The 67017-nt window shown below is 37.4% G+C and overlaps 1 protein-coding gene across 1 annotated transcript; it reads right to left on the reverse strand.

The window, feature by feature from the left end:
- Positions 1-46098: 46098 nt before the first annotated feature.
- Positions 46099-46734, reverse strand: LOC133832681 (uncharacterized). The gene has a single exon (XM_062262993.1). It carries the CDS (start codon positions 46732-46734, stop codon positions 46099-46101), a length of 636 nt encoding a protein of 211 aa, XP_062118977.1.
- Positions 46735-67017: the final 20283 nt, after the last annotated feature.

A 67017-nucleotide genomic window follows, 5' to 3' on the forward strand; every position in this document is an offset into this window, starting at 1 on the left:
TAAGCCCTTCGCTATTCTAAGACTAGTTACTCGGAGTCAGGGCCAAAGGCCTAGGTGACCGTTTGTCACATGGCTAGGGAACGATGTTCTGGGGTTATGACTCTACGGTCATGAGGAAGGTTATGTTGGTGACTAGTCATCATGCACCTCTCCTGTTTAAGTTAGCAAAGGGTTCACTTATCTGTTAAGCCCCAGTGACCCTATCATCACAAGGCTAAAGGGAGCTATACCCAATTTAGTGACTTTTGCGACCGTCATCTATCTGTTTGGACTGATAGTCCTGAATGATTATTATGATCATTGTTGATATTATATCATGATTTATTGTGTTTTCTTGCTGGGCCTTAGCTCATGGGTGCTATGTGGTGCAGGTAAAGGGAAAGAAAAGCTCACCCAACCTTGAGTGGAGAGCTTAGGTGGTGATGTGTACATATGCGGCCGCTTGAGCTCCACGACCAAGGAGTTCTCAGAGGAACTGGGGGTTTACCCTATTTTTGCTGCTTAGGTCGGCGGGTTTGTAATTTTGAAACAGTAATGACCATTTTGAGTTGTAAATAACTTGTAAATGTTCTTGTGGGCCCATGAACAGTTTTATGTATTTAATAAATTATATCCTTTCCTTTTTATTGATTTTCCACCTTAGCCTGTTAATAACACTTAGAACACGTTTTTAACCAAAGGACTCGGGTAGCGGGTCAAATTTCCTGTTCACCGTAATTGTTCTGGGGTAACCAGGGCGTTACAACTTGGTATCAGAGCGTGCCAAGATTAAGGTTCTTGTAGACTGGCTGGGCATGTACACACATCACTGAAGTCATGCTCGACTCATGGTTTGGTAACTATTTATGTTGTTATATGTATAACTACTTAAATATAGTATATATGCTTTACTTGTGTGTATGAGACACCATGTTAAACTGGTGCCTTAAAATATTATATCCTAAACAAATGTGTGATAATTAGTATTGAGATTGCTGGAACATACTCATTAGTATGGTTGATTATGAATTATTATGCGATACATGCTAAGTGTTAAATGCTATAAACATGTATTTGCTTGTATATTGTATGACTGTGGAATATGATAATTGTCTGCTTGTTCTTGGACCGTAAGGCGGCAAGAGGTTTAGTTATTACTACCTGACTGGCCGTATATATCATTATTTCCGCAAGGTATCAGATAAGAATGAATCCAGGGCAGACAGATACTTCAGCTGGCTAGAGTAATCAGGGCAAGAATAACAACAATAGTCATGGTCAGGAAAATGACCAGTCTCAGATTCCACAGCCAGCTCCTGTAAACTGGCAGCAGATAATGAGTGATCTGTAGGCTACAATATTAAGACATGGAGAAGTGCTTCGTCTCCTGAAATAGCAGCAAGCACCTATAGTGGCCAGTGTATCAGAGGCACCTCCTGTGTCGGTGTCAGCAGCTAGGTAGCTGCCTGAGGTTGGAAATAAATGGGAGCCTCTCTATGAAAGGTTCAGGAAGCATCAACCTCTAGTATTTGAGGGTAGTGTAGATCCTGCCAAGGCAGAACAGTGGATGAGTATGATTACCACTATCCTTGATTTCATGAGGATAACTGGTAATGAGAGGGTGGCCTGTGCCACCTATATGTTTCGGGAGGATGCTCGGATTTGGTGGGAAGTGATTACCCAGACCAAGAATGTGAATGCCCTGAGTTGGGAAGAGTTTCAAACTCTGTTCAACGAGAAATATTATAATGATGCCATCAGGGTAGCTAAGGCCGAGGAATTCATTAGGTTACTTCAGGGAAGTCTGTCAGTCACTGATTATGCCTAAAAGTTTGATCGTTTGGTGAAATTTTCCATGGAATTGGTGCCCACTGATTGGACCAGGAGAAAGAGATTCCTTCAGGGGCTACAGTCCAGATTAGCCCGTGATGTACGTATCACCACTGTGGCTGGGGTTAATACCTATGCACAGGTGGTTGAGAAGGCACTCACAGCTGAGAGTGCAGAGAACAGGATCTGGCGTGACAGTGCAGCCAGAAAGGATTTCAGGAGGGCAGGTCCTCCAATTGTGGGTTCTGGTAAGGGTGTTGGCCCTAGTGATCAGAAGAGGAAGGTTTCCGATACCTTCCTAGTTCCAGGTCCTGATAGGCGGCCCCGTGGTATTTCTATGGGTCGTCCAGGTGGTAGTGAAGCCTGGAAGTCTTATCCTGAGTGCCCTAGATGCAAGAGGCATCACTTGGGAGAGTGTAGGACAAGGGCCTACTTCTCATGTGGAGCAGTGGGTCATCTTAAAAAGGATTGCCCTAAGGCAAGAAAAGAAGAACCCATAAAAGCGGATAGCTCGGCCCTAGCTCGAGTGTTCGCATTGACTCAAGCAGAAGCTGAGGCTTCTCCCTCAGTTGTTACAGGTCAGCTTCTTAGTGCTGGAACCCCTTATAATGTGTTATTGATTCTGGTGCTACACATTCTTTTGTTGCTAGTAGTATTATTGATAGACTATGTAGACCCTATGATTTTTATGCTGTGGGGTTTGGAACTTTGTTACCCACTGGAGAGTTAGTGGTATCTAGGAGATGGGTCAGATCTTTGCCAGTGACAGTGGAGGGTAGAGAGTTGTCAGTGGATTTGATATAGTTAGTTATGACTGACTTCGATATGATATTGGGTATGGACTGGTTGGCAAAGTATGGGGCAACCATTGATTGCAGAAGGAAGATGGTCACCTTTGAGCCTGAAGGTGAGGATCCTTTTGTGTTTGTTGGTGCTGTGCATGGACCTCGTATTCCTATGATTTCTTTATTGAGGGCTAGGGATTTATTGCAAGGAGGTTGCATTGGGTTCTTAGCCAGTGTGGTTGATACCACTCAGGTCATGCCAGTGAGACCAGAAGAGACCAGACTTATCTATGAATATCTGGATGTGTTTCTAGAAGATTTGCCAGGGTTGCCACTGCACAGAGAAATTGAGTTCATTATATAACTGGCACCAGGGACGGAGCCAGTGTCTAGAGCGCCTTACAGAATGGCCCCAGCTGAGTTGAAAGAGTTAAAAGTACAATTGCAAGAACTGTTAGATTTGGGTTTTATCAGACCTAGTTTCTCACCTTGGGGTGCACCAAATCTGTTTGTGAAGAAGGAGGATGGTTCTCTGAGAATGTGTATTGATTACAGAGAACTGAATAAGCTGACAATTAAGAACAAGTATCCTTTGCCAAGGATAGATGATCTGTTTGATCAATTGCAAGGTAAGAAGGTATTCTCTAAGATCGACCTTCGTTCTGGTTATCATATGTTGAGGGTCAAGGAGGGAGACATATCGAAGACTGCTTTTCGTACCAGGTGTGGGCATTATGAGTTTTTAGTCATGTCGTTTGGATTGACTAATGCCCCTGCTACTTTTATGGATCTAATGAACAGGGTGTTCAAGGATTATTTAGACCAGTTTGTGATCGTCTTCATCGATGATATCTTTGTATATTCTCTGTCTGAGTTAGAGCATGTGAAGCATTTGAGGTTGGTTCTACAGAGACTGAGGGAGCACTGATTGTTTGCTAAGTTCAAGAAATGTGAGTTCTGGTTGTCTCAGGTATCCTTTCTTGGGCATATTGTCAGTAAGGAGGGGATTAAGGTAGATCCAGCAAAGATTGAAGCGGTCAGAGATTGGCCAAGGCCAAAGAATGCTTCCGAGGTTAGAAGTTTCCTTGGATTGGCAGGTTATTATAGGCATTTCGTGGAAAGGTTCTCAAAGATAGCTAGTGCTTTGATTGAGCTGACACGCAAGAGCCAGAAATTTGTGTGGTAAGATAAATGTGAGAACAGCTTCCAGGAACTGAAGCAGAGATTGATTACAGCTCCGATTCTGAGCCTTCCAACAGATCAAGAGAAGTTTGTGATTTATTGTGATGCTTCTCATCAGGGTTTGGGCTGTGTTCTGATGCAATCAGAGAAGGTAATTGCTTATGCTTCTCGTCAGTTGAAGGAGTATTAAACGAGATATCCTACTCATGATTTAGAGTTGGCGGCTGTGGTTTTTGCTTTAAAAATATGGAGGCATTATCTCTATGGAGAGAAGTGTGAGATCTATACAGACCACAAGAGCCTGAAATACTTCTTCACCCAGAAAGATCTTAATATGAGGCAAAGGCATTGACTGGAGTTAGTAAAAGATTATGACTGTGAGATTCTGTATCATCCAGGAAAAGCCAACGTGGTAGCTGATGCTTTAAGCCGGAAGGGTCCGGGACAGATTCATGGTATGAGGATGATAGCCAGAGAGTTAGCAGATGATATGACCAGAGCTGGTATAGAGTTGCTGGTGGGCCAGTTGGCTAATATTACGCTATAGTCTACACTGTTGGAGAGGATCAAGGAGGGTTAGCTGAGTGATCCACAGTTGATCAAGATCAGAGAGGATGTTCTGGCTGGAGCATCCAGAGATTATACATTGTCTGAGTTAGGCTTGCTGAGATACAAGGGGCAGATATGTGTTCTGTTGACACTGCTTTGAGGTGAGAGATTCTGGATGAATCTCATACTACACCTTACTCTTTGCATCCAGGCACCACGAAAATGTTTCAGGATGTGAGATCGTTGTTTTGGTGGCCAGGGATGAAGAGAGATGTAGTGGAGTATGTGGCTAAGTGCTTGACATGTCAATAGGTCAAGGCTGAGCATCAGAGGCCGACAGGGTTATTACAGCCTCTGGATATCCCATAATGGAAATGGGAAGACATCACGATGGATTTCGTGGTGGGCTTACCCAGGACTGTTGGTCAGCATGATTCTATTTAGATGATAGTGGATCGCTACACCAAGTCAGCTCACTTCTTGCCAGTGAGGACTATTTATACAGTTGACCAATACGCAGATCTCTATGTGAGAGAGATCGTGCTCCTCCATGGTGTGCCTAGGTCGATCGTGTCAGATCGGGACACTGCTTTTACTTCCATGTTTTGGGGGAGTTTGCAAAAGATCATGGGGACACAATTGAAGTTCAGTACTGCTTATCATCCTCAGACAGATGGGAAATCTGAGAGGACGATCCAGATTTTGGAAGACATACTACGGGCATGTGTACTGGACTTTGGTGGATCTTGGAGTAAGTATCTTCCTTTGATAGAGTTCTCCTACAACAATAGTTATCAGTCTACCATTGGAGTTGCACCTTATGAGATGTTGTATGGTAGGAAGTGCAGATCTCCCATTCATTGGGATGAGACAGGTGAAAGGAGATATTTAGGTCCTGAGGTAGTTAAGAGGACCAGTGAGGCCATTGAGAAGATTAGAGCTAGAATGCTGACTTCTCAGAGTAGACAGAAGAGCTATGCAGATCCCAAGCGCAGGAACGTGGAGTTCCAAGTGGGAGACTATGTCTTCCTTAGAGTCTCACCATGGAAAGGGGTGAGTAGGTTTGGGAAGAAAGGCAAGTTGAGTCCTAGGTTTGTAAGTCCATTTGAGATCCTGGAAAGGGTTGGTCAGGTGGCTTACAGATTGGCTTTGCCTCCGGCATTGTCATCCGTGCATAACGTATTTCATGTTTCAGCTCTTCGGAGGTATGTATCTGACGTGAGCCATATTTTGAGTTATGAAGATCTGGAGCTTGAGCCGGATCTCTCCTTTGAGGAGCAGCCAGTTCAAATACTCGACAGAAAGGATAAGGTCCTCAGGAATAAGATGATACCTTTGGTTAAGGTATTGTGGAGGAACAGCAAGGTCGAGGAAGTAGAGTTAGTATCCCGAGTTGTTCAGGAAAATTTCGAGGACGAAATTTCTGTAAGGAGGGGATAGTTGTAATGCCCCGAATTCTCCGATGCGGTTTAATGGCGGAATTAGTAGGCTGGGAGGGCCATACTTCCTTAATTATGCCATTAAATGAGTAAATGCATGTATATGTGAATTATATTATAATATGATGTTAAATGCATGCATGTGGGTCCACATTATAATTACAGGGGTGTGCATGTCGGTGATATATTTTTGAGACCACATTATAATGTGGGTTTGTTCGAGCTATTCGGCATGAGACGATCTTGGAATATTGATTAGCGGTCTAGTCATAACAGGTTTAAGTTCGGGGCTCGGGATGAGTCTCGGGGTGATTTTAATGATTAGAGCGTTACCGGAAATTAAAGGGTAACGGGATACGAATTATTGGCGTTTGAGATTGTTGAGGATAGCGGGAATTGGAGAGCGTTAATTATGATTAAAGAGATAGGTTGGAAAGGACAATTTTGCCCTTGGGAGCCTTTAAAAACCCTTAATTGACCTAAGGGTATAATGGTCTTTTGTGATTTTTGAGCTTTCCCGTATCTCTTCCTCCTCCATTTCCTTTGTGATTTTTGAGCACTTGTTGAGGATTCAAGCTTGGGAAGTAAGCCTAGGGAGTTTGGGAGAGTGTTCCACCATTAAAGAGCATCACAACCTGAGCTTGAGGTAAGTTTATAGCCACTAGTTCCCTGGTTTGCTCTGTTTTGGTTGTTGGTTTCAGCTTGTGATTTTGTTGGGGATAGTTGGATTAATGGAAGTTTTGGTTGGGGTTTAAGTTGGGTTTTGATAAGGGTGTGATATAGATCAAGTTTAGGGGTTGTATTGGATGTTTGGGTGGTGTTTTGGCTTGGTTTGGAAGGTTGGTTCCAAGGAAAATCACAAGGGAGGAAAAACCAGAGTTTTGGCTGAACTGTAGGTTGGGTCGTGGCATGTCCAGGGAGGGCTGCGACTCTTGAGGGGTGCTGAAGGAGGCCGTCTCTGTTTGAGGGGCGGGCCGCAGCATGGCCAGGGAGGGCCGCGACCCTTAGTGGCATTTTGGCCAGAAATGAGTTTTTGGCTTGGGGATATTAGCCTTAGGCCTCGAGATCGATCCTACTACCCGGATTAGTAGGATTCAATGTCTCGGAGGATAGGTTTTGGTCTGGGAACCTTTGTTATTCATTTTATTGATGGAATCCCATAATTGGTTATGACCAGGTAACCGCTAAGAAACCAAAAGGTCGGTCGTTCTCAGGAGTCGTTCTTATTATTATCTCTCGCTCGAACAGGAGGTAAGAAAATTGCACCCTGTGTATTTATGACATGTGTGATTGTTATTGAGGCATGTGTTATTGCTAAATGTGAACATGGATTGCATATTAAATGCTAGTGAATGTTGTCTACTTGTATATGGTACTGACTAGTCAGGGACACTAACCTAAGAGTCAGAAACGGCATAAGCATCCTGAACGCGGGGCCGAATGAAGATTTGATCTAATCGATATCAGCGTTGAATGGCTCTAAGGCATTAACGCTAGACCGACCCTAAGGTCGATGAACTTATAAGCGCTTCGCTAGTCTAAGACTAGTTACTCGGAGCCAGGGCCAAAGGCCTAGGTGACCGTTTGTCACATGGCTAGGGAACGATGTTCCGGGGTTATGACTCTACGGTCATGAGGAAGGTTATGTTGGTGACTAGTCATCATGCACCTCTCCTGTTTAAGTTAGCAAAGGGTTCACTTATCTGTTAAGCCCCGGTGACCCTATCATCACAAGGCTAAAGGGAGCTATACACAATTTAGTGACTTTTGCAACCGTCATCTATCTATTTGGACTGATAGTCCTGAATGATTATTATGATCATTGTTGATATTATATCATGATTTATTGTGTTTTCTTGCTGGGCCTTGGCTCATGGGTGCTATGTGGTGCAGGTAAAGGGACAGAAAAGCACACCCAACCTTGAGTGGAGAGCTTAGGTGGTGATGTGTACATATGCGGCCGCTTGACCACCACGGCCAAGGAGTTCTTAGAGGAACTAGGGGGTTTACCCTATTTTTGCCACTTAGGTCGGCGGGTTTGTAATTTTGAAACAGTAATGACCATTTTGAGTTGTAAATAACTTGTGAATGTTCTTGTGGGCCCATGAACAGTTTTATGTATTTAATAAATTATATCCTTTCCTTTTTATTGATTTTCCACCTTAGCCTGTTAATAACACTTAGAACACATTTTTAACCAAAGGACTCTAGTAGCGGGTCAAATTTCCGGTTCACCGTTCACCGTAACTGTTCTGGGGTAACCAAGGCGTTACAATTGGATTGATCCCAGCTTAAGTCTTTTCCACCATTCTTCTGCAGGTCCAGCCAGAGTGATCTAGAAACATAAGCATTTGTCGTTGTCACAAATGTGAGCCACAGACATCAGGCAGTTGTAGCGGGACAAATGGTCCCTGGGGTCTACGTTTGCGGCATCTTGAACCCCTTAGGTTGCACAACATCTAGTATGTGCTTGGCGCATGGTTCCTTTTCTTCTTCTTCTTCTTCAGAATAAGAGCCTTTGCCTTCTTGTTTCCAGACCAAGCGGTCCGTGACTTTCTTAAGAGCGACCAACTGTTCCATGAACTGTTTGGCAATTCCATCCTCTAGGGGAACTCTCTCATTCCTCCGGTCATTGAAGTTATTCCTCAAGTCGCCTCCTCGGGGGTGAATCTTTTCTTTGTGGGCACGCTCCTTTCGAGCATTAAGGCCATCGCGCAAGTCTACTATGGAAGTATCGTCTCCCAAACTGATGGCCTCCGGTTCTTCTTCATGTTTGTGCCCTCCGTGTTCTTTTTTCACGGAGGCACTGGGATAGAAACGTCGTTCCCGTTCGTCATGTCTAGGGACATTCTGAGGCTTCACACCCTGCGGGCGCTTGCCCTGGGGATCGTTCGGATGATCCCATCCTGGGACATGATTCATCCGTTCTTTCCTAGAGAATTGCCCTGGGTTTGCCCTAGTTTTTGGAACAAGATGAGCTTTCTTTTGGGGCTTTGTTTTTCCCACATGATTGGCCACTTTGGGTTTTCCTTTCTCCTGAGTGGGATTCGATGGGCCGGCTCCAGGATGTGGTCCCAGAGGAGGGATAGGGCTCGTGTTGAAAGGTACGCTAGTCCTGATCGATGGGACAGGTGGCTGCATTCCTAGAGGCGGAACGCTTGAAGGATTGGCTACCAATCCTTGGACAGCAATAAAGGTCTGAAGAGCTAGGAGGGACTCTTGCATCTGGCAGGTGGTTTCTTTTTGTTCATTGATCCTTGCTTTCTTTATCCAAGACCTGTTGTCTCAGGCAGACCACCTCTGGATCCTCTTGTTCAGGCTCCATATTCATTTCTTCAGGATTGACGGGATTTTTGACCTCGTGATCCTCGTATTCCCCTTCCTCTTCTTCATAATAGCCTTCATCATAGTCACCCCTATCCCCGAAGTTCTGGGAATCATCGGGCAGAGGCCCTTGCTAAGGTGTATTCTCAGGTTGGTCTTGAGGAAATGTTTGATCGGGCAATGGTTCTCCACTATCTTGTTATTGATGGTGAGCAGGATCAAACACGGTATGTCTAGTGTTCACCATTTGTGTAGATGGCCGAGATTGAGTCAAGCTTTCTCCGACTCTTAATGAAAGCACCAAAATGTTTATCGAGTATTTTGGAAACTAGAAATATAAGGAGAAATAAGAACTAGAAAGAAAGGATCAAAGATAAACAAACATAATTTTTACATGGTTGGGGTGTTAATGAGCCTTAGTCCACAATTCTCTTATATTAGATATTAGAGAGCTTTTGACAATGGTGTTTTCTGCAAGTTTGAGCAAAGTAATTGCTTACAAACGAAAATCTGGCATCCCCGCTATAGTGCACAACTGATCTTATTTATAGGCAGTTAGGTGCAGTGGGCTTGGGCCGGACTAATTTGGGCCCAATATGGATTTAATCATGATTTACTCGCTAATGGAGGCGTAATACACAGGATATTGTTTAATAAAACATAGTAATTAGGGATTATTGGGCCAACTTGGGCATAGACAAGCCTTACAGTTGCCAATAGTACGTAACCTCAGACTAGTCCACGTGGGCTTCTAAGGGGATCTTGGGGACAGGATCTGTCAAAGTAGTGGCAGTACTGTTTCCTAGGAACAGCGTACGTTCCGTGCGTAACCTCTTCTATAGGTTAGTTGAGGAGACCAACTTCTGCGCTTCTTGGGGACATGTCAGCGTCAGGGAAGATCACACTTGCCCTATCCAGCGTCTGGTCAAGGTTCCTTTACTAATGTCCTGGTTCATTTACCGGAGTCCTAGTTCGCTCACCAGGATGGGTTCATTCTGTACAAGGTCTATTCCTAGAACAATGGGCCTTCCACCTCTATTGGCATCCCAGAGGATACGGGTCGGTTGAGACCGAGAAGATGAGTTGGGCCTGCGTCTTGGTCCCAGTTCCCGTGTTATGGTCGCGCCCATTGAACGTTGTTGGGCTCATTGACGATTGGGCCATTAGGACTTCCTTCTTCCCTGTTCATTGGGCTCTAGATAGACCCATATCTCTTTAAGGGAGTCCATGGACCCATTGTGTCATGCCACGTGCCCTGGGGGAAAACGGGGATAAAAAGTTCAATCTCATATTTTTAGTGGAGTAATCATGAGATTAATAAATATGATTATTTAAACAAAGAACTTTGATTAATAATGTAATATTTATTGGAGCTTGATATTATAGGTCCATAGGTCCCCTTGGTGGCTCTATCAATACCATATCAATGTAAGAGTTGATACAATGGTATAACTGTAATTTGGGAATTTGAGAAGAATTTTATTCTTCAAGTCAAGTATACAATTATATGATAATTGAGGTTGAATAATTAATTTAGAATTAATTATTAAATTTCGAAAATATCTTTATTAATTTAAATATATAATATTTTTAATTTCATATATATAAATAAATTAATTAATTTTTGAAATTAATTATTTGATTTGAGTGGGAGAAAATAAAATTAGTGAGGCAAAAATAGTTTTTGATTTATTTAATTTTAAAAGATGATGATAATGATGATCATCAATTTGAATTTTGAATTTAATAATTTAGAATTTAAATTTTGAAATGTGGTTGTCATCTTTTCCTTAAAAAGATAACTACCTTATTTTGTGGGAGATTGATTTTGTTAAATAATTAAATAAAAGAAAAATGCAAAATCTCTGAAAAGGGAATAACAGTACACGCCTGACACAATCCAAGGACTGTGCCAAGCGTGTACCACTATACAGATACTATATATGTGTAGTTTTTATTTTCTTTATTTAATTATTTAACAATTTGAAAATGGTTTTTTCAAATATGGCATGTTAGACATTTACCTAAAATCAAATTTTATCATCATTATTATATTATTTTATATTACTATTATTATTTGGAATAATAAGGTAATATAAATCTCTATATATATATGATATAGAAGAAGAAGAGAAATATAACAATACTACAAAACATCACAATACACAATTCATAATAGTTCTCAGAGTTATTGTCAGACAAAACTCTCTTTCTTTCTTCTTCTATATTCTAGCCACTCTCAAACCATAATTCAAGTTCTCATGTGTTGAGAAATACTTCTGATTCCTAAAATACAAACTCATGTTCTCTATGTGCCCACACACATCTTGAGGTGTAGAGAACACTTTGGAAGATCGTGGTTTGAGTGCTCAAAGCTTTAGATTGGAAGATCGATAAAAATACGAAAAGACTCAAAGACACTTGTTAGGCTTCAAGAGGTAAAAGTTTATGTTCTTAATTTTTTGTGTTTATATATTATATATATAAATATATTGTATATTTATATATATATTTGTTGCATGATTAATAGTATTGTATGATAATGTTTCAAGATTTTTTTCTTGGTCATATAAATTGTTTATATGATTATTGAAAGTTTTTGTATGTTGTTGTTCGGTTGTTTTATAATAAGAATAAAACAACAACGGGCCCACCCTGCACAAGTTTTCGCTGCATGCTCTGATTGGTTTTCCAACAATATTGCAACTTGTGCTTCTCTGAATCCAGTTTAACGAACAGGTTGTCTCACAACCCTCACACTATAATGGACTACTATAGTATCCAGGTTTGGAATTGTGGTCTGTTCTGTTCCAACTTCTAAAGTCAGTTGTGGTGTGATCTTATAATTAAGTAACTCCTCGAGTACAACCTTACTTCGTGGTTTGAAGTCCTGCATATAGTCTTCTTCAAGAAAAGTAGCATTTGCTGATACAAATATTTTCTTTTCTGTCAGAGTATCAAAGTAACCTCCTCTAGTGCCTCTGGGTATCCAAAAAATAAACTTACTTCAGATCTAGGTTCCAACTTCCCAGTCTTAGCTTTTAGCACGTGTGTTGTACATCCCTATATACGCACATGCCTCAGACTTGGTTTGTGACCTGTCCACAATTCTGACGATGTCTTAGCTACAAACTTAGATGGAACTAGATTTAAGATGTATGCAGCTGTTTGTAAAGCATATCCTCAAAATGATAGGGGAAAGCATGAGTAACTGAACATTGATCTCACTATGTCCAACAAAGTCCTATTTCTCTTAGTTCTCAGCTGGAGAACTATTATTCTCAAAGTTGTACCTGATTTTGACATTTGGATATGACATGCACATTTTGGTTTACTAGGTTGTAATAATTACATTAATGTGTTGGAGACATCCCATCTCTTTTCCAATCTCGATTTATGTATTGCTCATCCTGCTCATTATTATATTCAAGGAAAAGAATATAGCACGGCTTATTATTTAATTGATGGTATATACTCGTAATGGTCTACTCTTGTACAAACTATCTGTAACGACCCTAAAAACATACAAGACCAAAACATGCGGAAATCTAAACTTTTACTTTAAATCATTGTAACAGAAATCCATATAAAAAAAACTTTTAAAAAGGTTGTGTGCACACACTTTTATTTTTACAAACAGAAGTACAACTTCTCTTCCACATAGTTATAACAAAACAATTATCCCAAAAGAAATAACAAACTTCCAGCTTTTTCTTTTCAAAATGGTGATCCATCAAAAAACCTCCCTAGGTCAGGCCACATGTACATATCCACAAGCAGACTCTGGCGCTCACTGCTCCACTTTGCCTTTGCACTTACCTACAACATGAAACAACTAGGTAAGCGAAAACGCTTAGTAAGAATAGCCTTGCACACAAATATACTAAACCCAGTAACGGGTTGACCTACAGTAGATATCACTACTGATCACTAGGGTATTGGATAAAATTCCAACCCTATCATACAATTCTTAATAATATCCATACAGAAAATCAAGCACATAGGTTGCATCCAACAACCCATTTTCATACATATCATATCAACTTGCATTTAGAAAAATCCCTAGAACATACAATATGGATAACCATATCTGAACAATAACTTTGATTGCTACTAGCAACCAAGTTCACAGATAGCACGATAACCTACACTCAGAAAATTACCGGAACATATAATATGGATGACCATATCCGAAAAATAACTTTGGTTGTTCCTAGCAACCAAGTTCACAAATAGCACGATAACCTGCACCTAGAAAATTCTCAGAACATACAATATGGATAAACATATTCGAACAATTACTTTGGTTGTTTCTAGCAACCAAGTTCATGTTGGGAATTGTGCCCGAAAAGCATATGTAGCAAACATAGTTTTATGAAAAAAAAAAATTGAATTTGTTATGCATATATTTTATAGACTATATTATTCTATGATAATATTATTTAAATATCACAAAATTTTCTAAGTTCATATATATGATCTCAAACACATATTGGTACGGGAGGATTGTGTTTGAGATAAATGAACTTGAATAATTCGCAGTAAAATAAAGTTATGGAATCTTTAGATTAATTACTGCAAGTACGGTCCACTAGTATTATGAATAGATGTGAACTAGATCCGGATCACTAGTGTGGTAGGACACTTTAGTGGAGGTGCTTTATATATTAGAGAATATATAGAACTGGACCAGATATGTTTATTAATACTTAGTTATATACAGTTTCGAAGTATATATTAAATATATCAATGATGATCATATACAAATAGTTCTTAATCATGAAGTTACTATGAACTCAAGTTTATGTTATATGAGTTCTTTGATTCACTCGTTAGGGTCTGTCAGATGATCAGGCTAGAAACTTTTGTTTTGGGAACTCATTAATTTAGATGGTTGGGGACATATTATACAAATATGGAATCTGTGCCTTCTCGCAAGAGATTGAATAATGGTTCTCTTAAGGGTTGACTTTTGGGACTGAAAGGTTATTGAGCTCAAATTCATAATTTAGTTATGAATTAACCTTCACTAGTAAAGTCAATTGTACTTAAGGAAACAAGAGATACTTAAAAGGGTAAAACTGTAATTTTATTCCCGATTAATTATGAACCATTATTAGAGGGTCAATTTGTATGCAATGACTATATCAATGGACGCTTTATAATTATAAAGTACCGAGTAAATGAAATGTCTATAATTACAAGAGTGTAGTCTCATATTTATAGTGGAATAATCATGAGATTAATAAATTAAGATTATTTAATTAATAATCTCAAATTTATTGGAGCTTGGAATTATAGGGTCATAGGTCCCCACAACGGCTCTATCAACACTATTCAATGTAAGAGTTGATATGAAAGGGAAAAATAGTTGAAAGACATATTTAAGAAGAAATTTGTTCTTCGGGCCAAATATGCAATTATATGATAATATTGATTAATTAATAAATTACAAATTAGTTGTAATTAACAAAATTAATTAATATTTAATTATTGTATAATTTTCTAAATTATATTAAATAATTTAATTAATTTCAAATTTTAATTAAATAATTAAATAATTATAATTTTCAAAATTATAATAAATTAAATATTTATTTTCGAAAACATTGGATTTAATTAATTGGTAGAATTAATTAAATATCTTTATGAGTGGGAGATAATAATCTGATAAGTTCAAATTGGATTTGAATTTAGAAGATTAATATTTATCCAAATAATTAATTATATTTGATAATTAGTTAAAAATATATTTAATTCAAATTTAAATTAGTTATTAGGTTAGATTTTTATCTGACAAAGTAGTTTGAATAAATAATCAAATAAAAATAGAAAAATCAAACATCTCTAAAAATAGGGGTGGTACACGTGCACACATAGTCTATGGACTGTATTTGGCGTGTACTGCTATTTTTTCAAGGATAAGATTTTCATTTTTAATTAATTAATTAATTAATGGATAATTCTAAAAATTAGTTTTTGGATATTTTCATTAATAAAATAATTAATTAATTAAAAATTTAAATTGTAAGTTGGTTGCAGATTTATTTTTTAAATTTGAAGATTTTCTTTTAAGTATGACTAATCAGAAAATATTGAGATATCTCAGATAACTCAGACAACTAAGTCTATTTGCTCTGTGAAAAATAAAACGATACTTTTATCTCCCTGAAAAATAAAGAACCAATTCTCAGGCCTATTCTCTTGATCTCATGTGTTGAGTACATCAAGTTGAATCACAAATAAACTATCCTTCATTCTCTAAGTGGCTACACACTTTTTGAGGTGTAGAGAACGTTGTGGAAGATCTTGGTGTGAGTAAGTGGGAGCAGCTTGGATAGGAAGATTGTTCTTATTACAAAAAAATAGCAAGGACACTTGATACGCTTCAAGAGGTATGATTTCTATTCTTAACTTGCTTATGATTAATGTATGTATATTAATGGATCCACATATTTAAAGGTAGTTTAAATATGTTACAAATTTTTTTTGTACACTGGGCCAACCCCACCACCATTCTGCTATGTATTAGGAAACTCATTCTTAACAATTGGTACCAGAGCGGTCATTAATCTCTGCACACATTAATTATTGTGTGGGCATAATATGCATTCTTATGTTATTGTAATATATGTGAATGCATGGATGTATGTATGATTATAGTTTATTCTTAAGGGTCGTTAATTATATGGTGTTTTGGGTTTAGGAATTGTTCTTAAAATTCTAGATGAAAAATGTACGCCATTTTGGGTCATAGGAATTTTTTGTAATTTAAGTTTCTGCGTTAAATTATTTGAAAAAATTATGTAAGGCCCGAGCCCCGGGTTCCGTGCCCAAAAGCCCGAGCCCATGCGCACCATGCCCTGCCTCTGCGTTACTGCCAGCCCAACGCGCCCCTGCGCCTGCTGCTGTCGTGCGCACCCGTGCCCTGTGCTGCATGCCCAGTGCGCCCCTACGCCTACACCAAACGGGCGCACACGCGCTCTTGCGCCTGCCAGCCCCGCGCTCCCATGCTGTGGCACCAACAACATCCTGTGTGCCCCAGCCGCACCTCCTAGTTGATGTCGTGCCCCATGAAGAGACACCATATGCAGCTGCCCCTAAGGTTTCTAAACCCTAGGGCTTGCATCTAAAATTATCCATTTAAATTATGGGCTTAATTAATTTTAGCCCATAATTAAAATTGCTTATTTTGAATTAATTGTATGATCCCAAATTCAAAATTGGGCTGAATAACTTATTAGGCATTAAGGCCCGAGTTAATTATTCTCAAAATTTGTTTAAGATAATTAAAAGTTATTTTAATTCAAAATTAAATGGATAAGTGGCTTAATGGATAAATACTACTTGTGAAGGCCCAAAGTTAAAGATAGAGATCTCTTTAGGTCTTAATTAGTTTCTTACATTTTTGTGTATAATTTTGCAAGTGTTGTAAATTTTCTAGAAATACCCAAGACACTTGGCCCACATTTATTTATTTATTTAGTTAGTACTTATTTATTTAAATGTTTGAATGTGATTAAATTGTTTAATACTATATCATTCATTTTTGACATGCCATACATATAACCCACACAGTATTTAAAATTGTGCATGCATCTCATATGAGTAGAAAAATGCCTTAGGATTGTCCTATGTGATTATATGCTGGACCATATAATAATAAATCTAGTTTTTAACTAGTACAAGAGCGGAAATAGATTTTAAAAGTTGTTTAATTTCTAGTATTTAATAAAATTATTTTATTAAATTATAAATGATATTCTTAGTAATTATAGCAAATTAAAATTGAATTAATTAGGGCATAGTTCTATAACTTTAATTTTGCTTAATTTGATTAGTAATTATTAGAATATCATTTGGTAAAAATAGATCACTTTATTTTTACAACCAATTAAAAAGCATAGGATGTTTTGAGAAAACACATATTCTAAAATAGTTAGTGGGAGAGGGAGTTATGACAATAAGTCCCATGGTAGCATGGAGAGGGCCTCGCGGCACCATTGCTTGTGTCCCCCTAAGGATGGCTTCTAACTGTGTTATTCTCAAGGAAAACTTCTTTTTCAATAATAGGATTTAATGATGTATTTCAAATTTGACTGAACTTAAGGCACACTCTTGAGTTAAGTCATTGATCTAAAATAATGGGTTACACTCACAAGGTACATTAGGCTTTCGAGTGGACTAGTGTATCCTTGACAAAACAAACGGTTGTTTATAAGTCAAAAGAGAAATATTGATTTAAGTTTTCACTTATAAATTTGAGAACTTGTCTCAAAATTAATTTGGAATTAGCTCACCTACCCTAAGGCTGGTCCATTAATGTTCAAATTAATTAATCATGAAATTAGTAATTATTTTTTATGTGTTTTTTTAATTGTTGCATTCATGCATCACGTTTACTATTCCGAAAATGATTGATATTTATTATATGCATAAATTCATTTTGTTTATTTATTAATTTTGAACAATTATGTATAGCTCAAATCATGTATCTTCTTGCTAATGAAAAGTTGACTGGTGAAAACTACATGAAATGGAAATCAAACTTGAACATTGTATTGATATTTGAGAACCACAAATTTTTCTTGACCGAGGAATGTCCTGAAGTCCCTCCCGCTACTACTGCCAAAACTGCAAGGGAAAAGTTTGATAATTGGATCTTATCAATCAACAAAACAAAGTGTTATATGCTTGCGAGTATGAGCGATGTGCTCAGAAAGAAGTTTGAGAACACTGAAAATGCTTATGAGATCTGGGATACCCTTCAAGATATGTTTGGGCAGCAGTCAAACCAGTGTAGGCATGAGGTCACCAGATCCTACATGACCAAGAAAATGAAGAAAGGAGTTTCTGTCAGAGAACACGTATTAGACATGATCAATATAATGCACGATGCCATTATCCATGGGGAAATCATTGATGAAAGGACTCAAGTAAGCATTGTATTTGAATCACTTTCCCCAGATTTTAAAGGTTTCACAACCAATTATGTCATGAACAAATTATCATGTAACATGACACAACTGTTGAATGAGTTGCAAACTTATGAATCTCTTAACAAAGGTTCTAAGAAATAAGGAGAAGCTAATGTTGCTGAAACTAACCCATCCTCTTGAAAGGCTAAAACCAAAAAGAGGAAAAATGGAAATGGCAAGGACAAGGAGAAAGACAAGAATACAAAGAAGCCTAAAAAGTCATCCAAAGGCAAAGAGAACAAGAACACTAAAAACTCCAGAAAGAAGTCCCCAAAAGGGACTTTCTTTCACTGTGGAGAAGATGGTCACTGGAAGAGAAATTTTCCAAAGTATCTCGCTGACCTCAAAGAGAAAAAGAAAGCAAAATTTGATTTACTTGTGCTAGAAGCTTGTTTAGTGGAAGACAATTCTTCATCCTTGATAGTAGATTCAGGAGCCACTAACCATGTTTGTTTTTCTCTACAGATTCTTAGTTTGACGAGGAAGCTTGTTGATGGGGAGGTGACTATGAGGGTAGGTAGTGGTCAGATTGTCTCTGCAGCAGTAGTTGGAACATCCTGTTTCGAATTTGAGAAGAATAAATTTCTTGTTTTAGAGAACGTTTATTATATTCCTGGATTTTCTAGAAACTTAATTTCTGTTTCTATGTTGCATGAACAAAATTATAAAATTTCTTTTAATAATAATTCAATTGTTATTTTAAGATATGGTTTTTAGATATGTTCTGCAAAATCTATTGATGAGCTTTATAAACTGCAAGCTAAAGAGAAATTTGTTTATAATTCTGAATTATCTAAAACAGTTAATCCTAGATCTATTAAACTACAAAAGACTGATTCCGATAGTGAAACATATCTGTGGCACTTGAGATTGGGCCATATTGGTCTAGACAGAATAAATAGGCTTGTAAATGATGGTTCTTTAAGAGAACTATCTATTGGATGTCTCCCTGTTTGTAAATCATATCTAGAAGGCAAAATGACCAAGAGACCTTTCTCTGCTAAATGTTCAAGAGCCACAGAACTACTTCAGCTAGTACTTACCGATGTTTGCGGTCCACTTAATGTGCAATCAAGATGAGGTTATGAATACTTTGTCACTTTCATTGACCATTATTCAAGATACGGTTACCTATACTTAATGCAAAGAAAATCTGAAACTTTTGGAAAGTTCACAGAATTTCAAGCAGAGGCTGAAAAGCAATTAGGTAAATCACTAAAAGCTCTTCGATCTGATCAAGGAGGAGAGTACTTGGATTTTGAATTCGAGGACCATTTGCGTGAGCATGGCATTCAATCCCAACTCATAGCACCTAGAATGCCACAGTAAAATGATGTTTAAGAAAGACGGAACAAAACGTTATTAGATATGGTTAGATCAATGATGAGTTTCTCATCATTACCATTGTAATTCTGGGGCTATGCGATTCAATGTGCTCTATACATATTGAATGTTGTTCCATCTAAGTCTATCCAAAAGACATCCATAGAATTATGGAGTGGTTGTAAATCTAGTTTACACCATTTTCTAATTTGGGGGTGTCCTGCACACGTGCTTAAAGGAAAGACCAGTAAGTTGGAATCATTCTCTGAAGTGTGCATGTTTGTGGGATATTCCAAAGAGACTAGAGGTGGAATTTTCTATAGTCCAAAATAAAATAAAACATTTGTATCGACAAATGAAACTTTTCTTGAACATGACCGTGTTAATAACCACAAACCTCGCAGTAAGGTTGTTCTGGAGGAGATGGTCTCGAATGAAGTTGCAAAGTCACAAGAAACAACCAATGAAAAACAAAAAGAGGAAACTGCTAGTTCTAGTCAGAAAAGTAGAGAACCTTGTCGTAGTGGGAGGGTTAGTAAGCAACCCACACGCTATGAACGCGAAGTTCAAATGCTTATGTCTGACAGAAAAAAAGATGATCCATTGACATTTAAAGATGCAATGAATGATTGTGACAAGGACAAATGACAAGAAGCCATGAACCAAGAAATGGAATCGATGTATTCCAATTCTGTCTGGGTTCTTGAAGATCCACCTGAGAATATCATACCCATTGGTTGCAAGCGGATATTCAAGAAGAAAGGAGGAGCGGATGGGAAAGTAGAGACTTTCAAAGCAAGGCTTGTAGCCAAATGTACACACAGAAAGAAGGGGTTGACTATGAAGAAACCTTCTCTCCTGTAGCAATGCTAAAATCCATTTGTATACTCTTGTCCATAGCTGCGTGCATGGATTATGAGATTTGGCAAATGGATGTCAAAACAACTTTTCTGAATGGCTACCTTGATGAAACCATTTACATGTCTCAATTAGAAGGGTTTGAATTAAAAGGTCAAGAGCAAAAGGTTTTCGAGCTTCTTAGGTCCATTTATGGACTCAAGCAAGCTTCTAGATCTTGGAATCTTAGATTTGATGACACAATTAAAATGTTTGGTTTTGAACAAAACATTGACGAACCTTGTGTCTATAAATAGATCAAAGATGTTATAGTAGTATTTCTCGTTCTTTACGTTGATGATATATTACTGATTGGGAACGATGTAACATCATTATCAAAGGTAAAGAATTGGTTAGCTGAACAATTCCAAATGAAATATTTGGGAGAATCCAAGTATGTTCTAGGCATTAAGATTCTTAGAGATAGACATAACAAAACTCTGGCACTGTCTCAAGCAACTTATATTGATAAGGTGCTAGAACGCTTTAATATGCAAAACTCCAAAAAGGGTGATATGTCAACCCATTCTGGAGTATTCCTTTCCAAGGAGCAGTGTCCCAAAACATCTGAGGAAGAGGAAGACATGAGTCAGTATCCCTATGCCTCAGCGGTAGGCAGTTTGATGTACGCCATGTTGTGTACAAGACCTTATATTTTTTATGCAGTAGGGATAGTCATCTATTATCAATCCAATCCTGGATTGAGTCATTGGACTGCAGTGAAGAATATTCTAAAGTATCTTAGAAATACCAGAGATTATATGCATGTGTATTCAGGTGGAGACCTGAACCCACTGGTTAAACTGATTCTAATTTTCAATCAGACAGAGATAGTCGGAAATCGACTTCTGGATCAGTGTTTACTCTTGGAGGAGGAGTGGTAGTCTGACGAAGCATTAAACAAACCAACATTGCAGACTCACCATGGAAGCCGAGTATATAGCAGCTGCTAAGGAGGCTGCGTGGCTCAAAAAGTTCTATTCCGATCTGGAAGTTGTACCAGATGTGGACAAGCCACTAGTCCTATACTGTGACAACAGTGGGGCAGTAGCTAACTCAAAGGAACCACAGAGTCACGAGAGGGGAAAGCACATCGAGAGGAAGTATCACTTTCTTAGAGAGATAGTTCATTGAGGAGATGTTGCAGTTATGAAGATAGCTTCAGAGCATAATCTTGCAGATCTTGTCACAAAGACATTATCTATAAAATCTTTTAAGGAGCATGTAAGAAACATGGGAATGAGAGAGATGCCTCATTTGCTTTAGGGCAAGTGGGAGATTGTTGGGAATTGTGCCCTAAAAGCATATGCAGTAGACATTGTTTTATGAAATAAATAAATAAATTGAATTTGTTATGCATATATTTTATGGACTATATTATTCTGTGATAATATTATGTAAATATCACAAAAATTCCTAAGTTCATATAAGTGATCTCAAACACGTATTAGTACAGGAGGATTTTGTTTGAGATAAATGAACTTGAATAGTTCACAATAAAATAAAGTTATGGAATCTTTAGATTAATTACTGCAAGTACAGTCCACTAGTATTATGAATACATGTGATCTAGATCCGGATCACTAGTGTGGTAGGACACTTTAGTGGATGTGCTTTATATATTAGAGAATATATAGAAATGGACCAGATATGTTTATTAATACTTAGTTAAATATCGTTTCGAAGTATTAATTAAATATATCAACTAATGATCATATAAAAATAGATCTTAATCCTGAATTTACTATGAACTCCTGTTTATGTTATATGAGTTCTTTGATTAACTCATTAGGGTCTGTCAAAATGATCAAGCTAGAAACTTTTGTTTTGGGAACTCATTAATGTAGATGGCTGGGGATATAGTAAACAGATATGGAATCTATGCCTTCTCGCAAGAGATTGAATAATAGTTCTCTTAAGGGTTGACTTTTGGGACTGAAAGGTTATTGAGCTCAAATTCATAATTTAGTTATGAATTAACCTTCACTAGTAAAGTCAATGGTACTTAAGGAAACAAGAGATAATTAAAAGGGTAAAACAGTAATTTTATTCCAGATTAATTATGAACCATTATTAGAGGGTCAATTTGTATGCAATGATTATATCAATGGACGCTTTATAATTATAAAGTACTCAGTAAATGAAATGTCTATAATTACAAGAGTGTAGTCTCATATTTATAGTGGAATAATCATGAGATTAATAAATTAAGATTATTTAATTAAAGAGTTTAATTAATAATCTCAAATTTATTGGAGCTTGGAATTATAGGGTCATAGGTCCCCACAACGGCTCTATCAACACTATTCAAGGTAAGAGTTGATATGAAAGGGAATAATAGTTGAAAGACATATTTAAGAAGAAATTTGTTCTTCGGGCCAAATATGCAATTATATGATAATAGTGATTTATTAATTAATTATAAATTAGTTGTAATTAACAAAATTAATTAATATTTAATTATTGTATAATTTTCAAAATTATATTAAATAATTAAATTAATTTTGAAATTTAATTAAATAATTAATTAATTATAATTTTCGAAATTATAATAAATTAAATATTTATTTTCGAAAATATTGGATTTAATTAATTGGTAGAATTAATTAAATATCTTTATTTGAGTCGAAAATAATAATCTGATAAGTTCAAATTGGATATGAATTTAGAAGATTAATATTTATTCAAATAATTAATTATATTTGATTATTATTTAAAAAGATATTTAATTTAAATTTGAATGAGTTATGAGGTTGTTAGATTTTTATTTGACAAAGTAGTTTGAATAAATAATTAAATAAAAAATAAAAAATCAAATATCCCTAAAAGTAGGGGTGGTACACGTGCACACACAGTCTATGGAATGTGTGTGGTGTGTACTGCTATTTTTTCAGGGATAAGATTTTTATTTTTATTTATTTAATTAATTAGTTAATGGATAATTCAAAAAATTAGTTTTTGGATATTTTCATTAATAAAATAATTGATTAATTGAAAAATTAAATTTTAAGTTGGATACATATTTATTTTTTAAATTTGAATATTTTCTTTTAAGTATGACTAATAAGAAAATATACAGATAACTTAGACAACTAAGTCTATTCGCTCTGTGAAAAATAGAAGGATACTTTTATCTCCCTAGAAAATAAAGAACCAGTTCTCAGGTCTATTCTTCTTATCTCATGTGTTGAGTACATCAAGTAGAATCACAAATAAACTATCCTTCATTCTCTAAGTGCCCACACACTTCTTGAGATGTAGAGAACGCTGTGGAAGATCATGGTGTGAGTACCTGGAAGCAGCTTTGATAGAAAGATCGTTATTATTACGAAAAGATAGCAAGGACACTTGATAGGTTTCAAGAGGTATGATTTCTATTCTTAACTTGCTTATGATTAATGTATGTATATTAATGGATCCACATATTTAAAGGTAGTTTAAATATCTTTAAAAAAAAATGTGTACACTGGGCCAACCCCACCACCATTCTGCTGCTTATTAAGAAGCTCGTTCTTAACACCTGGAAGCAGCTTGGATAGGAAGATCGTTCTTATTACGAAAAGATAGCAATGACACTTGATAGGCTTCAAGAGGTATGGTTTCTATTCTTAACTTGCCTATGATTAATGTATGTATATTAATGGAACTGTATATTTAAAGGTAGTTTAAATATGTTACAATTTTTTTTGTACACTAGGCCAACCCCACCACCATTCTGCTGCGTATTAAGAAACTCGTTCCTAGCAGTTCACACATAGCACGATAACCTACACTCAGAAAATTACAGAACATACAATATATCACTCATATCGTAATATCATGCACTAAGAAGATTCTCATAATATTCAAATATATTTAACACACATCATGGCTAAGCAATTAAATCATCAACAAGGGATACATGCCTTAACCCGGTTCCACCATTAATTTCCTGGCTCCAACCCGGACTTTATTACCATTGTACTAGCTCTAACTCGGACTACATATTCACCATGTCCTGACTTCTACCTGGAACATATATTCTTACTGTGCCCTGTCTCAAACCCAGATTATATATTCTTACCGTGTCCTAGCTCCAACCCGGACTATATTATGGTAAGGTTCTGGCTTTAACCCGAACCTACTTACCATTTAGCCGTAGAATGCAAAAGCATTGCAAAAGAAGGTATTAAGCATATCCTGGTCTTAATGACCCAAACAAAATTAGTGTAATCTATACTACAACCTCACACTAGTATATTCATGTTGTAGCCAAGAAAGAGAAAGGCTAACTTACTTGGAGTCCTTAGTTTCCAGCTGGATCTTTAACACTGTTATTCATTTTTACCTATCGTGGTTAATGTAATTAATACAGTGTACTCGGATGAAACTACGGAATACCCTTATAGCTAATATTCTACGATAACTACATGCAATAAATTTCTCTTAGATACTCTATACTATAGCCTCTTATACACCTTACAGTGTATAAGGCTAGATTTCATTTTAGTCTTTACGGTATCATGAGAAAATAGGCATCACCGCAACACACTCTCTGTGTTGTGCATTTTAATATTCTTTAACTAAAGAACTCTCTTATCGGATAACTCATATTTTAGTTTTAGGAAAAATGAGTTTTACTCAACTCCTATCTTTAGAAAAATACCAACTTGTCGTCCTCTTATGAAAGTTTGTCATTTTCTATCATTTACCAACATGCCGCTTTTTGAACCTTTACAAATAATATATGACAATGTTATCCCGTTCTCTTAAAGATTCTACAAAACCCAACTCCCATTCTCTTCAAGCCATGATTGGTCAACAGTATGATCAATGTAGACATGAGGCTACTAGAACATACATGAACATAAAATGAAGAAATGAGTTTCTGTCAAAGAACATGTTTTGAACATTGTCAATATAATGCATGATGCAGAAGTTCATGAAGCACCCATTGATAAGAGGAATAAACTTAGTCTGATACTTGAATCACTCACTCTAGCTTTTTCCACATTTACTACCAACTATGTTATGAACAAGTTGGAGTATAATATGACCCAACTATTAAATGAGATGCAAAATTTAGAATCACTCAATAAGAGTAATTCAAAAGTAGAAGAAGTAAATGTTGCTGATTCTAAACCTTCCTCTTCAAAAGGGAAAAATAAGAAGAGAAAGAAATCCCATGACAAGGACAGTGACAAACAAGAAAGGAAGCCTAAAAAGTCATCAAAGGCAATGAGAAGAAGGATAACAAAATTTCCAAGAAAAAACAACCCAAAGGGACATGCTTTCATTGTGGATTTGAGGGTCATTAGAAGAGAAACTGTCCTATGTATCTCTCAGACCTAAAAGAAAAGAAGAAAGGTAAATATGATTTACTTGTTTTAGAAGCCTGCTTAGTGGAAGATGATACATCATCCTGGATTGCTAATTCTGGTGCCACTAACCATGTTTGCTTTTCTTTATAGATTCTTAGTTCTTCGAGAGAGCTTATTGATGAGGAGGTGACTATGAAGGTTGGAAGTGGTTAGGTTGTCTCTGCCAAAGAAATTGAAACAGCCCGTTTGAAATTTTATAAAAAGAAATTTATTGTTTTGGACAATGTTTATTTTATTCTTGGATTTACTAGGAACTTAATTTCAGTTTCTATGTTGCAAGAACTTGGTTTTGATATTTCCCTCAATAATAATTTGATTGTTATCTCAAGATCTGGTATTGAAATATGTCATGCAAAATCTGATGATGAGTTGTATAAACTTAAGGCAAAAGCGGTGATCTGTATACAACTCTGAAATGTTTAAAGTTGCAAACCCAAGGTCTATCAAACGTCTAAAAACTGATTGTAACAGTGAAACATATCTATGGCATTTGAGATTGGGGCACATTGGTTTGGATAGAATTAACAGACTAGCAAAGGATGGACTTTTAAGAAAGTTAACTATTGGTTCTCTTACAGTCTGTGAATCATGGAAGGCAAAATGACCAAAAGACCTTTCTCAGCAAAAAGCTCAAGAGTCATAGAACCATTTTTACTCGTACACACTCATGCGTGTGGACCTCTTAATGTACAAGTGAGAGGATGGTTTGAATATTTTGTCACCTTCATTGATAATTATTCAAGATAATGTTACCTATAATCTAGAACTTCTGGAAAGTTTAAAGAATCCCAAGCTAAGGCTGAAAAGCAATTAGCTAAATCAATAAAAGTTCTCCGATCTGATCGAGGAGGAGAGTACCTGGATTATGAATTCGAGGACCACCTGTGTGAGCATGGAATTCAATCCTAACTCACTACACAAGGAACGCCCCATCAGAATGGAGTTTCTAAAAGAAGGAGCAGGACGTTATTAGACATGGTTAGATCAATGATAAGTTACTCATCATTGCCACTGTCATTCTGGGGCTATGCCATTCAATGTGCAATGTACATATTGAATGTTGGTCAATCCAATTTTATCGAAAAGACATTGTTATAATTATGGAGTTGTACTTGTAATGTCCTCCTAATCCAGGACCATTACACTTTGTAATTAAATGGTGCTTAACCCGCTAAACGAGTCATTTGGACTTAAAACGTGTAATTGTAACTAACCACAGATGTAGGTACTAAAAGTTTTGGTCAAAACTCAACTATTTCATTAAAACGTTTGAGTGCAATACATAGGATCCAACCAAAGTTTAAAACTGTTACAAACTCGAAATGAATACAAAAGCCGACCTAAGCGGCAAAATCAGGGTCTAACCCGAGTTCCAACTGATACCCTCAGTCGTGGCGGTCGAGCAGGCCTCATATGTACACCCTTCCCCTAAAGCTCTCCAACTCATGGCTGCTCCAAATTTTCATTTCCTTTACCTGCACCATTTAACACCCGTGAGCCAAGGCTCAGCAAGAAAACATAATCATGCTTATAAGTAGTAAGATATCATATCACTGAATTATAATTAGCATGTCTACTAGTAATAACCCTACTCATGCATGCATTCAATCTAAATAAGTGACTATAAAGCCACGCTAGAGCCCATTGCCCAATTCCCTATATAACTAGCCTTAGGGTTGGCCAAGCGTACCTAGCGCATATTATTTCAGGCAGCCATAGGGTCGTTCAAGCGTATATCATGCTTCTGGGTTAGCTTAACCACATCGGCCGACGTTCAGCACACTATTGCTGCCCTTGACTCATAAGTAGAGCCTTTAAACCATTGACTTACAAGCCGAGACTTGCAAATACTTGACTTATAAGTCGAGTCTTTAAACCAGATATATCCTCAACTAATAAGCCGAGCTTTTAATTAGATACGATAGACAGGTCCTGGACTTATAATTTGAGCTTTCTATCAGATACAATGGGTAAATCCTCGACTTATAAACTGAGATTTTCACTCAAATATAATCGATAACCCTCGACTTACAAGTTGAGCCTTTAGTCACATATAACAGATAACTCTCGACTTATAAGCAGAGCATTCCAATTATGCATACAAATAAGCAGTCATTACTTAACACAAGTAAGCACAATGCAATCAACATGTTTAATAAAACATTCTCAACATGGTTCTAACCATGTTCTATAGCTAGGCCAAGTCCTAAATACAGACCATATGCAGTTTTCTTACCTCAGGCCCTGAGTAAATAGTGTCTGGAGACCCTCAAGTACAGTCCTTTCCTCCTGAGACTAAGGTTCCACCCTAGTCACAACCACAATAATGAATAACTATCAGGAAATGAACTAATAAAGGTTTCCAGACTGAGTCCTAGCCTCCGGGACCCTGAATTCTACTAACCTAGGTATTCAATTCCCAGTTGTTAGAACCATCAGCAGTTCTAAATCCCAAGGCCAACTTGCCTCAAAGCCTTAAAACCCAAGTTCTCTTCATAATTCCCAAAGTTTAGAGAGAGAGAGAGAGAGAATGAGAGTGTTCTATTTTTTTCCCCTATTTTTCCCTTCCTACTGAGTTGATAAACTCAGCTAAAAATAGCTTAAGGATCCAAAAGACCAAAACGCCCCCAAGGCAACTCTTTCGTCTCAAGACCCCTTAAGGGAAAATCATCATTTACACTCCCGTCTCACATTATACTTATAATCCCAATTAATTCTTCCAAACCTGAAATATCACTATTTTCCCCAACATACGACTCATACTCTAATGAGTCCCGGTAACTCACTGAATTACCGAAATAACCCTTAGCTCACCCCGAGCCTGGTATAAATCCCCCGTTGTGACTAGGAACAACTCCTGCCGAATATCTCAAATACATCCACATAATAATGTTGTCTCTATCATATAATATCATATAACCACAATTATGCCCTCAATGGGTAAAAATTACAAATATGCCCCTTTAAATAAAAGCGGGCATGTTTCACACATTTAATACACTTAAACATGCATAATAAGTCATATAATAATATAACCCATGTAATTCACATAATGACATAAATATTCAATTAATTCACATATGAATACATAATATTCCAATACTGCCCTCATGGGCCCCTAATCAAGGCACTAAGCCTTATTAGTAATTTTGGGACGTTACAGTATTAAACCTAGTCCAACACACATGCTGAAAGGAAAGAATGGAAAACTGGAATCTTGCTCTGAGCTGTGCATGTTTGTGGGATAGTCCAAGGAGACTAGAGGTGGTATATTTTATAGTCCTAAAGAAAACAAAATATTTGAATCAACAAATGCTACTTTTCTTGAATATGACTATATTAACAACCACAAACCTCGCAGTAAGGTTGTATTGGAGGAGATAGTCTCAGATCAAGTAATAAGATCAACAAATGTTTCCAATGAACAACGACATAAGGAAACCACAAGTTATAGTCAGTTGAATAGACAACTTTGTCATAGTGGGAGGATTGTTAGGCAGCCAACTCACTATGAACATGAAGTTCAGATGTTTGTGTCTGACACAAACAAAGATGATCCATTGAAATATAAAGATGCAGTGGAGGATTCAAATAAAGAAAAATGTCAAGATGCCATGAACCTGGAAATGAAATCGATGTATTCCAATTTCTTCTGGACACTTGAAGACCTTCCTCAAAAACTTGAACCTACTTGTTGTAAGTGGATATTCAAGAGAAAAAGAGGAGCAGATGGGAAAGTGGAAACTTTCAAAGCTAGGCTTGTAGCCAAGGGTTACACTTAGAGAGAAAAGGTGGATTATGAAGAAACTTTTGTTGGGAATAATGCCATTAAAGTAATTGTAGTTGATAAATGTTTTGAATGAAATAAATAATTGAATTGAATTATTATATATATAGACTATGCCCGATACTATGTTGACAATTTTAAGTAAATATCATAAAATTCTATAGTTCATTTATGTGGTCTTAATCTCATATTGGTATGAGAGGATCGAAATTGAGATAATAAACTTAAAATAATTCGCAGTAAAATATAATCATGCAATCTTTAGATTAAATACTGCTAGTACGATTCGTCAGTATTATGAATACAAGTGACCTAGATTCGGTTCACTAGTGTAGTAGGACACTTTAGTGAATGTACTTTATATATAGTGATATATAGAACTAGAACAGATGTGATTTGTTAATACTTGTTTAAACATTGTTTCGTAGTATTAATCAAACACATCAAACTATGATCACATACACTATGATCTTAATCCTGAGGTTACTATGAACTCCTATATATGTCATCTGATCCTTTGATTAATGCATTAAGGTTTGTCAGAATGATCAGGCAAAGAACAGTTGTTTTGGGGACTCAATGATATATATGGCTGGGGACATAGTTTAACAGATATGGAATATATACCTTCTTATAGATTGAATAATGGTTCCCTATTGGGTTGATTTTTGGAAATGAAAAGGTTATGAGTGCTTACGTCACAAACTTGTTGTGACACAACCTTTACTGGTAAAGTCAATGGTACACTAGGAACTAGATATAGTTAAAAGGGTAAAACGATAATTTTATTCCCTTTTAATTATGAACCATTAATAGAGAATTAACATTGTATGTAATGATTATATCAATTGACACTTTATTCTTTAATAAAGTACTATGTAAATATATGTCTATAATTATCAAGAGTTCAATCTCATTTTTACAGAGGAGTAATCATGAGATATATAAATATGATTATTTAATCAATGAGCATTGATTAATAGTCTAATCTTTATTGGATCTTGATATTATTGGTTCATAGGTCCCCAGGGTGGCTCTATCAACACCATAGCAATGTAAGAGTTAATACAATGGTAAAATTGTAATTTGGAAATTTGAGAAGAATTTTATTCTTCGAGTCAAATATATAATTATATAATAATTAAGGTTGAATAATTAATTATCGAAATTCAAAAATATATATTTATTTAAATATAGAATTTTCAAAATATATATAATAATAAATTAATTAATTTTTGAAACTAATTATTTTATTTGAGTAGGTGAAAATAAAAATGGTAAATCAAAATAGTTTTGATTTATTGATTTTTAAAAGATGATGATAATGATGATCATTGGTTTGAATTTTGAATTTTGAATTTAAAATTTAAATTTTTAATTATGTTTGTGATCTTTTCCTTCAAAAGACAATACCATATTTTGTGGGAATGATTTATTTAATTAAATAAATAAATAAAAGCAAATAGGAAAAATGCAATATTTCCTAAAAAGGAAATAGTGCCACATGCATGACACAGTCCAAGGACTGTGCCATGTGTGTATATGATGCAGATAAAATATCAATATTGTTCTTATTTTATTTATTTAATTAATTAATAATTTGAAAATATATTTTTTCAAATTTGGTAAGTTAGATATTACATAAATCAATTCTTATAATCATTATGATTGTATTATTATTATTATTGTTATTATTATTATAAATAATAATGTAATATATTATGTGATAATAAGAGGAAAACAATGGTGATTCAGAAGAGTTTCAGAAAATTGTTAGATAAGAAATTCTTCATCTTCTTCTTTTATTATTCCAACCTTTCTCAAGTCATAATCCAGTTACTCATGTGTTGAGATAAACTTGTGATTTCTAAATTACAAACTCTTCTTCTCAATGTGTCCACCCACATCTTGAGGTGTAGAGAACACTCAGGAAGATCATGGTCTTAGTACTCAAAGCGTTGGATAGGAAGATCGTTAATGTTGACGGTGAAATCTCGTCAACGAAATTAGATCGGAAAACTCAAAGGTAAGTCAGGCGAAGTTTATATAAGAACTGAGAATAAACTTTAAGGAAAAGTAAACATAGATAAACAATGGAGCAAGCCTTAGTATATTTCTCAATAGCCTCTGCATACAATGAATTTTCCAACCCCTTCTCATGTGGGAGAGGGGTCCTTTTTATAGTAGGCTGTGATGGCCTGGGATACATGGTGGTCCAGGAGACCAAATGGAACATAAGTACTCTGTCAGGAGAGTGGTTTCAGAAGCTGAGGTCTTGCATCCAGTACAGGGGAAGGCGTCAGGAGGATGTCTCCACTACTTGTCCGTACCCATGTCAGTGGAGTGGGGACAGACATAGTGGCGCAGGTGGTAGTGGTGTCGACTCTGACTCCTGGGCGTAGACGTACGGGCCATAACTCTTATTCCAGCATTCTCACTCCCCCACTGGTACGGGTGTCCATACTTCGACATATAGGGTCTTAAGGGCCGTACCCATTACTAGATCGTACATGAATGTTCCATTCGACTCGTACCCGGACCTCTAAGCATTGGGGTCTTCAAGGCATAGGGAATGGGACACTTGGTGCATGCAGTGGTCGTGACGTGAGGTGAGGCTCTCGGGTCCTTGGCATGGGATGCTTGAAGCACCCCGAGGTCACTCATGAGCATGGGTGATGGGCATGTGGCCTCAACAGATGTCTGAGGGTGCAAGGCGAGACGCCTTCCTTGCGAGCCCCTTGTGGACATGGCTCCCTTGGCGTGTTGTCCCACTCGCGTGGCCACCTGGTGGCGTGGCTCCCATGCCACTTAGACTTTGAAGTCCATGGCATGGCTCTTATTCCTTCGCGAGACCTCCTTGGAAGGCCTGTTGATGGCGTGGCGCGTGCGGGATGCGGGTCCTTGCATGGTGCTGGGTGCGCGCGGGACACGTGGCCTCGCCTGGTGCTGGGCGCGCGTGAGGCAGGGGGCCTCGCCTGGTGCTGGCGCGCGCAAAGGGGTGGCCTCGCCTGATGCTGGGCGCGCGCGAGGAAAAGGGCCTCGCCTGGTGCTGGCACGTGCGAGGGGGTGGCCTCGCCTGGTGCTGGCGCACGCAAAGGGGTGGCCTCGCCTGATGCTGGGCGCGCGTGAGGAAAAGGGCCTCGCCTGGTGCTAGCGCGCGCAAGGTCATCAGGGTTGTCGCGCGAGAGGCAACAGTGGCTCGGGGTCACCCCAACCCAGCCATATTTTTGGGCGTTTATGGGGCCTAAGCATACACTTTGAGTCTTTTATGGGCATGGAATATTGAGCATCCACAAAGGCCACACTTCATGGCTCACTAAGTGATGCTTCCCTTGGGACAATCTCTCAGTTTCACAAGACTTATAGGTCTGAGCCTGATAATGTGACTAAGTGACCTTTAGCCATGTATTTTCACCATGTACTGGGGATTTTTTTCTTGGTGTATTTTTGGCATCCACACTTGCCCCCCAGTCTATAGGGAGGCCTTTAGGCGTTCTTGTAGACTCTTCTCATCCTTTTTGTCATTCTCTTTTTTTTTTTTTTTTTTTATATTTATCACGTTCGAGGTCCCTTGGAACCCACGCGAAAGGGGGTTCGGTAGGTCTCTCTTTGGTGCATCTTGATTGTATCTATAAGGATATATTGACCCCTTGGGTTCTAGTTATCCTTTTATATATTTTTGCGCGCACTTGTTATATCTTGCGAGAAGCGTCCTTAGGCATAGTACTATTTTTGCAAGCGTCTTCTTTGAGACCCTTTTTGCAAGCGTCTTCTTTGAGACCCTTTTTGCAAGCGTCTTCTTTGAGACCCTTTTCGGAAGCGTCTACTCTGAGACCCTTTTTAGTAGCGTCTACTTTGGAGACCCTTTTTTGGAGGCGTCTACTTTGGAGACCCTTTTTGGAGGTGTCTACTTCAGAGACCCTTTTTTGGAGGCATCTACTTTGGAGACCCTTTTTGGAGGTGTCTACTTCGGAGAACCTTTATTGGAGGCATCTATTTCGGAGACCCTTTTTGGAGTCGTCTACTTTGGAGACCCTTTTTGGAGGCGTCTGCTTTTGAGGTGATTTCCCCTCGGGTGGGGACTTTCATGGCTAGAGGGTCTTCGTTCGATCTCAAACATGGTCAGCGACCCCTCTAGCACGATGCCCCCCTTCTATATGGAATCTCCAGACGTATTGGTAGTATGGCCACTGGAGGAAGGTTCGCTTTCTTCGACATGAAAGTTCTTATGGCCCTCTTCCACACGTATGTACTTCTGTGCTCTCTCTCGAAGTCATCCAAATTCGAAACTTCTCTTTTGAGCATGCTTCCCCATAATTTGCTTCCTGGACGAACTCCGGCTGTAATAGCCATCTTGAGCTCCGCTTTGGTAAAATCTCCCACCTTTGTTGCCTCCATACTGAACCTATGGACGTAGTCCTTCAGACTTTCATCTCGCCTTGTTTTATGTTAGCGAGGTTGGTAGTTGGCATGACGTAATGACAGGCTGCATGGTGCTGCTGAAGAAATTCATCAGAGAATTGTTGCCATGACTCGATTGTTCCTGGCCTTAACCTCTTGAACCACTTGTATGCCACTCATTTAAGCGTAACGACAAAGCAATGACACTTTGCCCTGTTGTTGACCCCTCTTAACCTCATCAAGTTATTGAAGGAGTCTATATGATATTTTGGGTTTGTAGTACCCTCGTATGGAGTCATTCGAGGCTCTCTGAAGCCAGTGGGCACTTGCTCAGCCTAAATATCCCTTGTGAAGGGTGAGTCACGGTCGAATTCTTCGTCATCCATGTGCCCCCCAAGCGCAGCGGTGATCTTGCCCCGAGTGCTTTGCATTTTGGTGTCTAGTCCCCTCCTCTTTTTGCATAAGGATTCTTGTGGGTTCTTGGGCTGATCCCTTGCCTTGGTTGTGTTCCTTGGGGGAACCGCGGGGGGTGCGTGTCTTACTTCTGACCACTTCCCATTGAGCTCTTTTCTTAGGCCAGGGGGTGCCTCTTTTGAGGGGACTTCGACCTCGTTCTTACGACCATCATCTTCCCTCTGCCTATGCTCCTAGGGACATTTCGTCGACTTAGGTCCCCCATGGTACTTTTCCTGGGGGGTTTTACTGGTGGAAAGTTGGGTTCCCCCATCGTCTGTGGGGACAGCGTTCTCCCCTTTTTCATGCTCCTTCCCTTTACGCTCTGGGATGGGTATGCTTGACTTCCCTTGCAGTAGGTCGTTTAAAACCTCCTGCATGTTCTCTATCATGGTTTCCAACCTTCTAGTCTTTTTATGCAACTCGTGAATCTCATCCTTATAGAAGCGCGTCCTTGAGCTGGCACTTACTGAGCATACCCCGGGACCCTTGCCTGGCCAGTGCATCGAGGGACCGGGGTCCTGGTGGCCTGAGCGTGGGGTCAACCGGGGCCGGTTAAGTGGATACACTAGTGGCTCTGAATGACCTCCGTCGGGCTGGATAGCTAGGGACGATGCTTCCCTCTCCTCCCCCGGGGGAAGATGTTCTTCTGGCCCACCTCCATGCTCGGGTGGAGGGGTGTCTTTCTCGGAGGCCCTCCGCTCTACTTTGTCTCGGTGAACCTCAACCTCTTGTATTTGCCGTAGGCGTTTTGAACGTCTTAGCATCTTTCTTTGTTGGAAGTGATGGAAGAACATTGGCTTGATGCTTGTTCTTCCCACAGACGGCGCCAAACTGTTGACGGTGAAATCTCGTCAACGAAATTAGATCGGAAAACTCAAAGGTAAGTAAGGCAAAGTTTATAAAAGAACTGAGAATAAACTTTAAGGAAAAGTAAACATAGATAAACAATGGAGCAAGCCTTAGTATATTTCTCAATAGCCTCTGCATACAATGAATTTTCCAACCCCTTCTAATGTGGGAAATGGGTCCTTTTTATAGTAGGCTCTGATGGCCTGGGATACATGGTGGTCCAGGAGACCAAATGGCACATAAGTACTCTATCAGGAGAGTGGTTTCAGAAGCTGAGGTCTTGCATCTAGTACAGGGGCAGGCATCAGGAGGATGTCTCCACTACTTGTCCTTACCCATGTCAGTGGAGTGGGGACAGACATAGTGGCACAGGTGGTAGTGGTGTCGACTCTGACTTCTAGTCGTAGACATACGGGCTGTAACTCTTATTCTAGCATTCCCACTCCCCCACTGGTACGGGTGTCCGTACTTCGACATACAGGGTCTTAAGGGCCGTACCCATTACTAGATCGTACATGAATGTTCCATTCGACTCGTACCCGGACCTCTAAGCATTGGGGTCTTCAAGGCATAGGGAATGGGACACTTGGTGCATGCAGTGGTCGTGACGTGAGGCGAGGCTCTCGGGTCCTTGGCATGGGATGCCTGAAGCACCCCGAAATCACTCATGAGCATGGGTGATGGGCATGTGGCCTCAACAGATGTCTGAGGGTGCAAGGCGAGACGCCTTCCTCGCGAGCCCCTTGTGGACACGGCTCCCTTGGCGTGTCATCCCACTCGCGTGGCCACCTGGTGGCATGGCTCCCATGCCACTCAGACTTTGAAGTCCATGGCATGGCTCCTCTTCCTTTGCGAGACCTCCTTGGAAGGCCTGTTGATGGCGTGGCGCGCGTGGGATGCGGGTCCTCGCATGGTGCTGGGCGCGCGCGGGACACGTGGCCTCGCCTTGTGCTGGGCGCGCGCGAGGCAGGGGGCCTCGCCTGGTGCTGGCGTGCGCGAGGGGGTGGCCTCGCCTGGTGCTGGCACGTGCGAGGGGGTGGCCTCGCCTGGTGCTGGCGCGCGCGAAGGGGTGGCCTCGCCTGATGTTGGGCGCGCACGAGGAAAAGGGCCTCGCCTGGTGCTGGCGCGCGCAAGGCCATCAGGGCTGCCGCGCGAGAGGAAACAGTGGCTCGGGGTCACCCCAACCTAGCCATATTTTTGGGCGATTATGGGGCCTAAGCATACACTTTGAGTCTTTTATGGGCATGGAATATTGAGCATCCACAAAGGCCACACTTCATGGCTCACTAAGTGATGCTTCCCTTGGGACAATCTCTCAGTTTCACAAGACTTATAGGTCTGAGCCTGATAATGTGACTAAGTGACCTTTAGCCTTGTATTTTCACCATGTACTGGGGATTTTTTTCTTGGTGGATTTTTGGCATCCACAGTTAATTATACAAAAAGACTTAAGAACACTTGATAGGTTTCAAGAGGTAAATATTTTTGTCCTCAAATATTTGTATACATGTGTATATAATATATAAGTATATATATATGTTCCATGATTAATGATACTTCATATTAATTATTCCTGTATGTATTCTTGAACATATAAATTGTTATATGAGAGGTGGAAATTTTTTTGTTTTTATCAACTGGGCCCACCATGCTATTTCGTTGCGCACTCTGATTGTTTTTCCAACCATTGGCATCAAGAGCATGTCATTCATCTCTGCATATTATTAATTATTGTGTGGGATTATGAGCATTTTTATATTATATGTGATATATATTTGAATGTATGGATGTTTATATTAATGATGATAGATTCTCAAGGGTTGTTTATAAATGTGTTTTTGGGTTTAGGATTGTTCTCAAAATTTCTAGATGAAAAATGTAAGTCAATTTTTGGGGCATAGGAATTTTGTAATTTTACTTTTCGAAATGTAAATTATAAAATTGTTGTAATTGGATTCAATGGAGTTTGGCACAAAATTTGAGACAACGACCCCCTCCCCCTGTTCGTACGTCCGTACGAGCTGTACGACCCATCCGTACACCGTACGGATCCGTATGGCATGGTTGTACAGCTCCGTCCCTACCACCGACGCTCGCAAGCTCTCCAGCACTGTGGCCGGCCAAACTCATCCATGCTGTTGGGACCCCTTGCCGCTGCCCATCTTGATGACTCACCAAGGGTTTGTGTCATGCAAACCCTAAGGCGTTGTTACCAAAAATGTTTTAATTATTTAATTAATTAAAATTTTGAAATTAAATTAAAATGTTTTTAATTTTTAAATTTCTATAATTGAAATAGTTTTTATTATTTTCCTTAATTAAAATCAATTTAATTAAAATATCGAAAATTAAAATTATTTTTAATTAAATTGTTTAATTTTCTTTTTGACTTAAATAACCCAAATTCAAATTGGGCCCTATAAACTATTTGGGTGTTAAACCCCAAAGTTTAATTAATTTAAAAAGTTGTTTAAGATAATTAAAAGTTGTATAATTTAAAATGGATACGGAAAATGGTGCCATTGGTTTAACAAGACTACATCTTAAGGCTCGAGATAAAGGCATTCTTCATCAGACCTTAGCTAGTCTAGGTTACATTTTCATGTATATTTTGCAAATGTTGTTTTTTTTTAGAAATACCCAAAAGTTACCGATCCTGTTTTATTTATTTATTATAAGTGTTTGAATATGATTGAATTGTTTAATGTTTTGTCATGCATTACAACATGCCATTCATATACCCACACAGTATGCAATTATCATGCATTAAATTCGTGTAGAAACATGATATTAGGAACGTCCAATATTTTATTATATGTTTATATAAGATAATTCATATAATAATAAATTAAGTCTTAATTAGTTAAGATGGTAAATTAAAAATTAAAGTTGTATAATTTACTATTTTAATAAAAAATATTTTATTATAATAAAAAATGATATTCTTTTAATTAAAGAAAAATTAAAATTAGAATTAACGACATAATTTATTCATTTTTATTTTTTGCTTAATTGGATAAGTTATTATTAGAATATCATTTGGTAAAAATAATTAAATTTATTTTTACAACTAAATTAAAAAAATATTGAATTTGTGAAAAACACACTTTTCGAAAATAGTGAAAGGGAGAGGGAGTAATGACAATGAGTCCCATGGTCTCCATTATTGGTTGAACACCAAGAGGCATAGGAAGGGCCTCGTGTCACCTCCGTTTGTGGCTTCCCTAAGAAAAGGCATCCGAAGATGTTTATTTTATCTCATGGTTGACTTCACTTATGAGAATATACTTAATGATGTATTTCAAGTTTGACTGACCCCTAACACACACTCTTGAGTTAAGTCGTTAATTGAAAATAATGGGTTACACTCCGAAAGTGTGTCTAGGCTTTCGAGCACGACTAGTGCATCTTGACCAAACTAGCGGTAGTTCACGAGTCAAAAGTGAAAAAGATGTTTTTAAGTTTTCACTTGTGAAATTGAGATTTGTCTCAAAATTAATTTGGAATTAGTCTGACCTACCCCAAGGCTGGTCCATTAATTTTCAAATTAATTTATCATGGATTAGTATATAATTTTTATGTGTTTTTATATGTTGCATTCATGCATCATTTTTACTTTTCTGAATAATATCTAGTATTTATTATATGTTTTAATTCATTATATTTTATTTATTTATTTCCAGCAACAATGGTTAATTCTCTTATTCCTGATCAAGGACTTGAAAACTTGGGAATCGACACACACCCCATTGATAGAATCTTGGAAAAGATTCCATTTAGTCTTAAACGCATAAGAAGATGGAATGAAGGAATTAACATTGTCCTTGGAACACATAACTTTTACAGAGGGATCTTTGATCCACCTCTAGAGGTTCCAAGCTTTTCATCCATCTTTGATGAACATGAAAAATATGGTGAATGGATGAGATTGATTCACCTAGTACGTCAATGCATGTTATCGACCATGCATGGCGACTTTAAAGAAAGATATATGGTTATTGAAACTGCATACGAGATGTGGGCCTTAATAAAGAGTGATGCTTTGTAATGCCCCGATTTCTCGAGATGTCACTTATGAAAGTCCATTTAAATCAATAAATAAAATAACCATTTAAAATACTATTTTATTGAAATAAACAAGGCATGAGATCTCACTATTTCTTCAATATAAAACATTTTCAAGTCTTAAAACTTCATCTAACATAAAAAAACATAGTCTGAAAGTGAAAAAAGTTCATTAAGTCTTTAAAATATCAAAACGTTGTGAACCCTCTGCTAACATGTAACATCCACACCTCGAGTCTGCTTCACTCACTGTGTTTCTTTGCCTTTACCTCAATTGTAAAAAAAATATTCCTTTATTCTACCTCGAACGCCTCGCTGAGTGTCCTTGTTGAGAACTAGATCCTCTGAAAATGCCCAAATCGGGTTCGCCGGAGCTATCGCCGGAGTTTTCTTCTTCTCAGGCACAGTTTTGCTGCGTTTCAACCCTTCTCTTGCTTGGAAAATGACCCCCTTGTGTCCAGAACTTCAAAACAATAGACCCCAAACCAAAAAGATGTCCGTAACCCCTTGTTCCGAAGTCTTCTTCTCCAACTCTGTTGTACCACCAAAAATGGAGCAAAAAAATGCATTTTGCGTTCTAAGCCTTTAAGCTCCAAGTCTTTACATCCAAATTAATCCTTGGAGTCCCCTAAGCTTGTACACACACCACGATGCACCCAGAATTTATCTAAACACTCTCAAATCTGAAATCCTCCATTAACCTTAACTTTAATGCTGAAAAATGGTGGATTTCGAAAACAAAACTTCTAGGTCATTTTATCACATCAAAAACCTTCCTTAGATCATAAATAATGCATCTAAAATTATCAAAACTACCCAGATTTTCCCTAAGCTTCCCGAACCCGAAATTATCCTTTCTCTCTCTAGGTTTTGTGAGAGAAACAGTTCTTTCTCTCTCTTTGCTTGCTTCCCACAATTTCTCTCACTCAGAAACTCTCTTGATCGTACTATAACAAGAAATAAATGGTAAAAGATAACTTAGTTGACATTTGAACGATTTTTCCTCTAATTCCCACAAAACTAGGGATTTTTCCTTTACTTTAAAAAAAATTAAATAATCAAAATAAATAATATCTGATTATATCAAGAATTTTAATAAGATATTTGGGATATTATTTATCATAAAATCTCCTCAAAATATCTCTCAACAAATAAAAAAAAAATAGGGGAACTATAGTCATTTCATAATTGCTTATAATTACTATTATTTAATCCATTTAAATAATAGTAATATAACAACTCATAAAAAAATAATAAAAAAAACTCATACCATATTATTATTATTATACTCATAATAATAATAATATTCATAAAATAAATAATAACTTTAACCCGAGTCATTATTTATTTATTTGGCATTACGCACATGCCAGCCAGGATTTTACAATCATTTTCAAGATATTTAAACATAAGAAACCATGAATTTTATCGCCATTGGAAATCATACATATCCAATAATCCATCGAAGGAAAAGAAAGAAAAAATGACAAAGATGCACACAGTGGAAAAATTACGAAATTGCCCTTCAAGGAAAATAGATATTACAAATTATCCCCCCTTAAAAAAAAATTTCGTCCCGAAATTTCACCGAAACAATATTAGATACTGTTGTAGCATATCTGATTCGAGTTCCCAGGTTGCTTCCTCAACAACATTGTTCCTCCACATCACTTTCACTAAGGAAATAGTCTTATTCCTTAGGACCTTGTCCTTCCGATCAAGAATCTTCACCAGATGCTCATCGAAAGACAAATCTTCCTACAAACCCTAAGTCTCGTAGCTTAGCACATGTGACGGATCTGACACATATTTACGAAGTTGTGACACATGAAACACATTGTGCACCCTGACTAACGATGGTGGTAAGGCTACCCTATAAGCTGCATTACAAACTCTGTCCAATATCTCAAAAGGACCGACATACCCGGGACTCAACTTCCCTTTCTTGCCAAACCTTTTCACTGTTATTCCTTTTCGTGGTGTCACACGAAGAAACACATTATCACCAACCTCAAATTCAACATGTCTTCACCTCAGGTATGTATACGATTTCTGTCTGCTTAAGCTGTGACCATTCTATCCCTGATCTTTTGAGTAGCCTCATTTGTACGCTGAACAACACTGGCCCAAGAAGTTTACTTTCTCCCAACTCATCCCAATGGAGTGGGGACCTGACTTTCTTCCGTACAACATTTCATAAGGAGCTACCCCAATGGTAGACTAATAACTATTGTCATAAGAGAACTCAATTAGAGGCGGATATCTACTCCATGATCCCTGAAAATCTATGACACATCTCTCAGCATATCCTCAAGAATATGATTTGTTCTCTTGGTCTGGCCATCTGTCTCAGGATGATATACGGTATTGAACTTCAACCGAGTCCCCATCGCTTTCTGTAAACTTTCCTAAAATGATGCCATAAACCGAGCATCTCGATCACAGACAATGGAGTATGGCATCCCATGTAACCTTACTATTTGATTTAAATAAAGTTCAGCAAACTTGTAGTGTCCCAAATTTGCTAATAAGGCTTTCGGCCTTGATTAATGTGCATGGAGGGCAATAAGTGATTTATTATATGAATATGTGAATTTGATGAGTATGTGATTAGAAATGCATGTTTAGGTGAATTAAATATGCATGTGGGCCCCATTTGATTATTAGGGGCATGTTTGTAATTTTAGCCCGTTGAGGGCATAACTACAATTTTTGTGATTATTGTGAATATTGTGATATATTTTTATTGCACGATCCGAGACAGTCCTAGGGAAAGGTTTAGCTAGAAAGTCACAACGGGGTCGAATACCTGACTCGGGTCGAGTTGAGGGATATTTCGAGTATTAGACATTTTATTGGGTTATGAAAATAAATATTTGGAGATATATTTGAAGTTAGAACGTTTAAGAGGGAATATCGTGGAAATTTACCATTTTTCCCTCGGGGAAGTTTATGGTACCCCGAGCCTTTGAGGTAACCTTAGAGACTAAGTTAAGTAAACAAAACTAAGGATATGTTCAGAAAACTAGGAACCGACCCAAACACTTTTCTTTCTCTCTCATTTTCTCTAAACCATACCAAGGGGAAACTTTGAAGATTAAGCTAGGAATTGGAGCTTTAAACTTGGGGAATAGCTCAGTTTCAACTTGTAGATTCAAGCTGAGGCTAAGGTAAGCTCTTATCTGTGATTCTAACCATTAAACACTGTAAGTTATTGGCTGAGTTTTAGTTTTAATAAGTCTTGGAGGTTGAAGATTTAGTTTTATTAAATTTTAGGTTTTGTTGCTGAGACTATAATAGAACTTCTGCGATGATTGACTTGAATCGTTGGGTTGATTTTGGGGTAAATTGGTTTGGTTTTGGAGGTAAAAATGGAGGAGTAATCTGGGCTCAAAGGGTCGGGCCGTGGCATTGTTCTTGCTGAGCGGTGACCCTCTAGAACAATTTGGAGGCCAGGACGAAGGGCGGGCCGCGGCACACCATGGATTGGGCCACGACGCGCATGGCCTGTTTTAGGGGTTGGGGTTTCTGGTTGAGGTGGGCCGCGTCATGGGACCTTGGGGACGTGACGTTTAGTTGATTTTTGGACCCCAAGGAGGTTTTAGGCTTGAGAATCCAAAAGTTAAGGCTCGGGATGGATTTTATCACCCGGATTGATGGAATTCAAGGCCCTGGAGACTAGAATTATAACCCAAAGTTATTTAGTGGATTAGAACTTGATGGATGGATGTTGTTGATGCGTTGTGACTAGGTTTTCAACGAGGCTCGGACTAGGGGACTGTGCTCAGGATATTGGTGCTCGAAAAGCTCGGGACACAGGTAAGAAAACTGTTGTACCCGTAGAGCAGGGCGAGGCCTTATAGTTTGTGTTGCAGGGCACGACCCTATATGATTGTGTTGCAGGGCGTAGCCCCATTGATTATGTTTATGCGTGTTTAAGTATTTTTTTTAATTATACTATGTGTGCATATTTTTTAATGAAAGGCAGGGGTCGGGAATGGTGAAGGCCGAGAACGGCAAGGGCCGGGAACGGCGAAGGCCGAGAACGACAAGGTCGAGTACGGCAAGGGGCCGAGAGCAGCGTTAAGCACGTGGAGTGTGAATTGCTAGGGTGAGACCCTATTGGATACCTAGGATATCCTCACTGTGTAGACCGTGAACCCCGAGCCTGGTAAAGCGCCTGGGACGACATGGCCAATATGTGTTTAGCCTGTTGGCGGTTTTGTTACGTGTTGAATGATGGTTATGCATATGTTATTTGCTTGTGTAGAGTTTTCTTGGTAAGCTTCGGCTCACAGGTGCTCTATGGTGCAGGTAAGGGTAAGGGGAAAGTCAACCAACCATGAGTACGGAGAGTGTGAAGCAACGTGTACATGTTTGGCCTGCCTGGCTGCCACAGCCAGGGGTCTTTTTGGGAGATGTTTGTATTAAACCTAGTTTTATCGTTTAGTTGACTTTAATCATATTTTTGAGTTGTAAAAATTTCTAAACAGTATTTTGGGATCCTAAATGTTTAATGCTTTATAATTTTCAATGAATGACTACATTTTCAAATTATATGACTTTTATTACAGTTTAGCTACACTTTTGACCTAAACCCTCAATTAGCAAGTTAATTACACGTTTTAAATTCACTTAGTAACGGCTCTAAGGAAGTAGGGCGTTACAAATCTGGTCCATGGAAAAATTCATGCGTATTGGTAAGAAATGGGCAGACTTGTTATACATATCCACTATTACCCAGATTGCATCATGCGGTTTCGTGGTCTTAGGTAACCCTGTCAGAAAGTCCATAGATATCTCCTCCCATTTCCACTCCGGAAGATTCAGTGGCTGTAACATTCCTGTTGGTCTTTGATGTTCTGCCTTGACTTGCTGACAAGTCAAGCATTTCGCCACATAATTCGTAATATCCCTTTTCATACCAGGCCACCAATACAACGTCTTCATGTCATGATACATTTTAGTGGTCCCAGGGTGAACTGGGTAGAATGTAGTATGAGCTTCTGTCAAAATCTCCTTCTTAAGTTCATCACTATCAGGCACACAAATACATCCCTTGAACTTTAATAACCTAGTGTTTGACACAACGAAGTCTTTGGCAGTTCCATTCTGTATATCTCGCTTTAGGTCACTAAACCTTTTTTCAGTAATCTGTCCTTCCCTAATCCTCTCCAGTATGGTAGACTGAAGTGTAACCTTAACAAGTTGCCCTGTTATCAGCTTTATACTAGCTCATTCCATATCTTCTAGAATCTTCCTAGATATTCCTTGAAAAGTAGAAACCATTCCCGGACCTCTACGATTAAGAGCGTCCGCTACAACGTTGGCCTTACCGGGATGATACATTATTTCACAGTCATAATCATTTACTAACTCTAACCACCTCCTTTGTCTCATGTTCAGTTCCCTTTGCATGAAGAAATACTTGAGACTCTTGTGATCGGTGTAAATTTCACATTTCACCCCATACAGGTAATGACACCAAATTTTCAATGCAAACACCACTGCAGCCAACTCTAAATCATGTGTCGGATACCTTTGTTCATAATCTTTTAATTTCCTTGAATCATAGACAATCACTTTAGCATATTGCATCAACACACCACCTAACCCTTGCTTTGATGCGTAACAGTACACTACGAACTGCCCTTCTTCCATCAACAAGCTAAGTACTGGTGCCGATATGAGTCTATTCTTTAGCTCTTGAAAGCTTTGTCCACACTTGTCTGACCAGAAAAACTTTAGATTCTTCCGTGTTAGCTCTGTCAACGGTGTGGCTATTTTTTAGAACCCTTCTACAAACTTCCTATAATAGCTTGCTAAAACCAGAAAACTTCTAACCTCAGAGGCATTCTTTGGTCTAGGCCATTCTTCCACTGCAGCAATTTTAGTAGGATCCACCTTAATTCCCCCATCTGTAACAATATGACCCAAAAATACAACCTTAGACAACAAGAACTCACACTTTTTATATTTAGCATACAACTGATGTTCTCTCAGTCACTGCAAAGTCAAACGCAGATGTTCCTCATGTTCCTCCTTTGTCTTAGAATATACTAGTATATCATCTATGAACACGATGAAAAATCAGTCCAGATATTCTTGGAAAACTCGGTTCATTAGGTCCATGAATGTTGCTGGGGCATTTGTGAGTCCAAATGACATCACCATGAACTCATAATGCCCATATCTGGTTCTGAAAGTTGTCTTGGGAATATCTTGATTCCTTATTATTAGCTGGTGGTACCCTGACCAGAGATTAATTTTAGAAAACACCCTTGTCCCATGAAGCTGGTCAAACAAATCATCTATTCTTGGCAATGGATATATGTTCTTTACTATCACCTTATTCAGCTCCCGATAGTCAATACACATCCTCATAGATCCATCCTTCATCTTGACAAAAATGACTGGTGCGCCCTAAGGAGAGTAGCTCGGTCTGATAAACCCCAGCTTGAGTAATTCTTCCAACTATGCCTTAAGCTCCTTCAGTTCTGTTGGCGCCATCCTGTAAGGTGCTCGAGACACTGGTGTTTTCCCTGGCATAAGGTCTATCACAAATTCAATCTCCCTATGAGGTGGTAACCTCGACAATTCTTCAGGAAAGACGTCGATGAACTCAGCGACTACTCTTGTTTCTTCAGGCTTCCTTTCTGCTTCTTTAGTGCCATTGACCATGATTACTAGGTACCCTAGGCACCCGTACATCAACAACTCTATGGATTTCATCGCTGATATGATAGGAGTTTGAGGTTTCTTGCTTGTTCCCCAGTATTCAAATGTCTTTCCGCTTTCTGGTGTAAAGACTACTTTCTTCCGCTTGCAGTCAATAGATGCTCCATATTTTCTCAAAAAATCCATGCCCAATATTACATTAAAATCACATAAGTCTTACACAATTAGGTCTACAAACAGTTCCCTACCATCTATCCATAATGGTACAACTCTAAACCAATTTTTAGATTTTTCAACCTCCCCAGATGGTAGAATAGTCCCAAAACCCACATTAAACAATTCTATAAGTACATTTACATGATTTACAAGGCTACTAGAAATAAATGAATGAGATGCACCTGAATCAAATAAAACTTTACATGTAGTATTGGCCATAGGAATCAGACCTGATACGATTGAAGGGCTAGCATCAGCTTCTGCCTGAGTGATCGCAAAGACTCTGGCCGGAACATATTTATCATCCTTCTTTTGCTCCTCTTTGTTTCCAGCCTGATTCCATGATGGACATTTGCGCTTGATATGCCCTTCTTTTCTACATTTATAGCATGATTTGGCCCGACATTCCCCAAAGTGGTGCTTAGTGCATTTAGGGCATTCAGGAATGTTTCTACCCCCATTTGAACATGTTTCATTACTAGGCTTGGGCCGTTTTTCATGTCCCGACTGTCCAGACTGTTCTTGCCCTCTCTTTTTGTGATCATTCGAAGTGGTTGCCCCACCCTTCTTTGCATCTCTTTTGGCGGCATTCTCTTTCCAGATTCTTTCCTCGCTCCTCTCAGCAGTAAGAGCCATTTCTACAACTTGGGCGTATGTGAACGCGCCCCTCTAAACAATCTCCATGTCTCGAGCGATCATCGGCTTCAATCCTCTCACAAAATGATCTACCCATATACTATTAGTAGGTACCAAATTCGGTGAAATTTTTTCCAATCGATTAAATTTCTGTGCATAATCTATCACCGAGAGATTTCCTTGCACCAATCTCGTGAACTCATCAATCTTTGCTGCCAGGACCGCAAAATTATAATATTTTTCGTTGAAAACTTGCTTGAACCCAACCCAATCCATGGTATTAACATTATGTGCCTGCTACACAACCTCCCACCAAAGACGGGCATCCATTCTCAGCATATAAGATGCACACAACACTCGCTCATTGCCCTGGACCTTCATCATATTCAGTATGTTTTCAATGCGGCTAATCCATTCTTTTGCTACAACCGGATCTGTACTCCCATCAAACTTAGGAAGATGCTGCTTGCAGAATCTTTCAAACAATGGCTCTAGTCCATCCACTGCAACAGGAGCTACCATTAAAGTCGGTAGTTGCTTGTTATTTTGCACCTGTTGCTCTGCTTGTACTGGCGGTGCAGGCTGGTGCCTTAGTTGATGGATCACGTCCTCTTGCCTACGAATGGTTACTTCCATTGGGGCAAAACGGTCCTCCCATCCTTGTGGTGCTAGCGGTGGCTCAACTTTTTCTCCTTCACCTCAACCTCTACCACGGCCTCGGCCTCTATTAAGTCTAATGGATCTTCTAGGAGGCATTTTCTAACTCCTGAACCACGCAGAACAACAAACATAAGGAATAAATATTTAATGCCATCATGAAATCGTATTTACGTAGACAATCGCTTAAGTACAATTATGTGCAAAACATTAAAGCAACATTCACACAAGTAAGAATTACCATTTACAGTATAGTGAGTCGAGCTCATCCTTGGCGATGTATTTTACATGTTAGGGCTTACCACAGACTATTTAGGCCTGTATTCTCTAATACCAATTGTAACGCCCCGATTTCTCGAGACGTCACTTATGAAAGTCCATTTAAGTCAATAAATAAAATAACCATTTAAAATACTATTTTATTGAAATAAACAAGGCATGAGATCTCACTATTTCTTCAAATTAAAACATTTTCAAGTCCTAAAACTTAATCTAACATAAAAAAAAACATAGTCCGAAAGTGATAAAAGTTCATTAAGTCTTTAAAACATTAAAACGTTTTGAACCCTCCACTAACATGTAACATCCACGCCTCGAGCCCGCTTCACTCACTGTGTTGCTTTGCCTTTACCTCAATTGAAAAAAAATATTACTTTGTTCTACCTCAAACCCCTCCCTGAGTGTCCTTGTTAAGAACTAGATCCTTTAGAAATGCCCAGATTGGGTTTGCCAGAACTATTGCTGGAGTTGTCTTCTTCTCCGGCGCTGGCGACTCTAGGGCTGAGTTTTGCTGCGTTTCAACCCTTCTCTTGCATGGAAAATGATCCCCTTGTGTCCACAACTTCAAAACAATAGACCCCAGCCCAAAAAGATGTCTGTAACCCCTTGTTCTGAAGTCTTCTTCTCCAAGTCCGGTGTACCGCCAAAAATGGAGCAAAAACATGCACTTTGCGTTCTAAGCCTTTAAGCTCCGATTCTTTACGTCCAAATTAATCCTTGGAGTCCCCTAAGCTTGTACACACGCCTCCGTGCACCCATAATTTATCTAAACACTCTCAAATCCAAAATCCTCCATGAACCTTAACTTTAATGGTGAAAAATGGTGGATTTCGAAAACAACACTTCTAGGTCCTTTTATCACATCAAAAACCTTCCTTAGATCATAAATAATGCATCTAAAATTATCTAAAGAACCCAGATTTTCCTTAGGTCTTTCTCTCTCTTTTCTTGCTTCCCATGATTTCTCTCACTCAGAAACTCTCTTGATCGTGCTATAACAAGAAATAAACAGTAAAAGATAACTTGGTTGATATTTGAATGATTCTTCCTCTAATTCCTTGAAAACTAGGGATTTTCCCTCTATTTTAAAAAAATTAAACAATTAAAATAAATAATATCTGGTTATATCAAGAATTTTAATAAGATATTTGGGATATTGTTTATCATAAAATGTCCTCAAAATATATCTCAACAAATCCCAAAAAATAAGGACATTATAGTCATTTCATAATTGCTTATGACAACTCATAAAAAAATAATAAAAATAACTCATGCCATATTATTATTATTATTATACTCATAATAATAATAATATTCTTAAAATAAATAATAACTTTAACCCGAGTCATTATTTATTTATTTGGCATTATGCACATGCCGACCGGGATTTTACAATCATTTCCAAGATATTTAAACATAAGAAACCATGAATTTTATCTCCATTGGAAATCATACATATCCAATATTCCATCAAATGAGAAGAAAAAAATGACAAAGATGCACACGGTGGAAAAATACGAAATTGTCCTTCCGGGAAAACGGATATTACATGCTCAATTTTTAAGATACGGGGTAAATTCGATTTACTCAAAAACTATTTAATATTTTGAATGGTTGATTCAAAATTTGCCAGTAATATTATTTTTCATTTGTTCTTGTTTTCAAGGATGCGGAAATCGTTTGAGAAAAAGATTAATTGCATTGAAACGAAAGCGAAGAAAAAATGATGAAGATGATTGAATAAAGAAAATAATGGTTTAGAATTTTTTTTTTTTTTTGTATATAAAGAAATAAATATTATTTATTTATTTTTAGTCATTTTGAAATAGTTGATTTTCATTATGAAGAAACTAATAAGTTCTTTCTTTAAATTGGTCCTAGAATTCTTTCTTGAAACTATATTTTAGGCTCCTTTATTGATGAGTGAACAAGTTTAATATTTCTTCTAAATAATAAATTCAGTTGTTATTTTCGAATTATATTTGTTCTACCTATTTCATCAATGAGTATAAATGGTAATTATGAATTATTCATTATTGTGCAAATCATAGATTTACTAAATAAGGCACAGTATTCTAACAACAGTTAAGTGAAACATATATGTGAATTATTTTTGAGATTGATTTATAATTAAATAGACACATAAAACAAATAAAAGACAGTCTTGTATTAGAATCATTCATTGGTTCTCTCCCTATTTATATAGTCTTTTAATTAAAGTTAACCAAAAGACCTTTCTCTAATAAAGGCTTAAAAATCACATAATTGTTTAGCTAATACATAGAGATGTATGTTGAATATTTTAATGATCAAAGCTAAAAGAGATAATAAATAGTAAGTCAATATTGATTGACAATTATTTAAGATATGTTTAGCTTTGTTGAATGCAAAAGAAATTTCTAGAAATTCCCATGCATCGTTCAAAGTAAAGTCACTTAAGACATATTTGATCTGATCAAAAGGAAGTCTAAACTCAAATTTGGAATTCAAGTTATCTGCATGTCAACTTGGAATTCAAACCCAGCTCACATACAATTAGAATACTAAGCAACATTAGTATTTTTGAAATGGAATATAATCATATTAGATAAGATTAAATATATAATGAGTGATCATCATCGTCTTTATTATTTCAATAATTTTGACACTTGTTATACTCTGTACATGTTTGATTGTACAACATCAAAGACTTAAAAGTTGGGATTCACAAGTAATTATGTGATTAAAATTGAAAGTTTTCCATGAAGTCATTTATTGAAACAATTTAATAATCATAAAAGATTACAATTTTTTTTGTATCTCATAAATGCTACTTTAATGAAGCATGATTATTATAATCTCTATATTTCTAGTTAACTTGTACTAGAAATAATGACTATAAGTCAAGTAAGCGAGTTACTGATAATTAACAATGATAAAACCAAAAAATATCATAAATTATGTAAAGCTTTATTGTAGTGGGAGCATTAGTTAATAACTAATCCGTTACAAACATAAAGTTTAGTTGGTTGTGTGTAACATAATCTAACTATAGTTCATTCACATACTAGTATGTAATGAAAGGTTTTTAATAGAAAACAATGGTTGAAACACCATGAATCTAGAAATGGAATTTGAAATTCCAATGACATCTGGATTCTTGAACATCCAACTAAAGTTCATTAAACTTTAGTTAGCAACAGGATATTCAAGATGAAGAGGAGAATAGAGGAAAGTATAGACTGTTCAAAGTAAGGTTAATAGCCGAAGGCTATAAACAGAAAGAAGAAATTTCTTACTCGAATAAATACCTTCTACTGTGACCAAGCTTAAATCTATATACATACTCTTATCAATTGCTTTATCCATGGAAAGTGAGATTTATTAAAATGGATGTCTAAGTTGTAGCGTCCCAAATTTGCTAGTAATGCTTAGGGCCTTGATTAGTGGGGGAGTTCAATAATTGATTTAATTATGTTAATATGTGAATTTAATGATTATGAGATTAGAAATGCATGTTTAGGTGAATTAAATATGCATGTATGCCCCATTTAGTTATTACGGGCGTATTTGTAATTTTAGCTCGTTGAGGGCGTAATTGTGATAATTGTGTTTATTGTGATTAGTACCATGAGTGAGTGGTGAAATATTTGTGATGCACAATCCGAGATGGTCCTAGGGAGAAATTTAGCTAAATGGTCACAACAAGGTTGAATAGCTGGCTCGGGAGGAGCCTAGGGGTATTCTGGGAATATAATATGTGTTCGGGAATTATCAGGTAACGAGTAGTAATTTAGCAATTATTTGGACAAGTCGGGATTGAATGAGGATTTATAGGAACACTTGAGGAATTAACGGGACATGGAAAATGATGAAATTTCCCTTGGTGGCACTTGAGGATTAAGATAGACTTAAGGGGTAGTTTAGACTTTTGGCTAAGGGATATACATGGTTTAGGATGCTAAGACTTTAGAAGGAAATAGAAGCAAAAGAAACAACAAGAACTCTAACCCCTCTCTCTCTTTCATTCGGCTATCTCTCCCTCTCTATGGTGCTATAAGATTTTGATGAAACCTTGAGGATCATAGGCTAAAGAACTGGTGGATTGGACTTGTTGTGCTAGGGGATTAGCTCAAGATTGAAAATATCTCAGAGGTAAGGGCCTAAGCTTAATCCATTATGTATAATTTTGCTGAACTTTGCTGAAATTATAGGTTTGCATGTGAAATGGTTTTTAAGATTGATTTTGGGTGTTTGATGAGTGTATGGAGTAGTTTGTGGATTTGTTGTGATGTTTAGGCTATAAGGATAAGAAATCTAGGCTTAATTCTGAGTTTGGATGGTGTTTGGGGTATGAATTATGGGTTTAGGCTCGAGGAAGACGTGAGAAATTGGCTGTTTTCTGGGTTTCTAGGACTCACGTCGCGACCCATGTGTGCGAAGGGCTTGGGGAGGCCTGAGATTGCCCAGGCCCCGCGACGCAGGGCTTAGCGCACTATGGGTCGCGTCCCTCAGGAGAGAGTGCTTTGCCCTCTGTCTAGTAGCTGGTTGCGGCCCTAAATTGAAAGAAAGGGGAAAAAAGAGGTATTTAGCTCGAGAACTTGAATGTTAAGGCTCGGGAAGGATCCTGCTAGCCAGATTAGTAGAATCCAAGGTCTTGGAGGCTAGATTAATATTCTAAAGTTTTTTATTGGTTTAGAACTTGATGGATGGTTATTATCAATGCATTGTGACTAGGTTTTCAACGAGCCTCAGGTTAGAGGACTGTGCTCGGGATTACGGTATTCAGATATCTCATGACACAGGTAAGAAAACAGTTGTACCCGTAAAGCAGGGTGTGGCCCTATTATTTGTATTGCAGGGCGCGACCCTACTGTTTACGTTAATATGCGTTTAAATATCTGTGAATATAATGTATGTTTATGAATGAACAGCGAGGCCGGGAACAACAAGAAGCCAAGAAGGGCAAGGGCTTGGGATCGGCTTGATCACGCTAAGTGCAGGCCACTAGGGCGAGGCTCTTTTAGGATGTTGTATCTACCCACTTGGTGAAGAGCATGAACCCATGGCCTAATAAAGTGCTTGGGAGAGTGTAGGCCTCTATGTGTTTAGCCTGTTAGCTGCTTTGCTATATATTGTTGAATGTTATGTTATATGTTATATGTTGAGTTTTCTTGGTGGACATCAGCTCACAGATGCTCTATGGTGAACGTAAGGGCAAAGGAAAGTTTGACCAACCATGAGTACGGAGAGTGTGGAGCGACGGATACATGTTCGGCCTACCTGGCTGCCACGGCTAGAGTTATTTTTTGGAAAATGTACTATAATGGTTGTTTTGTCGCCTAGGTCAATTGTGTGTATATTTTGAGTGGTAATAAAATTTTCGAAGTAGTATTTTTGGGATCCCAACTGTATAAATTTCTTTAATTTCATTCAATGTCCAAATTTTATAATTTTTGTCATTAAACAAGTTTAACTTCAATTTAGTCACACTTTTAATCTGAAACCTCGATTAGCGAGCTAATGGCACATTTTTAACTCACATAATAATGACTCTAAGGAAGTAGGGCATTGCAACTTGGTATCACAGCGTGCCAAGGTTTATGGTTCCTGGAGATTGATCGAACATGTACGCTCACTGCCAGTGAAAAGCTCGACTCAGGGTTGGTTGGTAATTAATGAAATATATGCTTAATTGCTTGTTTACGTGCTCTATTTGCCTGGATATATAGATAGAGTATGATGACTGTGTTATTATATATGCATGATGCTAGGGCATGGCCACCCTGATTGTTATATGCCATCTGTGATATGTGGACTTGCTGGTATGATTGGTTGATGAAATTGGGATGTAGTTTTGGATGTTGTTATCATGCCTGATTTGTGGTGTCAATGATTGCAGGCACATTGTAGTAATGCCTCAACAATCAATTAAACTTCACGACAATAAGTCAAGGATGACAACCAGGGTCAAGACCCTCCACCTGCCCCACCAAATTGGCAACAGTTATTTCCCGAGATGGAAGCTAGACTTCATTGAACAGAAGAAGAGCTTTGACAGTTGAGGCAATTGGCCCCTTCTCAGGGAAAAAGGTGGGAACCTTTGAGGGTGGCCCATACGCACTGCGGGAAGAGCAGTGGATGAACATGATTTCTTCCATCCTGGATTTTATGAGGGTGGAATGGAATGAGAGAGGCTGTGCCAGCTACATGTTGAGAGAAGATGCCCGCATCTGGTGGGATGTTGTGTCTCAGAGAAGGAATATTGCAATCATGACCTGGGAATAGTTCAGAAATATATTCAATGAGAAGTATTACAGTGTTGCAGTCCAAACTGTGAAGGTTGATGAGTTTCCAAACCTGACTCAGAACCGGATGACAGTTACTAAGTATGCTTTGAAGTTTGATCGGTTAGCGAAGTTCGCGCCGGACTTGGTGCCTACTAACACAGCACTAAGAGATAGGTTTATGCAAGGATTGAATGTTATGATCGCCCATGGCATCAAGATAACTTTGGATCCGGGAACTACCACCTATGCTCAGGTAGTGGAGAAGGCCCTTATAGCTGAGGGGGCCGAGGATCAGATATGGAGAGAAGGCGCTGCTAGGCGGGATGCTTGGAGGACGGTGCCTCATTTTATTGGATCTAACTGGGGTAGTGGCCCCAGTGAGCAGGAGAGAAGGCCCCCAGACTCTTTTGTTTCTCCTGGCTTGGATAGAAGGGCACGGGGTGCTTTCAATGGCCTTCAGGGCGGGGGAGACAACTGGAGGAGTTTCCCAGTGTGTTCGCAGTGCAGATGACGACATCAGGGATTGTGTAGGATCAAGGCCGACTTTACTTGTGGGAGCATCAGTCATTTGAGAAAATAATTCCCACATTTGGAAGAGCCAAAATAGAGCGACAGTCTCACTCCTGCTAGAGTGTTCACCTTGACCAAGACTGAGGCTGAGGCTAGCCCCTTGCTCATGACAGGTCAGATTTCTAGTGCTGGTTCTTCTTTTACTGCATTGATTAACTCAGTGGATACTCATTCATTTGTATTTGCTAGAGTGATAGATTAGTTATGTAGGCCTAATGATTTGTATGCTTGGGGATTTCATAATTTGTTGCCGACTAGGGAACTGGTAGTCTCTAAGAGATGGGTTAGAGCATTGCCAGTAGAGATAGATAGTAGGGAGTTTTTTTTGTGGATCTGATTGAGCTAGCAATGGACGACTTTGATATGATCCTAGGGACGGATTGGTTATCAAAGTACGGGGCGACAATTGATAGCAAGCACATGATGGTGACCTTTGAACCAGAAGGAGAGGTAACCTTTGTATTCGTGGGGACAGTGAGTGGACCGCGAGTACATACGATTTCAGCACTGAAGGCTAGAGACCTAATGCAAGAGGGTAGGATTAGATTCCTAGCAAACATTGTGGATACTTCTAGAGTTATTTCGATTAGGCCGAATGAGACCAGACTGGTATGTGAGTTTCCTAATTTGTTCCCTGCAGACTTACCAGGTTTGCCACCACACCGTGAGATCAAGTTCATCATAGAGTTGGCACCAGGGGCGGAGCCAGTATCTAGGACATCCTATAGAATGGCTCTGGCAGAGTTGAAGATACTGAAGATTCAATTGCATGAATTACTAGATTTTGGATTCATCAGACCGATTTTTTCGTCGTGGGGTGCTCCATTGTTGTTCGTTAAGAAGAAGGATGGATCCTTAAGGATGTACTGACTATAGAGAGTTGAACAACTTGACCATTAAGAATAAGTACCCATTACCTTGGGTTGGCGATTTGTTTGACCAACTACAGGGGAAGACAGTGTTCTCCAAGATTGACGTTCGGTCAAGCTACAACCATTTAAGGATTAAAGAGGAAGACATACCAAAGACTGCTTTTCGCATGACGTATGGACACTATGAATTCCTTGTTATGTCATTTGGATTAACCAACGCCCAAGCAGCCTTTATGGACTTGATGAATAGGGTCTTCAAGGATTATCTAGACAAGTTTGTGATCGTATTCATTAACGACATACTGGTGTACTCTCAGTCAGAGACAGAGCACGAGCAACATCTACGCCTGGTATTACAGTGGTTGAGAGAGCATAGGTTATATGCTAATTTCAGCAAGTGTGAGTTTTGGCTACCCCAAGTAACATTTCTAGGTCATATTTTCAGTAAGGAGGGGATTCTAGTAGACCCAAGTAAGATTGAGGCGGTGACAGATAGGCCCAGGCCGAGCAGTGTACCAGAGGTTAGAAGCTATTTGGGATTGGCAGGGTACTATCGGCAGTTCGTCGAGGGATTCTTTAGAATGGCCACACCATTGATCAAATTGACGTGTAAGAATACTAAGTATGTATGGATAGATAGGTGTGAGAACAATTTCAAGAAGTTGAAGCGGCGACTAATCACCGCTCCAGTATTGAGTCTGCTGTCAAACAATGAGAAGTTTGTAGTCTACTGTGATGCTTCCATACAGAGTTTGGGGTGTGTACTGATTGAAGCCGGAAAGGTAATAGCCTACTCATCGAGACAGTTGAAGGAGTATCAGCAGAGGTATCCCACATGATCTGGAATTAGCGGCGGTGGTATTTGCACTTAAGGTTTGGAGGCATTATATGTATGGCGAGAAGTGTGAAATATACACTGACCGTAAGAGTTTGAAGTACTTCTTTACTCAGAATGATTTGAATATGCGCCTGAGCCGTTGGATGGAATTGGTAAAGGATTAAAATTGTGAGATTCTATACCATCTTGAAAGGCCAATATGGTGGCTGACGCGTTGAGTGGGAATGGCCCAAGACAGTTGTTCAGTTCAAGGCAGATATCAGATAAGTAGCTGAAGAGATGACTAGAGCATGTATTGTGTTGGTAGTTGGACAACTATCCAACATCAATCTTCAGTCCACACTCCTTGAAATAATCAAGGAGGCACAAGGGGATGATCCTCAGTCGAGAGAGCACAAAGAGGGCGTCTTAACCGGAGTGGCTAAAGACTTTTCTATTTAGGAAATGGGATTACTAATGTACAAAGGTCAGATTTATGGTGCGATGGATTTCGATATCCGGGGAGAGATCTTAGATGAGTCTCATACCACTCCCTATTCTTTACATCCAGGTACGACGAAGATGTACCAAGATTTGAGAACGTTATATTTGTGGTCGGGAATGAAAAGACTGAAAATCAGAGGCCAGCAGGGTTGCTGAAGCCTCTAGGTATCCCATAATGGAAATGGGAGGATATCACCATGGACTTCGTAGTTGGATTACTGAAGACTGTGGCATAGCATGATTTAGTGTGGGTGATTGTGGATAGATACACCAAGTCAGACCACTTTTCTCCTGTTAAGACAACTTATACTGTGGAGCAGTATGTTGAACTATATGTGAAGTAAATTTTGCGACTACATGGGGCTCCAAGGTCGATAGTATCTGACATGGGTCCACGATTGCAGTTCAGTAACGCGTATCATCGACAGACGAATGGCCAATCTGAGAGAGTGATTCAGATACTATAGGATATGTTACGAGCCTGCATGCTGGATTTTTGGGAACTCAATGATATATCTGGCCGGGGACATAGTTTAACAGATATGGAATCTATACCTTCTTATAGATTGAATAATGGTTCCCTATTGGGTCGATTTTTGGAACTGAAAAGGTTATGAGCGCTCACATCGCAAACTTGTTGTGACACAACCTTCATTAGTAAAGTCAATGTTACACTAGGAACTAGATATAGTTAAAAGGGTAAAACGGTAATTTATTCTCTTTTAGTTATGAACCAATAATAGAAGAATAATGTTGTATGTAATGTTTATATCAATGGACACTTTATTCTTTAATAAAGTTCTCTGTAAATTTATGTCTATAATTATGAAGAGTTCATTCTCATATTTATAGTGGAGTAATCATGGGATTAATAAATATGATTATTTAATCAAAGGGCTTTGATTAATAATCTAATATTTATTGGAGCTTGATAATATAAGTTTATAGGTCCCCAAGGTGGCTCTATCAACACCATATCAATGTAAGAGTTGATACAAAGGTAAAACTATAATTTGGAATTTTGAGAAGAATTTTATTATTTGGGTCAAATATACACTTATATGATAATTGGGGTTGAATAATTAATTTGGAATTAATTATTGAATTTCGAAAATATATTTATTTATTTAAATATAGAATTTTCGAAATAAATATAATAATAAATTAATTAATTTTAGAAATTAATTATTTTATTTGAGTGGGAGAAAATAAAAATATTAAGTCAAAATAGTTTTGATTGATTGATTTTTAAAAGATGATGTTAATGATGATCATTGATTTGAATTTTGAATTTTGAGTTTAAAATTTAAATTTTGAAATATGGTTGTGATCTTTTCCTTAAAAAGATGATGGCATAGTTGTGAGAAGGATTTATTTAGTTAAATAAAAGCAATTAGGAAAAATGCAATATTCCCTGAAAGGGAATAGTGCCACACGCATGACACAATACGCATGACACAGTCCAAGGACTATGCCATACGTGTATATGATGCTGATGAAGTATCATTATTGTTTTTATTTTATCTATTTAACTAGTTAATCATTTTAAAATAGATTTTTTCAAATTTGGTAAGTTAAATATTACCTAAATCAATTCCTATCATCATTATGATTGTTTTATTATTATGAATAATAATGTAATATATAATCTATATATATTATGTGATAATAAAAGAAAATCAAATGGTTATTCAGAAGAGTTTTAGAAAATTGTTAGACAAGAAATTCTTCATCTTCTTCTCATATTATTCCAATCTTTCTCAGGCCATAATCAAAGTACTCATGTGTTGAGATAAACTTGTGATTTCTAAATTACAAACCCTTGTTCTCTATGTGCCCACCCACATCTTGAGGTGTGGAGAACATTCCAGAAGATCGTGGTCTTAGTACTTAAAGCGTTGGATAGGAAGATTGTTAATTATACAAAAAGACTCAAGTACACTTGATAGACTTCAAGAGGTAAATATTTGTGTCCTCAAATATTTGTATACATGTGCATATAATATATAAGTATATATATATGTTCCATGATTAATGCTACTTCATATTAATTATTCCTGTATGTATTCTTGAACATATAAATTGTTATATGAGAGGTGGAATTTTTTTTGTTTTTATCAACTGGGCCCACCATGCTATTTCGCTGTGCACTCTGATTGTTTTTCCAGCAACTTTTTCTCCTGAAGCCATGCTTAAATCCATCCGCATACTCTTGTCCATAGCTGCTTGCATGGATTGCGAGATATGGCAAATGGATGTTAAGACAACTTTTCTGAATGGCTATCTTAACGAAACCATTTATATGTCTCAACGAGAAGGGTTCATCGTAAAAGGACAAGAGAAAAAAACTTTGCAAGCTTCTTAGGTCAATTATCCTTTCTAAAGAGTAGTGTCTTAAAACACCTTAAGAAGAAGAGGATATGAGACAGTATCCCTACGCCTCTACAGAAGGCAGTGTAATGTATGTTGTGCTATGTACAAGACCTAACAATTGTTATGTAGTAGGGATAGTCAGTCGTTATCAATCCAATCCTGCACTGAGTCATTGGATTGCAATAAAGAATATTCTCAAGTATCTTTGGAAAACTAGTGAATATATGATTATTATTTTTAATTAGACAGATGATCGCAAATTGACTTCTGGATCAGTGTTCACACTTGGTGGAGGAGCTGTGGTCTGGTGTAGTATTAAAATAACTCGTATCGCAGATTCTACCATAGAAGCTGAGTACATATCAGCATATGATGTAGCTAAGGAGGTTGTGTGACTAAAGAAGTTCTATTTCGATCTGGTAATTGTTCCAAATATGGATAAGCCACTTGTCCCATACTGTGACAACAGTGGGATAGTAGCTAACTCGAAGGAACCGAGGTGTCACAAGAGGAAAGAATATTGAGAAGAAATACCACTTGATCAGGGATATTGTTCACAGAGGAGATGTAGTAGTTTGAAGATAACTTCAAAATATAACATTGCTGATCCTTTTACTAAGACTTTGTCTACCAAGTCTTTTAAAGATCATGTTAACAATATGGGTTTGAGGGAGATGCCTCATTTGCTTTAGGGTAAGTGGGAGATGGTTTGAAATAGTGTCCTTTAAAGCATATGTTTTTAACAATGTTTTATGAAATAAATAATCGAAATGAATTTTTTCATATATTGCTTGTTTATTATTATTAGAATAATATTATATGAATATCAGAAAATTTACAAATTTGTTATTGTGACTACATTCTTGTATTGATACGAGAGGATTAAGATTGTAGGGAACGAATTTAAACAGTCCGCATTAAAGAAAGTATATGGAATCTTTGGATTAAATACTATAAGTATGGTTTACTAGCATTATGAATACATGTAATCTAGATCCAGAAAATTGATGTAGTAGGACATCTTAGTGGGGGTACTTTGTGTAAAATAGTTATACATGAATATGGCCCGATATGTTATTAATACTTAATAATATCGTTTACGTTATAAGTATTAATTTAACATATCAATAAGATGATCATGTACAAATTGATCTTAATCCTGAAGTTATTATGAACTCCTATTTTTGTCATATGAGTTCTTTTATTCACTCGTATTGTTTGTCAGAATGATTAGGCTGAAATTTTTTAGATGGTTGGGGACATATTATACAGATATGGAATCTATACTTTTTCAAGAAGAATTGAATACTTGTTCTCTTAAGGGTTGGCTTTTTGAACTGAAAGGTTACTGAGCTTAAATTCATAAATCAGTTTATGAATTAACCTTCACTAGTAAAGCTAATGATACTTAAGAAAACCAGATATAATTAAAGAGGTTAAACGATGATTAATTCCTACTTTAATTATGAAATATTAATAGAAGATTGAATTGTATGTAGTGATTAAATAAATGGATGCTTTTTATATATTTAAAAGTACTCAATAAATAAATGTCTATAATTACAAGAGTGCAGTCTCATATTTTTTGTGGAACAATATTGAGATTAATAAATTAAGGTTATTATATTAAAGAGTTTTAATTAATAATATAAATTTATTGGAGCTTGAAATTATAGGTCCATAGGTCCCCGACATGGCTCTATCAACACTATTCAAGGTAAGAGTTTAAATTGGGAAAAATCAAGAAAATGGCATATTTGGAAGAAATTTGGTATTTGGGGTCAACTATGAAATTAAGACAAATTATTTAATTAATGTGAGAATTTTCAAAATTGACATTCATAATTAAGGAAATTAAAAAAAAAAAATTTATAAATAAAATGGCATTTTCAAAAATAGCATTTAAATAATATAAAATTAATTTTGAATTAATTACTTTTATTATTGAAATATTATGAAAAGATATTTCTTATAATTTAAATTAGTTTTAAATTTTAATTAATATTTATTCTTTAATACATCTGATAAGATAAGTTATCAAGTTTAGATATTATTGAATAAATAAAATATTTAATATATTTAAAAGAATATTGGTTGTGACACATCCCTAAAAATAGTGATGTTACACGGCAACTACAGTGGCGTGTACAACAATAACAATATCAAGATTGGATCTTGATATTTTTCTTTTATTTACTTATTTAATAATAGATTTATAGTTTGAATTTTAAAATTTGAATTTTAGTAATTCTTTAAAAATCTATCAGAAATATAGTTTTACAAGAGATACATAATATTTTCAAAATTTTTAGAAGAGAAAGAAAATATATCGTAAATTTTCATATCCCTCAAATCTGTCTTAGACCTAATATTCCAAGATCTCATGCATTGATAATATCTTCTGAATGAGAAATTTTCCTACCATTACTCTAGGTTCCCACACATCTTGAGGTGTAGAGATACATTTTGGAAGATCGTGTTTTGACTATCTTTCAAAGACTGCTTTTGATTAGATGTTTGTTGGAGATACAAAAAGATAGCAATGATTCTTGATAGTTCTTCAACTCGTAAATCCTCATCTTTTTATTTCTCTATGATTAATGTTTTGCATGTTAATGAATCTGATTGTTTAAAGTTTGTTTAAATCAATTTTTTTTTTGAAATCTTTGGGCCCAATACCCCGTGTTTTCCGCTACGCATATGGTAAACTAGTTACCAACAGCTACATGAGCAAACTGTTTGAAAAAAAAATGAACGAAATGTAATACGAGGGGTACATACAAAATAATTGTTATAATTCAAGGGTGATTTTTGCCACAAAAAAAAAGTTCAGGGGGCAAAACTCTATACAAGCCATAGTTCAGGGGCATATTTCCTATTTACCCATTAAAATAATAAAAAAAATTAAAAAATTGGTGCGCTACAGATTTTTTGGTACTTCTTTTTCGGGTGATAATCCACATGTCCCTTGAATATGTTGTGTCATTGATCTTAATCACAGATTCTCCACTTGCCTTGTGAATTGCAAGTATATCAGCATGATTTAAAGTTGTCTTGTTAAAAACCTTGTCAGGACAACCCAATGGGACAAAACCAAAACTAAGTAAGAAAAAAAAGCGTGGAACATGTATATATCTTCCCCTTATGTAAATATGCATAGTAACTGTGGTGATTAGATATCTCATATGATTTTTATTGTAATTATAAAATCACTAGTTTTACATATCACCATAAATTATCCATGACCACATATTTACTATAACTCTTCTAGAGCGTATGTGTGAAATAGAACATCAATATTTATTCAACATGTTAGATTATTCATGTATATATATATATATAACATTGTTCATTATCATATCATGTAAACAATGTTATAATATATGTATCATATTTGTAGATATTCTTTATTTATGACTATTAGTCATCCCAAAATTTGAAATTTTAAGTGTGCATTCATGAATGAATATCTTCGATGATATCAATTTTTATTTGCAATAAAGATGGTACTTCAGGATCATACATATGTTGTTCTTTAATTTCTTCATCAAGCGATCATATACCTATGATTTTTTATGCATATGAAGTTCTTCGGTTCTTCTCTACTCATAATTTAATTTATATACAAATAATATATTTAATAACTCTCAATCTACAAAATGAAATAAAAGTTTGTCCTTCAATATTTTTATAATATAATCAGAAGTTCTTCATGAGCCTTTTACACATGTAAAAAATTCAACAATAAAATTACACATGTTAAAATCATTTTATAAAATATAAACAAAACTACAAAATATTCAAATTTATTATCACTTTCCAAGTAAAAAATATATGTATATGTTTCCTTGAGCACCATATATTAATTAATAATGACACAAATCGTTTGGTTCTTCATTAAAATTTAGGAAAACTATTTATATTTTATTGCATATGATTGATCATGTCAAAACAATTCAATTAATGATTCAGGTTCAATATACTTTATATTTCACTGAAATTTTCAGTAATTAAGTAACAACTATAAGTTTTATTTTTATATACTAGAGAATGAAACAATTTCAATATCGTTCAAAACATATAATAGCATTGACTCTTCAAGAATGAGAAATTTCTGTTCAATTTTTGTATATATTATGTTTAGCAACATTATATTTCACAATTTTCTCTATTCAAAGTATGGTGTTCATGTTTTTAAGCACAAATTATTTTTCAATGAACTTCATAATTCATTCAAGAATGATAATAATCATATTTGTTATAGCCAAATGGATATAATCATAAAATAAATATATCATTCATATTTTTTCATTCTTTTCCAACAAGCAGTCTAATTTATTAATGAAATAAATCATTCAATCTTACGACTTGATATATTATATATATTTAAATGTACGACCACTACATATCATAAGGAATTTCATGACACATTAGATAGAAATTGTACAACTGGTACAAAAAAAGTATTTAAATTAAATACCAATAATTTGGACATTAACTTCTAGGAATGTGCAATAAATAATTAACATAGGCATTAACTATATACTTTTCTTATGAGCAATAATTACTGGAGTATCATTCACTACAGGGAATGATATTGAAAATATCGTACTTGATGAAGCAAGAAATATTGCATATAAGATAAAAATAAATAACATGACTAATATATGTAATATCAATATTCTTTAAAATAAACTTTCATTTTTTATTATTCTCTTCAAGGAATGATGTTTGAATATTTTTAAATGTACAACAAAATTAAAATACATGCTAACTTCTATTATGATTGGTTAAATATATAGTGAAATTGGTTAGCTAAGAAGAGGTGTAAAAACTATAACAGTTTCACTAAAGTCATAATGAGCGAGTTCACTTTTGGAATAGGCATTTATAAATTATCTTTTTGGGTCGAAATTTTTTCTTTTAAGTATATAAGAGTACCCACAAAGTTTGGAGGCATTTGGAGATGTTTTGGAGAACCAAGTCAGGTTGACCTAAGTCGTGTTGCCTCTGGGAGGCAACGTCGCCTAGGCGGTTAGTACAGGACCGTACAGTGACGTGTTTTGGCTCCAAATTTTAAATTAAAATACTCTAATCTCATTGGTAGAGACTAATGATGGTTCCTATACTATTTAAAATGGTCATTTGAGTTCTTGGTGAATTGATCACTCACCTTTCTTTCTCTATAAAACCATCTCTCTCTCTCTATAGCTCTCAAGATTACTAGTTTTCTTCATGATCTTTATCAAGAAAGCTTGACTTGTTTGAAGATTCAAGGCTTGTAAATCCCAATCTCATTCCACTTGTAGTAACTTCAAGCAATCTCTAAGGTGAGGCTAGGTATATGTAACGCCTTACTAATTGAGGACCCTTGCACTGTGTGTTTAAAATAGTGCTTAACTCGTTAAGCGAGTCATTTGGACTCGAAAGTATAATTAAAATTAAAGAAAAGGTTTAGGTATTAAATTTTTTGTGTGAAATGGTATAACATTTTCCATTAATACTTTAAATATTTACAAGGGATCCCAAAATAGAGTTTCAAACAAAATATAATTACAACTAAAGATTCAAAATAGTTGGATTAAGTGAAAATTTTGGATTTTTACTCTAAGTACCTCAAAATATCTCGACCATGGTGGTCGAGTAGGCCAAACATGTAAGCGCTACTCCAAAGTCCTCCAACTCATGGTTGGTCGGCATTTCTTTTGCCCTTACTGCACCATAGAGTACCTGTGAGTCAATGCCCAGAAAGAAAACCAATATGGCATAACAAAATATTGAATAAAGCATAAACAACAAACATCATGCTTCACTAATAATAAACAATTCATTTCAACATATGAATCATTTACACGGCTGTGCTAAGCAAGGTGCATCATTGGGGCACCATGCTTACAGCTCGTGTCGGGTGAGTGTGTACAACACCCCCATAGTGGCCCTGCCATCACGATCTATATTTCGCATGTTGATCGCTGAATACGGCCCATGCCGATCAACCACAGACATATATAATGCAAACAGATTCAACAACACAGATATAAGACAGGGTACATAACCCAAACTAACATCCAAGTAAATGATTATAACTGTTGCATATCAACATTGGGGCCAATGCCTTGCTCTATGTGTATGTGCCTAACGTATGAATTAATGAGAAAGTCAATGATAGTCTCGCTGAGCAGTAAATGTGATGACATCGGAATTCGTGAGCTCGGAAACTACATTGTCTCGGAGGTTTTCCGAGGTCATAAGTTAGGCTCGGAGCTAACAATGGCAATAGTTCAACACTTCTATAAATCTCCTACCATCAGACAAAACGGTTCGAGCTCGAGCATCGTGAGCTCGGAGAAGATGATCTAGACAACATTACTTATTGTGAGCATTGGCGAGCCGAGGTGTCAAGCTCGAGGAGGATGAACGGTCTTGAATACGTATGAGTCTAGTGTCTTAGCTCATAAGTTGTGTGTGAACATGTTTATTGTTGTAAAATCCCTATGTTTAAGGGATGAGATATAATCTTTTATTAAATCCCAAATATCATGGGATATATACGTGTACGTAGTAACTAAATGCATTTAATTGCATTTATTTTAATTGATTTGTATCATATCTTCCTGAAATATGTGGGAAGATATTCGATAAACCACTCTATAAATAGAGTGAAACAATTCATTTATATATATAGAAAAATTTGTATGGGGAAGACTCTGTAAAATTTCTTCCAGAAAGCTTTAAGAGAATCCTGGAAAGTGTATAATACAGACTCATGGACTAGGCAGATTTTAACTACTGAACCATGTAAAAATCGTGTCTATATTGTTTGTTTCCTCTGGTATTTTTGTTTATTTGCTATTCATTTCTAAGTTGACGAAAAATGACGTCAACAGTTTGGTGCTTTCACTGAGAGCCATTAAACTAGTCGTGAGCCTGTTTAATCAAAAACCTCCTGAATCATCAATGGTCGCTGCAAGTAACCCCAGTACTGGTGAGCGACAATTGCCCCAGATACCTGAGGAGCAAACTCCTCATGCTGAGGACTTCCCCCGCCGACCTAAAAAAAAGCCCATGGTGGACCCAAATCCCGAAGAGAGGAGTGATCATCTGATTCTCAGGGGCTGCCTGCCCCCAGGCCTGACGAGGATATGTATTACAATCTTGAAAGATATGTTCCAATTGTAGAACTTGAAAATTTCCTACTGCAGAAACAGTTGGCAGAGGCAACAAAACACAAAAAAGAATTAGCCAGATAGGCTGTTAATGCCCAGGCACCTCCTCAGAGGCCTAGGGGATGTCCCTGTAGGAGCACGACCGCCAGGAGGGCGAAGCAAGTGCCACCACCAGCGTCTCAGCCAACTCATCCAAGGCCTAGAGGAGTAACCGGGCTGAGGCTACTGCCAACCTGACTGCATAAGTACCAGCAAGAACGGGTAATAATCGAAGCCCCTCAGCGACTCGGAACCCGAATCCTGATGCTACACGTAACAACCCGGAGCCTGATTGGGCGAACTTTGGACCATTCAGGCTTGACAATGGGAGGCAACCACTGTCACCAATAAGGCATCCACCATCACTAATAAGGTACCCCTCGCCAGTCCAGGAGGTCCCGCGAACTTCACATAGGAGGCCATCTCGCAGTGGAAGTCGAGATGGAAACAGGCGGGCTAGGCCTGGACAGGGGAATGAAAGAGAGGATACCCAAGATCGTAGGGCTCATCAGCCTTCGGGAAGCCAAATGTCAAGATCACAGGCTGCTGGGGCAAGGAGGCCACGAGTTACGTAAGTGAAAGCTCGGACTACACTCGGACCAAGCGCATTTATAACACCGAACCAAGGCATACATGGAATTGAGGGAATTACCCTGAACTTCGGGATCATATAAACCACAATCAGGGTCGAGATAATCCCCTGAACCCTGATCTACGCAGCCACCTGAATGGCCGCA

The sequence above is a fragment of the Humulus lupulus genome, chromosome 4 (assembly GCF_963169125.1).
Source record: "Humulus lupulus chromosome 4, drHumLupu1.1, whole genome shotgun sequence".
Classification (NCBI taxonomy): Eukaryota; Viridiplantae; Streptophyta; class Magnoliopsida; order Rosales; family Cannabaceae; genus Humulus; species Humulus lupulus.

Coding starts and splice junctions, on each gene's coding strand:
- LOC133832681 (XM_062262993.1), bottom strand. CDS start 46,734: ATGGCTCTTACTGCTGAGAGGAGCGAGGAAAGAATCTGGAAAGAGAAT.